Below are 72,089 nucleotides of genomic sequence, written 5' to 3'. Positions count from 1 at the left end.
CCCTATTATCTTTACATGGGAGGGTAAGCGCTGAGTTCTATGCTCTCTGGTGGAAGCCAAACAACTCTTGAAAATCACCAGGATCACACAAGAGGAGAGCCCAACACCGCCCGATCTCCCGCTAGAGAACCACTGCACCCCATCTGGAATACAGTAAAATACCAGCACTCAGACAAGCTTCTTAAAGCGGCTGCCTCTCGTGAAAGCAAAAGAGACATTATCTAACACCTCCGCAATATGGAGAGGGGCTCCTGTCCCACTCATTCAGCTTTGGGTACCTCATGAGACATCCCCCTCCTTCCATGCCACCCAATTCCAACACAGAGTCTGCTATCGGCTCCTACACAATGCAACAGTGGCTCTCTGTGACAGCTGCTGTACCTCCAGCATTGGTCATTTTTGTGGTGGGCGAGTGCCTCTACAGACAACCCTGTGTGATGCTCCTCAGCTTACCGCTGCCCCGATGCCACCTACATGATATCACTTCTTGACTATCCCTCAACGACGACTGGCCACAATCTCTGCTCCAGCACCTAAACTTGCGGCACTTGATTGGGCTTACATCCTGAGACACCACTCTCTTTATACCTGCCAACACAACAGGTGCACCCTTTTCCGCATGCTATGGCTAATTCCTGACACACTAAATTACTCTCCTTGAATGCCCAGGGCTTACAATCACCCAGTAAGCCTCGCCAACTATGGTGTTACCTTCTCCTGCATGATCCTGATGTCAGCATCCTTCAGGAGACTCACTTCTTGTGGGAAGACTCTCATCACATATCTCATCGAAATATCCGATACGCTTCTGGGCACACACTTCAACCAAAACAGCAGGGGTAGCAATCATTTGTAAGGCAGGATTTTGCTCTAAAGTACTGAACATAGTGTGCAACAGGGAAAGCCAATACCTGAAACAAACCCTTCAACAAGGTGCTCACCTGCCTACCCTCCTCAATTTTATGCATCCAACCAGGCGCTAGATATGTACTTTAGAACTCTCCTTCAGGAGCAGCTGAAAAACAAAAGGGGAGGATCTGGTGGGTCTGTGAGTGGGTGCATGAGTGTCTGAGTGGGTCTGTAAGTGGGTGCGTGAGTGTCTGAGTGGGTCTGTGAGTGTCTGAGTGGGTCTTTGAGTGGGTGCATGAGTCTCTGAGTGGCTCTGTGAGTGGGTGCGTGAGTGACTTAGTGGAACTGTGAGTGGCTGTGTAACTCTCCCAGCGGGTCTGTGGGTGGGTGCGTGAGTCTCTGTGTGAGTATGTGAATGGATGTAATAGTGTGAGTGGGTCTCTAAGTGAGTACAATAGTAGCTGAGTGAGTATCTGAATGCATTTTGTGGCGATATTTGCGCATTTGTCACAACATTACGTGGGGAGGCTGCGCTGAGTGTCGTGACATATTTACGAATATTATAGATACCATTATGCGGTTCCCTCAGCAATATGGAAATAGTGTTTGGAGGAATTAGCGTGTTAGTGTTAGCGGGAAAATTTGAATGCCAGATTATTATCTCTGACATGTAATGAGGCAATGGCAGGACGATATAAAAACAGTACTTGAGCAGACATTGTGGTAATATCTATTACCATTTTCAGTCATCAAATTGAACTTTTTGAATGGAGAAAATCTTGAAGTAAGCTATTTTGCAGTCAAGCAGTCAATTGACGTAGAACTTGTATCATGAACTTAAACCATGAAATGAATGTATTTTGAAATAGAGAGAGAAAAGCTATTATAACAGGGAAACGTACGGATTTTGAGATAACATGTTGTATGGTAATTATGAGAAATCCCATTTTTACAGGTGAATAGCATCAGCATTTAAACCGCTGGCTTGCATTCTGGTTTGCCGTGAATACTGACTGCATAATACTCAGATTCAGTATTGACATTTTGTGTAGTAGTGACTATGAAATTAAGTAATTTATATTTAAGAGTGGCTACGTAACTGTCAAAGTCTTTCGTTGCTTTTAATGATTTGGCATGCTTTATAAATGTTTTAGACCGCTCTGAGGTCATGTGATGAAGACCCATGTAGGGTTGAAACCAGTTGTGTTGATTACACTCTAATAAATATATGCTGTGGATTTTCAGCTGGTGTGGCTCGTTTCCTGTACTGGAATGGAGTATGGGATGTCTGTCGGAATATATATATATATGATGTCTAAATTAATTAATTTAATTTCAGATTATTACATATGGGGTTCAGTTTTGAGTCCTGCTTCCGTTAGTTTCTATTGGATGGTGTTGCAGTATTAGTGGTTGGTCATGTGTGATGATATATTTAATTCTGTTCCTTTTTCGCAGTAGTAACTTAAACTCGTAAATTTGGCATCACCCTGAGTTTCAGGGCCTGGAGAAACATAAGTCTACACTTTTGAATAACTTTACACTTGTAATAGCGACTAGCCAAAAGTAGAAAGTCACTCAAAAGTGTAAGGGTACACTTTTTAAATGTGTAACTTATGAACAAGTACTCACCCACTTTGTGAATAGCCCTGAATAAGTGTTGTACCCAATCTTTCCGAAGCAATTTAGGGCTATATGGTACTGGAATAAATCTCCCTAAGCCTGTCAGGGTATGATAACGATTATGCTAAGCCTTCTATTGAAGTAATGTTGCTGATGTCTCTTTAGGAATGTTCCAAACAAAATACAATCCTTTTTATACCACGGACAAGATCTTGATTAACAATACCTTGATTCACATCTTTGTTTTTACTCACTGGGCCAATGTGTCCTTGAGAGAGGCAATCTTCTTCTTTACTGCACTCACAATGGCCATCAATATGAGTGATCCAGTGGAAGATGAGTTATTTATCTGCCTAATAAAAAGTGATACCTAAAGAATCTGTAAGAGATATGTACTTATCTGTACTGGTAAATTACTATTTCCTTGAGGTTCCCAATTCGAATAGGAAATAGCATACAGGGGTCAGTTGGTTCAAACATAATATGTCCTCTGTGAGAAGGCACTAATTAGGTATTTAATATGAGGCAGGTTGAGGCGACAGACGGCCTTCCCTGAAGTGTCATCAGCCACTCTATCAAGAGCATTTTAAACTCAAAAACTATTGAAGAGTTTGAGAGAAATTGTGTTAAAACCTGAAAAAGGAGTATCCATCACAATGCCATGGGTGACCAAATTAAAGTATTTCATCTGTTTGCAGGATCTTGGAATTAATGCACATAATTAATGTAAAGATATATCTAAGTCACTGGGTTAGATCGACCAAACGCATAGACATAGAAAAAATAACGATTTCTGAATCACACATACAGTCATAACCCTGAAATCAACAGTAATTGCATATAGAAAGTAAACATCACCCTTTGCAAACACAGCAGAAATTGCTGACCAAAACGTAACATAAGTGCAGCAAAGATGATCATTTTCCCCTGACCAAGTTCATCAGGAAATGTAAAGAATGCAATAGAAAAACCTAAAAATGTGACAATAATTCACACCAGTTTTTCATAACGACACTTTGATCTTCACATCTGAAATATAAAAATCACCTGAAATGTACGCTTTACAAGCCTAAATGGCAACAAGTATTGACAAATCCAATAGGCATGGCTTTAATATACTAATGCACGAAAACAAAGGCAACAGTGGTTGGTGGGTTACTCTTTATACACCAACTATAAAACAAGCATTGTCATAGCCAATAGGTCTCGCCTTTGGGACCTTATAAGTGTTTAGCCATGCAACAGTTGCATAACTAAATAGGTCCCAAAAGCGAGATCTATTGGCTATGCCAAGCGGCCGTGCGGCCGCGAAAGTTAAAGTGATCGCGATCACGATCAAACATCAAAGAGGCCGCGTGGCCGCGAAAGTGAAAGTAATCGCGGTTAAGCACGGCGCGCGCGACCGCACACATGCACTGTAGCTCTAGGCTGGCCTGGTAGCACTTTTTGGAGCCCTCTCAATAAGTCTCGCCAGACCAGAGCATGCACTGGGTCAGGTGAGACCTAAAAACTGGGCCATCTTGGATCTCAAATTAGCCATGAACTTTTGGAATAAAGTTTGTTTTAAAAAAAAAGAAAAAAAATTGTGAAGGGCTTTGGAGTGGACAGAATCAGGGACTCTTCCCACATTTATCACCCAGACTGAGTGCAACTGGCACAAGGACATCTTTGGTGCAACTCTAACCTAAAACAAGCATTGGCATAGCCAATAGGTCTCGCCTTTGGGACCTTATAAGTGTTTAGCCATGCAACAGTTGCATAACTAAATACTTATAAGGTCCCAAAAAGCGAGACCTATTGGCTATGCCAAGCAGCCGTGCGGCCGCGAAAGTGATCGCGATCAAACATCAAAGCGGCCGCGAAAGTGAAAGTAATCGCGGTCAAGCGCTGTGCGCGCGCCCACGCACATGCACTGTAGCTCTAGGCTGCCTGGTAGCACTTTTTGGAGCCCTCTCAATAAGTCTCGCCAGACCAGCACATGCGCTGGGCCAGGCAAGACCTAAAAAGATGAGGGAAGCTATGCTTGCAAAAAGTCTAATCACATGCAATTGTTTAGGGTAGCATTCCGACCAATCATTTTTCACCCACTGTCCCCACCTTATGCAAATCAATACTAACCCTCCTCCTCATTAGAACAGTCCTTCGTGAACAGCCACACAAGGCCCCCTCCAGAAGGGAACTCAAGCAGCCCCAAAGCAGTTTCAGCCTTGTTAGGCTTCATCAGTGAGGTATAGCTAGGATCCTTTGGCACAGTGATCAAGGTACCCATGTCTGTGCATACCCTTGGCCCTTTAGGGCATAACATCAATCACTCAAAAGGTGATAGGAGGAATACTTGCAAGTAGTCTAACAACTGATAATCGCTAGAGGGAGAAAAGTGTTCTGATATCCGAGGTTAGAATCTGTCAGTTCTGTAGAGCCTGATAGAGTTCTGCTATTTTCTTAAATCCTGTAATGTGCGTAATCATTTGAGGGGCGGCTCTTCCGTCCAAGTGAAATGTCTCTAGTATCTAACCTATGACCGAGCTCAACTAATTTAAGCTAGTGCCTGAAGCTCTTTGTCACTTTAATGGTCTCCGAGGCCCGACATTATAAGGTTTGAAAAACGTACAATATTGCTGTGCTTTCCAAACTCAAATGCCTATTGAATCTGTGTAACTTGATTGATGGCTCTGCTGTTTATAGCTACAGCTCAAGTATGTGACCTTTTTAGGTCTCGGCTGGCGTGGGCTGCGCACATGCGCAGGCGAGATTTAACGTTTTTGGGTATTTTCTGTAAAGGGCTTTAAACCCCGCCCCTCTTTTCCATTGGCTGGCGTCACCGTTTACGCTAAACGGTGGCCAGCCATTGGAAAACAGCTGTTCATGACGTTTACTTTTGGCTTTTTGAGCCGTCCCATTTGGACGGGCTCGTCTGCCTTCCGTGCGTCGTGAAAGGTTTCTTATCTTAATGGGGCCATGTGTTTCAAACATATGGCCCCACAAAGACAAGAGATCACCTCAGGGAGCTTCATCTGCTGTGGGCTCCTACGTCACCGCGAGCCGCGCTGAGATTGGCCCAGCGTCGCAGGTTGCCTAGCAGTGGGGGGGGGACTCGTCTCTTGTTATTACTTTCATTTGGAGCGCGGTGCCCGCTTCTGGGACACCGCGCTACATTTATTTACTTATTTTTATTACTTTCATCTGGAGTGCGGGGCCCGCTTCAGGAGCACCGCGTTACGTTTATTTACCTATTTTTATTACTTTCATTTGGAGCACGGTGCCCGCTTCAGGGACACCGCGCTCCGTTTATTTACTTATTTTTGGTTATTCAGGGCTTCGGCGTGCACAGCTCTGGTGCAGCGTGCACAGCTCTGGTGTACATCTTGCATGCGTCTCTCTTGTTTCAGATCCGTCTCCCTCGTTACTTTTTTTTGTTAAATGTTCATCCTTGGCTGTGCCAATGCTTGTTGGCATTGAGTCTGACCCTGAAGGCTTGGCCAATAGCAGTGGCCACTGTAAAGAGTCACTTGAACATGAGGCTTTGGAGCAAACATCCCCAGGTTAGAGATTAAGTGGTGTTGGGACGTTAAACTGAAGGAATCAATTTAGATTAGAAACATGTTGTGGGCGAGGAAAGATTTCCAGGCACCTCATCGCATTTAATCTGGGGGGGGTCATGCAAACTAGACCCGAAATGTATTGGAGCGCTTTAAATGCGCACTAGTTACATTACACAAGGACACATTCATTTTTGGTCGGCACGGGGGAGAATAAGTGATTCGCCCAGAATCACAGGATGTTTAGCCGGCACCGAGACTCCGAACCTACTCCTCAGCTCTAAAATCGGCAGCTCTGACTGTTACACTGGTTTTGGTGATGAAGGTGAGCTCATGGAGAGGACAGCTTCCACAGGTGGTGGGTGGACGTAGAGTTTGGAGTAGGCGTGTGCGGAAAGGAACAGGCACACCGGGCTCGAGTCACCAGGTGTGCTCTGACTTCTTCTTGTGGTGCCCTGAATGCCAGCTTCACTGCTGCAGTCTCACCTAGGAATGCCCCACAGTCTCAACAGCGCGAGTGACTTCAGTGGGGTCTCGTGCCTGGAAGGCATGGCTGAGGGGTCAGTGTGGGGGAGGGGTGAAGTGGCACCTTTAAAGGTGCACCCGTCACTTCAGTGGGGTCTGTGGCCTGGAAGGCATGGCTAAGGAGCCAGCGCGGGAGGGGTGTAGTGGCAGCTTTCAGTGCGCACCCGTGACTTCAGTGGGGTCTAGGACTTGGACGGCATGGCTGAGGGGTCATTGTGGAGGAGGGGTGATGAGGCAGATTTCAGAGTGCACCCATGACTTCAGTGGGGTCTTGGACCTGGAAGACATAGGCGAGGGGTCAGTGTGGGGCAGCTTTCATGGTGCCTAGGTTTGTACAGTGCTTGCACAGCGCTGAGTTAATCTTGAGGTTTGTCCAGTTCTCCGTGCTCCTGGGTATCACTCTCCGTGTGCGGAGTGTATAAATTAGATTTATATTTGCGTCCCCATATCCGTTGGGTCTGTCCCCTGGGCACTGTTTATAGTCTCTAAAGTGAGACTTTCTCCTGGTAAATAAAGCTTGTTTCACAGTCCTTGATGATTTTTTCCAATTCGTGTTTATTACATTCTGAGGAAATTATACTTCATCTCCCTCTGTAATACAGTTAAGTATACATTCCACGTAACATTCAAATATCCCAATGCATTTCGGCCAAAGGTGGCCTTCATCTGGGGGATATCTACAAATGTAAGAAAAATGTCACTCGATATCTGAAGGCCACTCGGTTCTGAGTGTTTATATAAAGATAGTTAGCGTGATCGGTGCCTTGTTATTACTTTAGTGAAGAAAACAATAGGTGGTGGTTTTGTGGTTCGATTAGTAAATTAAATCGGACTGTTGTAAAACGTGGGTGTTAGCATCTAAAGCTCTCGTTAGTGCCTAATGGTTCATCATATCACAATGTTTTTTAATGACACGTCGTGTTTAGTAAAGGTAAAGCATGTGCAGAGGTGTTTCAAAAGCACGTATAAGCGGCAAAAGTGCAGCGGTTCTGGTGAAAGTTTCACGTTGCATGCATCAAACAGTTACAGATTAGACATGCATTTCTTTGCCCCTCGCCGTATTAGGTACGGCTAAAATATGATTTCAAATAGTGCGCGCAGCTTCTACACTTGGTGAAGACGGGAACCGGTTCGTGTAGTTAGTGAAAACCCAGAAGTTGTAGCATGTGTATTTAAAGTGATTATGTTCAGTGGTCGTGCATAGTAGTAGAAATAGGACTGTGGCGTCTATGTGAAAGTATCTATAAAAACTACCATCATGGTGTAAAAAATGCGTGATTCTGTGTGGGTATGATGCGTTGTCATTATTACCTGAAAGGTAGTGCACTATATGTTGATCTAAGGTGTAAGCATGTAATGTCAACAGTTCTAAATATTATACTGTGCTATGAAATGTTAAAAAATCAGTGGAAGGTGAAAGACACCGTGGACCGCTATGAAATATAAAACAAAAGGCAAGTCATGATTATAAAAAAATTGGATAAACATACAAATGTTAACAGTTCTGCATGTAGTTTTCAGCACTCAAATTTGCAGTGTCTGTCGAAGGTGTAAAAAATAATGGTAATAATGTAATAACTATTCCGGAGGTAGTGTTCTGTAGTCAAATTAAAGAAGTTAATCAGAGATAACATTGATATTCCATACCTTCATTCATTCCTAATGGTTTCTTCGAATTTAATAAGCGTATCCAATGGTTTTCGCGATGCAGTAGAGTGTTATGATTGTCTCTTCCTTCATTTCTGATGATTACTTCTAGTATACAAAATTTAAGTTGGCTGATGTTATGTCCCACTTCTATGAAGTGATTGGCTATGATAGATTTTGGATTTCTGGTTCTTATGTTGCTTTTATGTTCATTGATTCAAATTTTAATTTTTCTTTCAGTCTGTCCTAAGTATATTTTTCCACAAGGGCACTTTAGCAAGTATATTACATTGTATGTATCGCAAGTTGCTGTGACTCTTAAATTGATTTTATGGCCTTTCATGGGATGTGTGACGTATGAACCTGTGATGATGTTGTTGCAATTATTACAGTTCCAGCAGGCTATTGTTCCTCATGTACTATATTACTTTGTATGTCTAACGGATTTTTGATGATTTCTCCCAAATTTTTAGCTCTGTGTAGGCAAATATAGGTTCCTGATCAAAAATGTGATTGAAGTATGGTTCTAGTTGTAATATTGACCAATGTTTCTTAATTATCCTTTTGTAATTGCCATTCTTAGTAGAGTACTTGGAGTCTACAGTTATGCGTTCTTGTGTAGTTTTTTCTTTGGGTAACAGTAATGTGTCTCTGTTGATCGTTCTGCAACGGTTGTTGACTTCTGCCAAAACATGCTCTGGATAGCTTCTATCTCTGAAACTTTGTAGCATTTTTTTAATGCGTAACTCTCTGGTGTTGGGGCCAGATACTATCCTTATAACTCTCAATAGTTGAGTGTACGGCATGTTATTTTACAATGATGGATGATGGAAGCTACCATAAAGGAGAGTATTGTTTCTGTCCGTTTCTTTTCTGTATAGATCTGTTCCAAATCCTTCTTCTGTTCTTGTTATTCTAACATCCAGGAAATTGATTGCTTGTGTTTGGATTTCATGAGTGAATTGAATCCTTTCACCTATCTGATTTAGTTTTGCTATTTGATCAATCAATTCTGTAGATGTCCCTTTCCATAGTATAAAGATGTCATCTATGAATCTTACGAATAGTTTCAAGTTGTGTTGCCATTCTGGTACTGATAGTATGTGTTGTTCTTCAAAATTTCCCATGAAGATATTTGCGTATGTAGGTGCGGTACAATTGCCCATAGAAGTGCCAGTCTTTTGAAGAAACCAATTGGTTTTCCATTTGAAATAGCTGTGGAGTAAGGTATATTGTAGTAATTCCATCAGGAACACTTTGAAGTCTTCATCATAATCACTTTGTAATAAGGCTTGTTCCATGGCTTCTATGCCCAATTGGTGCGGTATGGATTTGTATAAAGATATCACATCTATTGTGCACAATAGTATGGTTTCATCCTTTGTATGAACTGTTTCTTTGATTTTGAGCAAAAAATCTGTAGTATCTTTAATATAAGTTTTGAGCTTAGACACCAAAGGTTGTGGATGACGGTCCAAGTATTTCCCCACTGGTTCGTGAAGACTTCCTTTTGTAGAGACTATTGGATGAAAAGGAGGATTATTGATGCTTTTGTGTATTTTAGGTGCCATGTATATGGTGGGGCTTTTAGGGTTGGTGTGGATGAAATATTTTTGAACTTTCTCGTTGATAGTTCCCATTTCGTGTGCTTTATTGACGATGTTTTTTAGCATTGCCAAGAATGGTTCTGTGGGATTGCAGTCTAATTTCATGTATGTGTAGTCATCCAATAGATGTATATCTATTTACTCCTCATAGTGCTGCGTGTTTAAGAAAACCAACGCTCCACCTTTGTCTGCTTTTTGGCAGGTGATATCAGTTTTATTCGCTATGGATCTTAAGATACCCGTTTCTTTTTGTGTTAAGTTCTTGGATTTCACTGGTTTACTAAAATTAAATTTAGACAAATTTTGTTTGACAAGTGCTTCAAATGTATCCAGACTCTTATGGCTGATGGGAGCCATGTAGGTGCTTCTTGCTTTGAAACCTTTTAATGGATCTTCCGTGGTTGTGGATCTGTTTTCAACCATGACGTTTTCGAAAAAGTGTCGTAAATGTAATTATCTCATCAATTTGAATAGACTGATGTCTATTTCCAAACTGTTGGTATGTGTTGCCGGTACAAATGAAGTGCCTTTTTGTAGTAATTTTAGTTCTATGTTGGATAAGCGTTGATCTGAAATATTGATTACTAAGTTGCCCGTGGTTGCCCTTTCTTGTTCTTGTCCTTCTTGGATGTTGTTGTGCGCGTCTGGGGTGGTTCTTTTTCTTTTTCCTTGTCTTGTCCTCTGGCTCTGCCTGGGTCTTCTCCTGTGACGTGGCCTGATTCTAAAAAAGGAACTGTGGTAGTAGATGTTGAAGCTATGACTAGGTTGGAGGATTCTTGAGTTTTATCTGAATGGCTTGATCGTAAGCTTTCTGAGGAAGATGTATCCGTGTTTGAGTTGTCCGGCTAGTTTTGTCTCCGTCTGGCATATAAATCTGCCCATGTGTACACTTCCCCCAATTTGTAATCAATAGTGTCTCTGCGAAATTTGCGTATTTTTCTCTCATTGATTTTTTGAGCATATTTGGATAATTTATTATTGATATCTTCCAAAATTTTTGTCCAATCCTCTGCTGGCATTGAATTTTCCAATTCAGTCTTTATGGTTGATATCTCTTTTATTAGATCTTCTAAGATGTTTGACAGTTCTTCTATAATTGATAAAATTAGATCAAGGGAACACTTGTTGAGTATCGCAAACCAGCGGTCCTTGAAATGTTGTACATTTTTACACAGCGATGGTTTTAGGGGGATTCTAATTCCCCTGGGGATTCTTTGGACGGTATGGTATTTAATCATAGTACTGGCATGGAGTCTCTGATTGATTTCTTTTTTGGATAAGTATAGTAGTTGACGAATATTTTGTTCTTTAGTGCGAGTGCTGGTGAGCTCCGTGGTCTCCTCTTGTATGAGTGCATAAATCTTCGTTGCTACATCATTGGTATATGCATAAGTGTCTACTCTTTGATCAGTCAGATTTGATATTTGTTCATATTCCATTTTGATTATGCGCGTGCTCCATACTAGCTCGGACTGAATAAATGACTAGGTTTGCATAGTGCGCGCACAGCGCTGAGTTAATCTTGAGGTTTGTCCAGTTCTCCGTGCTCCTGGGTATCACTCTCTGAGTACGGAGTGTATAAATTAGATTTATATTTGCATCCCCATATCTGTTGGGTCTGTCCCCTGGGCACTGTTTATAGTCTCTAAAGTGAGACTTTCTCCAGGTAAATAAAGCTTGTTTCACACTCCCTGATGATTTCTTCCAATTGGTGTTTATTACATTCTGAGGAAATTATACTTCATCTCCCTCTGTAATACAGTTAAGTATACATTCCACGTAACATTCAAATATCCCAATGCATGTCGGCCAAAGGAGGCCTTCGTCTGGGGGATATCTACAAATGTAAGAAAAATGTCACTCCATATCTGAAGGCCACTCGGTTCTGAGTGTTTATATAAAGATGGTTAGTGTGATCGGTGCCTTGTAGTGAAGAAAACAATCGTTGGTGGTTTTGTGGTTCGATTAGTAAATTAAATCGGACTTTTGTAAAACGTGGGTGTTAGCATCTAAAGCTCACATTAGTGCCTAATGGTTCATCATATCACAACGTTTTTTAATGACACACCATGTTTAGTAAAGGTAAAACATGTGCGGAAGTGTTTCAAAAGCATGTATAAGCGGTAAAAGTGCGGCGGTTCTGTTGAAAAGTTTCACGCTACATGCATCGAACAGTTACAGATTAAACATGCATTTCTTTGCCCCTCGCCGTATTAGGTACAGCTAAAATATGATTTCAAATAGTGCGCGCAGCTTCTACATTTACTTGATGAAGACGGGAACCGGTTCGTGTAGTTAGTGAAAACCCGGAAGTTGTAGCGTGTGTATTTAAAGTGGTTACGCTCCGTGGTCGTGCATAGTAGTAGAAATAGGACTGTGGCGTCTATGTGAAAGTATCTATAAAAACTACAATCATGGTGTAAAAAATGCGTGATTCTGTGTGGGTATGATGCGTTGTCATTATTACCTGAAAGGTAGTGCACTATATGTTGATCTAAGGTGTAAGCATGTAATGTCAACAGTTCTAAATATTATACTGTGCTATGAAATGTTAAAAAATCAGTGGAAGGTGAAAGACACCGTGGACCGCTATGAAATATAAAACAAAAGGCAAGTCATAATTATAAGAAAATTGGATAAACATACAAATGTTAACAGTTCTGCATGTAGTTTTCAGCACTCAAATTTGCAGTGTCTGTCGAAGGTGTAAAAAATAATGGTAATAATGTAATAACTATTCCGGAGGTATTGTTCTGTAGTCAAATTAAAGGAATCAATCAGAGATAACATTGATATTCCATACCTTTGTTCATTCCTAATGGTTTCATCGAATTTAATAAGCGTACCCAATGGTTTTCGCGATGCAGTAGAGTGTTATGATTGTCTCTTCCTTCATTTCTGATGATTACTTCCAGTATACAAAATTTAAGTTGACTGATGTTATATCCCGCTTCTATGAAGTGATTGGCTACGGTTGATTTTGGATTTCTGGTTCTTATGTTACTTTTATGTTCATTGATTCGAATTTTAATTTTTCTTTCAGTCTGTCCACGCATATTTTTCCACAAGGGCACTTTAGCATGTATATTACATTGGATGTATCGCAAGTTGCTGTGACTCTTAGATTGATTTTATGGCCTTTCATGGGATGTGTGATGTATGAACCTGTGATGATGTTGTTGCAATTGTTGCAGTTCCAGAAGGCTATTATTCCTCGGTGTACTATATTACTTTGTATGTGTAACGGATGTCTGATGATTTCTCCCAAATGTTTAGCTTTGGTGTAGGCAAATATAGGTTCCTGATCAAAAATGTGATTGAAGTCTGGTTCCAGTTGTAATATTGACCAATGTTTCTTAAATATCCTTTTGTAATTGCCACTCTTAGTAGAGTACTTGGAGACTACAGTTATGCGTTCTTGTGTAGTTTTTTCTTTGGGTAACAGTAATGTGTCTCTGTTGATCGTTCTGCAACGGTTGTTGGCTTCTGCCAAAACTTGCTCTGGTTAGTCTCTATCTCTGAATCTTTGTAGCATTTCTTTAATGCGTAACTCTCTGGTGTTGGGGTCAGATACTCTCCTTATAACTCTCAATAGTTGAGTGTACGGCATGTTATTTTGGACCGGGCCTGGAAGGCATGGCTGGGGCATAAGCGAGGGAGGGGTGATGAGGAGTATTTCAGGGTGCACCTGTGACTTCAGTGGGGTCTCGGACCTGGAAGGCATGACTGAGGGGGTCAGTGTGGGGGAAGGGTGAAGTGAGAGCTTTCAGGGTGCACCTATGACTTCAGTGGACTGGCCTGGAAGTCATGGCTGATGGGTCAGTGTGTGTGTGTGGGGGGGGTGATGCGGCGGATTTCAGGGTGCACCCGTGACTTCAGTGGGGTCTCAGACTTGGAAGGCATGGCCGAGGGGTCAGCGAGGGAGGGGTGATGCGACGACTTTCAGGGTGCACCCGTGACTTCAGTGGGTCCTCGTACCTGGAAGGCATGGCTGAGGGGTGCTCTGGGTGCACCTGTCTCTTCAGTGGGGTCTCAGGCCTGGAAGGCATGGCTAATGGGTCAGTGTGGGGGTTTGTAGTGGCAGCTTTCTCGGTGGATCTTCTGGACCCCAGAGTCAGACTAGCATTTATGGGCTGGGGTGGCTGGGGCAGGATCACTCCCCAGAGTCACTTGTATGTGAATGACTGCGCCCAGCCCTACCGTCCTTCTAGATTCAAGAGCCTGTTAGAGATGCTCTTAGCTTCTGCATAGACCAGACCACTTGTGCAAAGGGCCCCACCAATGGCACCGCTCACACCTTGGCAGAGCGTCGCCAGGGTAACATGTGTTGGAGTCATAAAATAATGCGCACCATAGCACGCATGAGCCCGAATCACAAGCCATGCTCCCAGAAGCCCTGTGCCTTGTTGAATGGTTTACGCTTCTACTTTCAAGTATGCACTCATACACTCTCCACCCCCTTCAATAAATATTCCACGATGAGGATGTTATGGTCTCCAGAGTACCATGCCTTTTTTTCGGGTTACGACCTTGTGTGCTGTGTTTTCATGTTTCCAAGTAGTTATCCATAGTTAAAAGAAGGAACCAGAGTAATTAAAGAAGCAATAGGAATGTCTAGTGTAAGTGCAAAAATAACATTTTATTGAGTTATTTCATTACCTATTTACATACTGTTTAGGCAAAACTGTACCTACAAATAACTCACGTCAGTCACTTGTTAAGCGAACAGCTTTGGGAATAGTGACAACACAGTGCAGATGCCAAACAAACATTACACAAAATACATCATTACATACAATAATATGGAGCACAATGCCCGCTTCAGGGACACCTCGCTACATTTATTTACTTATTTTTATTACTTTTATTTGGAGCGCGGTGCCTGCTGACACTGACTGACACTGACTGACTGACACTGACTGAAACTGGATGACTGAAACTGACTGACTGACACTGACTGACTGACACTGACTGACATGACTGACTGACACTGACTGACTGACACTGACTGACATGACTGACACTGACTGACACTAACATTAGGCCTCGCCTTTCATTCAGTTAAAGCCATTTGCTTTGCTATACAATACCATTAGCAAAGCAAATGGCTTTAACTAAATCAAAGGCGAGACCTATTGCATTTTCAATGCTTGTTTGTTTTCTGGGCACTATTTTTACTAGCCATAAGTAGATCCAGGGGCTTGACCAATTTCTAAAAAAAAAAAAGGAAAAAGCAGGATGACGAAACTTCATTTTAGTGAAAAGTTAAAAATAAAAGATACTTTCTCTACAAAATATTTCTTTTCAGTAGGAAAGGTAATTGTTTATTTTAAAGGGCAGCATGGTAAAGAGGTGAGAAGGGAAACGAGGATGGTGTTAAACATGTCTCTGGCATGCTATATATGTGCAAATGCACCTTCTTTTCACTTTTCTAAACAAAAGTTTGAAGTGATATTTGCCACCAAAAACTACTGATACTGAAACTACTGATATGGATTAAAACCCATCTAAAAGAAAAACAATTCAATCATTTTTCCAAGAAATAAATCTGTCAAAACCATTATCTTCACTTTGATTTTCATCAAAATCCCATACATCCATTACAGGGATGTGGCCTATTGGCCAGAGTTGCTCATCTTAAAACTGAGGAACTATGTTTGAGTCCCAGACTAGGCTTATCATCCTGTGAACTTGGGCAAATCACTTTGGGACTGTTTTATATGTAGGAGGATGAAGCATTATCTGTTGGCATGGTGGAGTACTTTATGATCACCATGCCGAGAGTACCCTGCCAGCCGTATTTAGTTATAGTGGTCTTGCCTGGGGACATATTTAGTATTTCCAAGGACTGCCATCATAACTGCTCCTGGAAATGCATGGAAATGTTGATGGATGGCTCCGACAACAAGACGGAAATGTACGTCAAGCTGTCAAGCTCGCCAGGGTATTTATCTCCCAGGGCGGGAGGTGGGGGGGGGGGGCATTGTGCAGTTTTCACTTCCCCTTACCACCAGGGTTTTTGCGACCAAATCAGTACTGGGAAAGGGCATGTTTAAGATGTCTCTTTCAAATACCGATTCGGAATGGGATGTGTCTGGTCGTAAAACATTAACACTTAAACAACTACAAAAATGAAGTACCCCTTCCACTTTGTGAATGTTGATGAAACATTTTTTAAGAGTAGGAAGTGGTCCCATGGACCCCTGCCTACGCTTAAAAAACGTTACTTAAACTCTTCATTTTTTAATGTAAAATGCATCCTGTTTTTCCTTAAGGAAAGTGTTGCATTTTTTAAAGAAAATGCTTATTCTAAAAGCAGTCACAGACATGGTGGTTGCCTGCCTCAGCAGGCCATCATCCCTGTGATGGCTGATATTCATAGTGGGTCATAATTTGCGATCTACCTCATTAATGTCCATGAGGTAGGTTGAATTGCGACCCACAACGAAAATGTTTTTTGCAAACGGACCCTAGGTCGGTTCGCAAAAACAGAATGGATTTGGACATCTGGCCCGTAGTTTTTGAGTTTGCCAGAGTCTGCATTGTCCAGCAACCAGCCTAAGAATGAAAATTAAATAATGGCTTATGAGGAACCACTCACATTGCTGGTTGTGGTAAAAGGGCTTGAACTGGAGTTTGGCGGATCAGTAGTCTGTCACAAACATGCCGGATATCCCGTCTTCTTTAGAATATAATACATGTAAGTTAGATGTCAAGCCTCCACAGGTAAATTCAAAATGGTCATGCCAAATTAAATGAATCTTATTCAACATGGGAAGTGCGTCACAGATGTCAAAACACAAAAAAGACATGCGCGTACAAACTGCAAGAATTAATATATACCATTAATTTTGGCAATCAATAGTCTAGTCTAAATCTCTGTATTCTTTCCTGTTACATTATGAGGATTTTTCATCTTATTCAACAAATGTAAGTAGAATTGTAACAAGTTTGTACAAGTGTATAGATTTCAAGACTGAGAAAAAAGCATGAGGTAAATGTGCCATGAGGTAGTAGAAGCTTATACGTCACATTGTAAGAAATATCATATTATATCTGCCATGCTGCCGTGCATACCAAAAGAAATGACAAAGATGCATTAGATTCAGTAACAAGATAATTCAGGGTTTCATTGACCGATGGTGTGGTGAATTAAAAGCTATTTCACAAACCCACTGGCAGATTTGAAAATCACCAAAGACTGCCTGCTAAGTCAGTTTCAAGGACTGGCCAGATTTTGATTTATCACTGTTTCTCTGTTGTTTAAATATTCATACATTTGCTTCTTCAGCCAAAATCTATTCAGTTTAGGAAGGTACAAAAAAAATCTCAAATCAATATGGCCTTGAAGATGTATTCACAAACAACGCATTATTTGTATTTAAATTCTAAAACAATGCTTCTCAGGCAGTAAACAAGAACATTTCAACAAGAAAACAAACAGAACAGTCTCCATATTCATGTAAAGGTTTACAGGCATGCATTCTCAACTTTAGAGTAATGAAAGCAATTGGCTGACTGCCAAAACTAGCATGTTGCAGTACTTACCAGGCAATTTTCCCCTAAGCAAATATCAGCCGGTTCGACCTGCTGATATTTAACACAAAATTAATAATTCTAATATGTGTTGCAATAGACGTTACTGCATAGTCAGTCAGTCAAAGGCTTTTATTATCGTAAAAAACCATAAAGAGACATATATACAAATTTACAATAAAAAAAAAGCACAGTTACAACTAAAAATGAATATATTTAAAAGATGATACATTGTGGTCCTGACACATAAGAAGTTCATAACAAAATCAAAAAAGGATCATAACATTTCTTTAGATACATTAAAAAGGACACAGCACTCCTAATGGTCAATCCCTAACTATAATATATATAGAAGGCCACATTCATTACAGTATTTAAACTACTGCAGGAACAATAGTTTGTGGACTTTCAGATTTTAATTTTTTACACCTCGAGTGCCACATAGACAAAAGAAATCTGTTGTTATATATTCCATACGGTAGCGCTTGAAAGCCACACTCAGAAATTTCTTAGAGTACAGGGCACAGGTCTCCTCAGGGGACGACCACATGTCCCCCCTACCTAGAGCATAACAAAGTTGCTTGATGTAGTTTAGCCATGGATTTTTTCCCTTGCTCCCCCTGGACAAAAAATCCCCTAGGTCCTCCCCGTAACTGGAGAGCTCAGGGGTCGACCATAAGTGTCTCCAATACAGGAGGGGGCGATTTGAGACAATCTCCTGAATGGGAACCAAGCCCAGATCCAACCAAAGGGAGGTCAGGGGGCTATACTCATAGGGAGTCTCAAAAGGCGCCTAATAAAACTATTCTCAGTGAGAGATAGCGGGGCAACACTGACATGACCCCATAACTCTGCACCGTAAAGTGCTCCCCCTCTCGCTTGGGTTTTATAAATTTCCATAGGCAGACTCAACAGCTTAGAAGAGGTGTCATTTAAAAACCTTTAGAATACCGCCAGATGATTGGGCCAGCTTCAGGTTAGCCTTAACCATATGAGATCCCCAATCCATTCGATCATTTAGTGTGACCCCCAAATAATCGAAGGTGGACACTCGGTCCAAAGCATTTCCATCCAAGTGAGGGAGGGGACAATTGGCTAAATTGATGGTATAAACCATAAACTTGGTTTTAGAAAGGTTAATCACCAAGTTCCTCAATCTACAAAAGGAGCAAAAAGCCTCTAATGTGCGCTGTATACCTGTAGATGATTTTGACAATAAGAGGGTATCATCAGCGAACATTAGGGCAGGTATCTTCCGCCCGCTAAACTTGGAGAGTCCAGATCTCTTGCTCCATATATGTGGTCTATCAACCCGTTTAGGAAGAGCGAGAAGAGCCAAAACACACCCCTGCCTTACTCCCTTTTCCACCGGGAACGGAGCCGACAGATCCCCACACCTCCCAAATCTCACCCTTGCGTATGTACCTTTGGTGCATATGTTTAAATAGATGGCACAGGTAGGCCGGAGCACCCATCTCCAACAGGATTGCCCAGAGTTTATCCCTTTCGACCAGGTCAAATGCGGACCGAAGGTCCACAAAAATCAGATACAAGCTACCTGCCCCAATAGTGACCGTCTTCCAGTAGACCAACTGTAATCTGAACAGTTGGTCAATGGTGGAAACTTTTGCAAGAAAGCCCGCTTGAAGAGAGGTTAGGATGTAATGTTCGTCCATCCAACTCTGCAACCTTGATAAAAGAAAGCGAGCAAATAATTTCTGGAGGACGTCAATCAAACTAATGGGGCGGTAGTTAGCCGGGTCGAGAGGTGAAGCTTTTTTGTGAATTGGGATCATTTCGGCTCCCAGCCAAGTGAAGGGGATCTCCAAGCCCTGTAGAATGGCGTTAAAATAAACCCAAATATAGGGGGCCCAGACCCTTTGTTCACTAAGATATAAATCGCCAGGGATCCTATCGAGGCCTGGAGCTTTCCCTAGAGTCAAACTTTTGAGGGCCACCTGAACTTCAAGGAGGGAGCAGGGTGGACAAACAAGGCGCAAGGCCTCCAAGTGTACTGGTTCACAAATGCTTGTTTGGGTCACTGGATCTACTCGAGATTCAGAGTTACTAAGTGAATAAAGAGGTTTGAAGTGATCCAGCCAAACCTCTTCGCTAAGGTTAGGTGTGATGGCAGACAACCCTTCAGCCGACCCCCCTTGGACAAGGTTCCAAAAAGACCTAAAGTCTCGAGCTTCCAGGGCTGCTTTAATACTTTCCCACCTTGAGTCCTCCCAATCAAACCTGGCCTCCTTGATCAAAGTTTTGTGGATTTCCCTGGCATTTCTAATGCTTGACTGGGACCCCGATTTTACCTCCTTAAGCAGGGTAATTTTTGCCAGCCTACAGTGTTTATTAAACCAGTGATCACGCTTATTTACCCTTTGCCTTTTACTATCAGTGGTATAAAAATAACCGGTCAGAGAGCCAAGAAGCTTCTTGTGAATGCACTGCAAACTCCGGAGATGGAAATGGGGGGGATCGCCATTAGAGCTCAAGAGGTGAAGAACCTCTGTTAGAGAGTGTACAACATGACAATATAGTTCCGCTAACTTGTCAGGTGCTAACGCGATCTTCGCCCACCTAATTCGTCTACCACCTGCCGCTATAACCAAGTTCGAGTTACTGGTAATCTCAGCACCCCCAAATTCGTTACGGTGGCCCAGAGTATTTAATAATTCTAGTGACAATAAGTTATGGTCACTATCATCCCTTTGGATGACAGAAAAAGCTCTCAATCTGGCCCAAAATTCTACATTTACCAGGATATAATCTATAGTCGTGCTTTTCCCAGGTCTGTTGAAAGTGGTTAAACCCAGAACATCTGGGAGAAGTCTGCCATTACAAGTGCTTAGAGAATGTAAAACAACCAACTTGTTGATCGCAAGGGCCAAAGGCAGTAAGCGCTTTTCTGGGTACATAGTGCAGTCAGGGATCAGCCAATTTTCATCCTCGTCCGAGGTTACCGAGGGGATCCCCATAAGCGGTTCAAAGTGGCAGTTTAGATCGGCACCAATGATTTTATGATACGACGATGGGAAAGAATGAAGTAGAACCTCTAGGGCATCCAAAATTGATAAACCCAACTGGTGCAGTTGGGGACGTAAATAAATGTTGATCACTGCCAGTGATAAACCATCCTGAAAATTAAAGTATATTACATAGGATGTCCGGGCAATGAGAGTCTATTTTCTTAGCTGAACAACCTAAATGGGAAGCAACCCAAATGCATAAGCCCCCCGAGGGTCTTCCCCTGGGTCCCTGCACTGCTGGAGAATAAAAAGACGCATATCCTACCCTCACTGGCGCAGATAATAACCAAGTCTCTTGGAACAGATATAAGTCGTAACTTTCCATCAGCTCTCCCCATTCCGGATTATGCAGCTTAGACCCTATCCCTGCTATGTTCCAAGACCCGATTAGTGGTCTACGTGGCACCACGTGGACATGGGAATCCTCGAGGGGTTGGAACACGCTAGGAGGTGGAGGTGCTATGTGTATACGAGTGTCCAACTCGTATACAGGCAAGTATCGGGGCAAGCTTTGACTGATTAAAATGTATTATAACGGTTACCACATATGTGGAAGTTCCATAACTCAATTAGTCTCCGCCAGGGGGGCTTAGAGGGGTGGCCCGGCCCAGCCTCCTGCAGCCCCTGATGGCCACAGACGGACCCGCCCTTATCCTGGGCTTCTCCCGGCGCTTCCCATGCGCATCCCGCGGGACGAAGATCCAAACAGTCCTTTATGCGCCTCCTGGCGCTTACGGATGGCGTTTGCGGCGTCCTCGCCACAGTCAGGGTTGATGGGAGATGTAGTCCCAGTGTGGCGGAGCCAAGCCCGGCCAAGCAAAGCGGCAGAGCAAAGCCCGGCCCGGAATTCAGCCCCAAGCAGGAAGCAGCTACAGGTGTGCCAGGTATCACGGGTGGAGACTCAGCGGAGTCAAACCCGGCCAAGCAGAGCGGCGGAGCAGAGCCCGGCCAGCAGTTCAGCCCCAAACAGGATAGAGGTGTCACAGGGGACTCGGCCCCAAACAGACCTTTATGCGCCTCCTGGCGCTTATGGATGGCGTTTGTTCATACACACATATCATGCATAAAATACAGCAAATACATAATAATCAGTGCAAGGATTTAAGTTTAAGAACACAAGAGATAAAAAGATTATTTAAAAGAATATGGCAGTTGAATCACCCATCTTAATTTAATGAAGAGTAAAAATGAGTTACAATCATACAATAGCAAATATTTGTTAGAAAGATGTCTAGAATGTATAACATGCTACACAAGGCTTTAGTCATGGCTATCCCTTAGAGTGCCTCCCATCCCGGTGGAAGTTCTTTTAAACACCTTGGCCCTCAACTGCCAGGCATAAAGGAGGTATCTGGATAAAGTAAAAACAAGCCATTTAGTAGTGTCCGAGGTAAAAACACGCAAAGCATCTGAGTGGCAATTAAAAGACAGCACACGGCATGTGGGAACAATCCACTTTTTCCTCAATGTAGCATAAGCAGGACAAAAAAAAGATAATGAGCAATAGTTTCAGAGGCAGAATTACAAGACAGGCACATTGAGGTGAGAGTGGAGTTCAGCCATTTGCTTCTCACAGTGTTTAGGGGAAAGGTGCCAAATCTAAACTGGATATAAAGTGCACATGCTTGCTGGGTTTCTACATCATCCATGTACATTTCAAATTTGGAGCAACTTTTAACATTTAAAAATTGTGATGTTAAAATACCTGTCGACCTTAATTCATTACGACCAGTATTAACAAAATTCCAATACATTATTTTTAGTTGAGGAAGTATTTTCCTTGATATGGAGCGAGGGTCATCACATAGGGTACTTATCCCTATTTTTAAGAGCCACCGATTGACCTGCCCGAACCAGGGCAAGAGACCTGATTTCCTTTGTATGGACAGCAATTCTTCCACAGCATCTTTTACGGGTATTTGGGTTTTGCTGGTCCATAGTTTTACCCAGAACACAAGCACCTTTAGGGCAGCACAATGGGAGATTGATTTTAACCCAAGGTCAGTGTGTAGTGGGAATAGGGGAGTATTCTTTGGGATGTTTAAAAGAGCTCTTAAGAATGTATTTTTGGCAACTTCTAATTGTTTAGTGTCCTCTAAACCCCAAAGTTCTGCCCCATAGAGTGCTGCGCCAAAGCCCTTTGCCCTATGTACTTCTATTGCAGGGGACCTGGGCGAAAGGCTGAACGTTTTTGGCAGCACTTTTCCCTTGGCAGATTTGTAGGGGTTGAAGACCATATACTTAGTTTTGCGACAGTTGATTTTCAAGCCCCTAGAATCACACGCCTTTGAAAATTTAGTTAGAACATTTTGGATGCCCTTTGGGGTCTTAGATATAAGTAGCCTGTCGACAGCAAACAAGAGTGCAGGTGTTTGTTTACCACCCAACTTCGGTGGGTCACCACCACAGTCATATAGCTCATTTATGAGCTCATTCATGTATAGGGTGAACATGGTTGGAGCTAACACGCACCCCTGGTGTACTTCTTTCCTAATTGAAATATTTCCAGACTGCCTCCCATCTTGGTTTCATCCGAATCTGGCGTAATTATCCTGGTGTAACCTGGTGAAAAGGCCCATTGCTGAGTACGGTCAATGGAATCAAAAGCATTTTTCAGGTCAACAAATACTACGTAGAGATGACATTTCTTGAGTGTGCCCTCTTTCCATATGAGCATTAAAAAGCGAAATACTTGGTCTAAAGTGCTAGTGGCGAGTTGGGGGGCGTGGCCAAGATGGCGGGGTGAGCGGTCGCACTCTCCGCGAGCTCCCGAGCCCTCTGGCCTCTGAACCACTCGTTTTGGCAGAATCTCCCCCCGTTCTGCTGGAAACGGGTATGGTAGCGGCGGAGGCTTGACGACGACACCTCAACAGCTCGTGGGGCCCAACCGAATCCAGCCGGGACCTAGAGACGCGGCCGCGGCCGAGAGCAGCGCGGAGGCGGGGCCGGGCCCTGCGGCCTACCGGAGCGCCTGGTGGAGTATAGCCGGGGTGTGGGCGGAGATCGCGCTGCGCTACGTAGCCCCGCCTGGGAACACCGCCTGGAGGAGAGCCATCAGAGAAACCACGCTGGGCAGAGGAGTGCGGTAGCGGCTGGAGACGGGACGGGACCCCGGGACCGGCGCCGCTTCCCTGAGCTTGGACTAGAGCGCGGCCTGAGACAGTGCACCCCGGAGTTCGAGCACGGGGACCGCGGAGAAGAGCCGGGCGGCGGTCTCGGAGCAGGGTGCGACCAGTGGCCGAGAAGCACCCGGTCGGGGCCCGCCACGCAGCGAAGACGGTGTGTCGGCGGAATTGTGGAGAGGAAGACCCCCGAGGACACACAGGCCATCGAGGAATGACGACGCCGCCGATGGTGTGGAGCGACGCTGACGAGGCCGCGCGCCGAGACCACTGGTGAGGAGGCACGGCGGGGGTAGTGGAAATTGACGGAGGGTGCCCCCAGCGTCCCTCGAGGTGAAGGCTGTGCAATGGGACCGCGTAGCCCGACCTAGAGGAGGGGACCACTTGCCCAGCAGTGGGGCGGATTGGTCTCCCCGGCGATCGTGCCCAGTACAGGCAAAACCACTGACCGAGGGGCCCGGCAGTAGAAGCAGGGAGCAGACGAGCCTGGCGAAGCCCCTGGAGGGTGGAGAGCAGCCACCCCTCTCATTGGCGACTGCGCCGCGATCGGCTTGAGGAGCGTGACCCCAGAGGGGGAGTGGGCCTCGTGGCCCAGCGCTGCCCCCAGAGGCACAATGGAGAGGTGACTGGAGCGGGTCAAGTCCCTGGGTCGGCGCGGCCTAACGGGCCCTTCTGCGGAGCGGCGGACACGGGCCGGAGCAACGAAGCACAGCCAAGTAGGACCCTGGTGCATGAGTGTGGATTGAGCCCATTTACACGGCACAGGCCGACGACGGGTGCCCAGGGGGGTGCGAGGAGACATCCCAGGGCACAGTGCCGGGGACTGGTGTGAAACACAGTGGCAGCTGGCGGATCTCTGTTCTCACAACCATGGCGAGCAACAAAAGCAGTAAGAAGGGGGACCGTACTCTCCCAGAGATGCTCAGCAAGAACCCCCAGCGGACAGAGAGGGGGCAGCCATCGCCGGGCCTCTCCGGGAACCCGCGGACCGCGCACGACGAGGAGCCTCCGGTCACGAGATCTTTCCTAGAGTCCCTTTTCAGCTCCCTCAGAGATGACTTTCAAACGCTGAAACAGGAAGTGGCCAGCGAGGTACGAGAGGTACGGAGAGAGGTGGATGACCTAGGGGGACAGGTGGCCACTGTGGAAAGCGCAAGCCAACAGAGAGACGACGAAATCAAACAGCTGCAGCAGGAGGTGCTGCGCCTTCGGGACCAACAGCTAGATCTCCAGGCGCACAACGAGGACCTGGAAAACAGATCCCGGTGGAACAACATTTGGGTCCAGGGAGTGCCACCCTCGGAGGAGGGCGCCGATGTAGCGGGCTACCTGCAGGCCCGGTTTAGGGAGATCTTGAGAGAGTCAGAGGACATCTCCATTCGGATAGACAGAGCGCACAGAGTGGGGCCGCCGCGGCGGGCGTCGGCCCCGCCACCGGACATTTTGGCCTTCCTCCCGGACTTCCCGCTCAAGGAACGCATTTTGGCTGAAGCTCGGAAACAGCGATCTCTGACCTTTCACGGCCACCCTGTTGCTTTATACCAGGACTTATCAGCGATCACGCTCCAGAAACGCAAAGCCTTTAGGATCGCCACAGACTTTTTGAGGGAGCACGAGACGCCCTATGCCTGGGGTCACCCCTTCCGCCTTATCTTCAGGTGGAACGGCGCCATGCACCAACTGCGCTCCTTGCAGGAGACTTGTGGGGTCCTCGGCATTACCGCAACGGAAGAGGAGGGGACTACCCCGCGCTGGGAGCGCCCGCCTAGGGATGGCTGGCAGAGGGTGTCGAGAAGGCGCTCCCGTGGACGTGCCGGGAGGCCGGACTCTTTTACCGTCAGGGCCGGCATGGAAAACGCGGTGCTCGAGGTGGCCCGGGACACTGCCGCAAGTGACACTGCGGTGACAGCGTAAGGACACTCCGGGGGAGATCGTCATAGCATACTTCATATTGCAGGTTTGGGGGCCGGGGGGGGGAGGGGGCCGCTGAGAGGGGACAGTGGCTGGACGTCCACTCAGGTAACTTTCCACGGACTTGTCCCCCAGGGACTTGACTGGCACTATGGTATGTGGGTGCGTGGGGTTGGGGGTGGGAGAGAAGATGGTAGGGGTTCAACGGTTGTTGGGGTTTCGTCAAGATTCAGAGTCCGGGATGGGGGAGGGATCTCCGGGAGAAAAGAGGTACAGGGTTGTAGGTTCGTTGTTAAAAGGGGAGCAGGTGGGTGGTGTGTGTGTGTGTGTGTACCTGTTGATGTTGGGAGGGGAATGGGGGGGGAGGAACCAGGGGAGGAGAGGAGGCAGTCCAGTGCTTGCCCGGGAACGCCACCGCTGTAGTGGCATGCGCACCATAGTCCGTAGATTCTCAGAAGGCAGGGGCGGTCTGCTCGAGTTTTTGACATGACACCCACAACATTTAAAATTGTCACGCTCAATGTCAGGGGCCTTAATAACCCGATCAAACGACGGACCGTACTATCCCTGCTGGAGAACACCCAGGCAGACATCTGCCTCCTACAGGAGACACACCTCCTTCCCCGGGACTGTCCCAGACTGCGATGCTCCGCTTTCCCTACACAATTTTACTCGTCCTGCAACACTAAAACAGCGGGGGTGGCGATACTAGTGGCCCGGCGCTTTAGAGGGGAAATACTTCACAAACAGACAGAACTGAAAGGTAGATTCCTGGCCTATAGAGTCCGCGTGGCTGGTCTCACATTCACGATTGGGTCCATTTATAGCCCGAACGAACGGCAAGAACGCTTCCTCAGCTCGGCACAGGAGGAGATCGCGGTTACGCAGTATAGGCACATTATCATAGGGGGCGACCTCAACATGGTCTTCGACGGCGCTGCCGATAGATCCGCCCAGCGCTCTCCGCAGACGGGGGAGTTCTCGAAGGAGTGTAAGGCACACTTAGCAGAGATGGGTTTGGAGGACCTCTGGTGGTGCATGCACCCTGCGGAACGGTCCTACTCGTACTACTCGCATGCGCACAAGACGTATGCACGGCTGGACCACTTCTTGGTCTCGGGACCGGTACGCGCTTTAACCACGGAGGCAGACATGGGGGTGATTTCTGTGTGGGACCACGCCCCTGTAATGGCCGCCTTCAGTTTAGCGCCGGCCTCATACCCTCCTCGGGTCTGGCGTTTGCGGGACACACTGCTCAGTAGACGAGATGTGGTCCAGCAGGTGACGAAGGCGATACAGGAATATCTGGCCCATAATGAGACCCCTGACACGTCTCGGGCGACCCAATGGGCGGCTCTGAAGGCGGTGCTTCGTGGGGAATTTATCGCGATTGCATCGGCAGATAACGCTAACAGACGGGAGAAACGAGAGGAACTCACGCAGAGGGTCCGCGAACTAGAACACATGCATGGCCGGACGGGTGCACCCCGGATCTGGCGGCAACTCCAAGGGGCGAGAAAGCTCCTGACGGCCCTGGATATGGATCGTGCGATATATGCGGCACTGCGCCTCAAACATATCTATTACACCGGGGGGGACAAGTGCGGTAGGTTGTTAGCGAGCAAGCTCAGAACCACACGACAGAAATACACATTGAAGGCGATCACCGATCCCACGGGGTCCACGGTTACGGAGGACGCTCACATAGCGGAACGTTTTCGCAGGTACTATGCGGACCTGTACGCTGGAGATCCTCCGGATGCCCTCGCAGCGCAGCGGTATCTGGCCTCAGTCTCCCTACCGTCCTTAACGCTTTCACAAGCGGAGGCACTGGAGGGAGACATCAGGACCAAAGAAGTGATATCAGCTATAGCCCGTCTCAAACATGGTAAATCCCCGGGGCCAGACGGCTTCACGTCTCTCTTCTATAAAAAGTTTTGCACATTATTGGCGCCGACCCTCACGTGCCTGTTCAATACCTTCGCAACACCGGGAGCAATCCCACCAGATCTGCTGCGGGCGTCCCTTGCAGTCATCCCCAAGCCGGGAAAGGACAGATCGCACTGTGGCTCCTACCGGCTGATATCTCTCCTAAATATCGATCTTAAACTATACACTGGAATCTTGGCGGCACGCCTGGCCCCCCTCTTGCCGGGTCTCATCGACCCAGACCAGGCGGGATTCGTTCCCGGAAGGCAAACGGTCGATAACACCAAGAGAATCGCACATCTCATTGAGAAGGCGTCCCGAATCCGAGGGGAGAGGATGCTATTATTGGTGGACGCCGAAAAAGCGTTTGACCGTGTACACTGGCCGTACCTAGAACTGGTGCTTGAGAAGCTGGGAGTGAGGGACAAATTTCGCCACATGATTTTTAACTGCTACAGATCCCCAACGGCCGTCGTAAGAGTCAACGGGTACAGCTCGCAGAGCTTCAACATTGAAAGAGGCACGAGACAGGGATGCCCGCTGTCACCCATACTCTTTGCGTTATACATGGAACCCTTTGCACAGCGGATCCGGGATAACCCAGAGGTAAGAGGGGTGAAATTCGGTGGCTTTAGTCATGCCATCAGCCTATACGCGGACGATGTGATACTCTCCTTAGACGATCCGCTCTCGGCTTTACCGGCCTGCATTGACGAGTTAACCTGCTTTGCTGGGGTGGCAGGATTTAAGATGAACATGGGGAAATCAGTGGCCTTGGATCCCACCCTAGCACCAGCGACCAGGACCCTCTTACAACATCGGGTCCCAATAGTCTGGTCTCGGGAGCCGGTGCTCTATTTGGGGGTCCTTCTGGCTCCGACCCTACCAGCAATGGTGCTGGCCAACTACACCGCCTTGGGCCGGAAAATACGGGAAGAACTAACGCGCTGGGACCGAGGCACCCTTTCGTTGCTGGGCAGGGTGGCAGCAGTCAAGATGACAATCCTGCCCCAGATCCTATATCTGTTTCGGGCACTCCCGTTGCGCCCACCAGCGGGATGGCTTCGGCAGATGCAGTCGGAGTTGGGACGCTTCATCTGGCAGGGCAAGAAACCCAGAATGAGGAGAGCACTTTCCTTGCTGGTGCCGGAGGCGGGGGGGCTTGGCGTCCCGGACCTCCACAAATACTTTTACGCAGCACAGTTGCGTTACCTGGTGGAGTGGAGCAGATGGGAGTCGGACAAGCACTGGCTCTTCCAGGATCAGGTAGTAGCGGGGAGGCCTCTACAAGAGATCCCATTTTTGCGCAGAGCTCACCGACCCGCTAATTTATATGCCTCCTTTATCACCAGAGTGCCACTCCAGGTCTGGGACGCCACAAATCTCGCGCACGGGCTGACTACGTTCCCCTCCCCGTTGACGCCCTTGACGGATAACCCAGACTTCACTCCGGGGACGGAGAGGGGCGCGTTCGGGCGCTGGCGAGAGGCAGGATGCAGAGCTCTATGCCATCTATACGATGCGGAAGGGATTATCTCCTTCGCGGACCTCAGACAGGATTATGCACTGCCAGAAACAGAGAGGCTGCGGTACTTACAGATTCGCCACTGGGCGCTGCACCCACAGGTACGCGGGGCGGCGGACAGACGACTCCTCCCTTACGAACGCTGGCTACTAACGCGGACGTCCGACACCAAACTCATCAGCGACCTGTACGGATTTCTCCAGGTGCCCCCTTCGCACTTTTATAACCCCGGACGTGAACGATGGGAGAGGGAGCTGGGAAGGACCCTGAGTCATGACGAATGGAGACAGGTAGCTTATAGGGCCGGGCACTCGGCATATCACACGGGCCTCACCGAAACTTTCACCAAAGTCTCCACATACTGGTACTACACCCCGGCACGAAAACACGCTATGGATAGCAGCAAGGAGGACACTTGTTGGAGGGGCTGTGGGCAGACGGGAACACTGACACATATTCTGTGGGACTGCCCCCTGCTGGCCACCTATTGGGCAGAAGTGATAACTGAGGTAGACTCCCATTTCCAGACTGAATTGCCACGCTTTCCGGCCTATATCTTATTGGGCCTCCCCAATGACTTGATGTATCCATTGAAATCCCGCAGAGGCAGGCAGATCGCCATAGCGTTGGGATCTGCCATTCAGAACATACTGGTACACTGGCGTACGCCCACACCCCCCACGATCACGGGCTGGTTGCATAGATTGTGGCACGTGTTAGGCATGGAAAAACTGTCGTTGACAGTGGCAGGGGACACGGAGGCATTTAACGACATCTGGCAACCTTTCCGGTCCCTATTGACCACAGAATTTAGAGAATTGACTTGCCCCGATACCTACGACTTCTGAGGCTCACCACGCAGGAGGAACCCGCCCCTTGAGAGAGCCTGCTGACTGGGTTGGCGGGGTGGCCCTGGAACAGGCAACACGACCTAACGGACTTCATGGACAGCACGCACTGGACTGGGATGGGGGGGTGGGAACCGAGGGTTGCGGGTGGGGAGATGGGGAGAGGGTGGGGGGAGTTGGGGCGGGATTTCGTTTTGTTCTCTGAGTGTCACGACAGATTGCAGCCCGGAGGGGCGAACTGTAGCCACCGGGCCAGATGTAGAAACCGGGCCCTGACTCGTCAGGGGTGGACGCTTCTCTAACGGGTGCCCCGCGGGCCCGACCGCACAGGATACACACTATGTCAGTTGCAGCCTTTCGAAATTTCGATAGTAAAAGACGCGGCCGGCCCTGCGGGGTTGTAGGCGACATGCTGTGTTAACCTTGATCTACTCCTGGGACCCGGTAGGAGTGCTGATAGACCATTCAGTGACGAGCCGGCCCGCCGGGTTGTAGGCGGAAGCTGCTGATGCTGTCGATGTTACTTTATCCAGGTTAAAACTAATAAAAGAATTAAACATAAAGTGCTAGTGGCGACATGAAATCCCGCATGCAGATGTGAGATAATATTGTTGTCCTCTACCCAGTCTTGAATAGAGTTAAAGTTAATTTACTAAAAAAAAATGGAGCCACGGCTATGAGGCTAATGGGCCTATAGTTTGCGGGGTCCCCTTTATCCCCTTTTTTATGTGTGGGGATAATTTTGGCTCCCTTCCACGTACCCGGTATGGTTCCTCCACGGATAATAGCATTAAAGACAGCATGTAGCAGGGACCCCAAATGTTGGGTTCTGATTTATAAAGATCTCTAGGAAGTCTATAGAGTCCAGGGGCTTTGCCAATTTGGAGTGATGTAATTGCATTCTTGACTTCCATAAGGGAGAAACTCACATCCTCATTTAGTTCAGACTCTGTGTTTAGCCACTGGGTACATCCCCTGTAATACCCACTACCTCACCAACTTCCGAGGAGTATAGTGATTGAAAATACCCTTCCCAGGTGTGCGGCTGTATGTAAGAGTCATTTTCGACAACCTGATAGATTACCCCCTTTGAATGGAGATGCCAAAATAATCGGCAATCTTTTTGCCTAGAAGCCTCAACTAGGGTGTGCCAGCTCTCGGTTTCCCAGTTACGTTTGGCTTCCCTTTGTATACTCTAGAAGTTCTTCCTTTTACTCAATATGTTGGACCTCGTCCTCTCCTTTACTGCCTCTTTCAGTTCGACTCTTGCCTGCCTGCATTCCCTAGTATACCAGGGTTCATTTTTCTGCTTGTTCGGGAGCGAACCTCCCTGACATTTAAAAAAGGGAGACATATTATTCAACAGGTCTAGGTAGCTAGCTAGAATGCTATCATCATTTACGTTAGCATTCGATAACTTCAGTAGGATTTGCGTCACCTCATTATAAATTCCGGCAAGGAGCTTGCCATCAGCAAATACGTTTGGCCAGTTAATTCTCTTATTATTGTTTGTGGTTACTACCTGACCCCTCGTTAAACTACACCGAGATTTAATAACCGGTAGCCCAGAACACCACTAAAAGTAAGGCATTATGGTTAATATCATTTCTATAAAGAACGGCCATATCTATAACTTGTGTCCAAACATCGAGATCGACTAATATTTAATCTATTCTACTTCTGGTGTTCCTCATCTTAAAGGTGTAATCTGACCTAGGGTCTGAAGGAGTCCTCCCATTACAAGCCCACACCCCATAGGTAAGAGTAAGCAATAAGATTTGCTGTGTTATAAAAGTTTTGTGATGCTTCTATCAACTTCCTCTTCCATGACTAGTTCCTGTACATAGTCCAAAGGCTCATACGATGTGTTGAAGTCTCTAGCTATAATAAGGGGGGAATCATTCCTATCTGATTCCCAAAAATTAACTAGCATTGTCATGGTGTTAGAGAGTTTGTGAGGGGTTGTAAACCTATAATAAATATTAAAAATCCTAACATGAGTATCCCCTTTTAGCAAGCTCAAGGCAATAGCCAATATCTCCTGGGAGTCTATGTTAAGGCACTTGATTTTACATGCTAGAGTGATATTAGCCCAGATCAGCATGCCTCCCGCAGGTCTGCCCGAAGGGGATTGTTTTGCCTCAATACTAAAGGAATCAAAGCCCACCCTAAAGATCAGTTCAGTGGCCCACGTTTCTTGGAAAAGGCACAGGTGGCAGTTATCCACAAGTGTGCCCCACTCGGGATCATTAAGTTTGTAGCGTAGGCCTGCGATGTTCCATGAGAAAATATGCAACTGCTCATCGATAGAGGAGCCTTCTTTCACTAACTGCCTGACTTCAAGGGTAGGGCCATTCATAGATGTAATGACAGCCCCTTGGCAGATATACTAGCTAAGCTATAAGTCTCTAGTTCAATAGGAATAGTGGGTAACAGCACCTCAACAATGGGGCCGGCCTGGGTTAGACTCTGGGGTGGCCTCCCTTGCGGACTTACTTGGGCATCTTTCCTAAGCTCTAGTCAATCGACCTTGTCTAAACCTGAGAGTGCCTTAAATCTATTGCTGGTTTGGATGGGAAAGGGTGCCTCTCTGAACTGGTCAGGTCATGATAAACTGACATTTTGTGGGTGGAATGGGATTCCTGATTTAAGGTGTCAGTAAAAAACCTAAGGCATGATGCCTATCCCCTGAGCTGAAACCCTACTGGGGGTATTGTTCCAGCAACTAATTATAGACCCGGCAAAATCCAGGTTCAAGCAGGTTACAACCACACAATCACCATCGATAAACTTACTTAGGGGGCCAACCCAACCCACTCTTCTTACCATCAAAACATCCTTATAACGTAAGATATTAAATTCCGTTGAGTGTGAAAGCCAGTGGCAGACCTTGTTTTTTTATTGGATTGTAGTTTGGGTATTGGGGTGTAGCAAGGGAACGTTGGTGAGTATAACAACATAGGGGCAGCATTCGGGAGGTAGGTTCAGGACTGCCTCATGTGGTGGAATGGCAGAGTGGGCCAAAGCACTTAACTGGCTGGGTCATCGCCTTGGTATGCCAGCCCCCTTGAGAGTGGTGTTAGAACTCAGAGTACCAGGTCTGGGCCTATTTCCCACAACTTCACAACCATTTGTATGGCTAGTATACTTGGGGCCCTTATTGACAGCCCCCAGAGCTACCCCTTCCGACCCAGGCAGTACTACTGATTGATCCACAGTTGTCTGGTTCCCCTGCCTATGTTGGGTATCTGTAGTGACATGAGACCCCACCGTGCTGGGACCACCCTGAAATTGTAGTGTATTTTTCCCTCCCCCTTCCGAAGCACATGTGACAGATTTTAAGGTCCACATTTTGCTCTAGCTTATCGAGTCTAGATAGGATTGGGTTAAGATTCTTAGATAAAAGTTCTTGCAACCGATTTATACATATGTCAGAATCATATATAGGACTAGGTAAAGTGGCGGGATCCGAGTCTTGCACAGTGACAACGGGTGAGCAAATACTGGAACGCCCTTGCGTTAGGTCCTGCAACTTTTTCTTTGTCCTAGTCTTGGCTCCAATTGTGGGTTCCATGTGTTTCGTCTTCTTCTTCCTTTTTACAGGAAGACCAGGGTCCATAGAAGTTGGGAGAGGGAGAACAGAATTTACTGGGGGTGGGAGTAGCTCAGTTTGGGGAGTAACTTGGGTCAGCTCACATCCCAGTACGCCATGATCAATTGCCTCGACCTCCCCACCAGACAGAAGGTCTTAATTCAGTGTTACAAGAGAACTACCTCCAGCGATAGCCGGTGTTCAACTGCCATAATTTCCTTGTTAATGGCAGAGGCAGCTTTGGTCAGAAAACAATCAAGTGTGGAATTTTGAAGAGTCTTAGATGTCCCCTCCCTGGTCACCTGTTGCTTCCCTTTAGCCATTTAAAGCGATAACAGAAAGATACTTGTTTGGTCCTGGGAACAAGAGACAGCGCACCATTAACTGTCACCACTGTGTATAGGAAAACTCTGGCGACCCTAAGTAAGTATTAGCAGAGTGACTTACTTCAGATGGAGCTCCTGCAGGGACCAGCAAAATACAGTACAGCCAAGAGAGTGAGCCCAGCCTAGTCTCATCCGGGCTCTGACTGGCTAGGACGGGCCCACCCTTGGCCGGGCTTTGCCCGGGCATGCCTGTGTGCTTCCCGCAGAGCGGGGGCAGCGAGTTGGTTTTATGCACCTCCGGGCGCACAGAACGCCATCAGCGCCTCCTGGCGCAAAAGCAGAGCTGGCTGGGGGTTGCAGTCCCCTGTAGCAGCACATGTATATTACAGTTCAAATGTCCTTCCGAAGATTTTTCCCAATGGTCTTAGTGCTAAGAATATTCCATTTCATGTTTATTTGAGATATGATAATGTACGCCGCCCATAAACATTTTAAGAACAATATTAACTTGTTTACCACGGTGCTCATGTTCCTGAAGTAACTGAAACAGCAAAACCTTTTTTTGAAAAGGGGACTATGTATGCACTCACAGCATAAGCATTAAAAGTTTACAACTCAATAGATTTGACCATTGCACCATTGCCTCAGCATTGAATTTGCAGGGCGTTGCCTTTTGCCTAATTTCATACTTCACTGCGGATGATGACCAGAAGTACTTGTACCCTTTTTACTAGGATAGGTACTTCAAAAAAGTATAGTTAGGCCAGAGCCTGAGAGATAAATGCTGAAAAATCGCATTATGAGATATTTGTGAGATAATGTGGAAAGTAAGTTCTAGCATCAATGCCTATCTGAAGGAACTGAGCACTTGCAGGCTTTATTGCACACAAAGTACTGATAAATGCACTGACATTTTCAACTTGGAAAATTACAAAGAGTAGTTCAGCTTTAATAATGCACTGGCATACATGCTAGAATAAACACTATGCACTGCAGCTTTATATAAAGGAAAATAAATCACACTGTAGCCCACAAACTCTCTTTGCCTTGCAGCTGGAACATTTGCTCTGATGGATCAGGTTAATTTCTTTACAAACAAGCTGAAACCAGTGGAAACGTTTGGAGATTGGACTGTACGCTTACAGTACCATAATCGCAGATGGCATGGCAAACAAGCATTAAAAGTCTAAAATTCTACAACTTGCAGGAGCGCGACAATTTCTTTTTAAATATATATGCATGTTTGGAGTGTGTGTATGTGTGTGTATACACTGAAAAAAACAAAGGTTAAAGTACAGTTATATTTAGGTGTTGAAATGAGTTATAAACTAACACTTAAAAAACAAAAAAGCACTGAACATCAAGAGCTATGGTGCTATAGTTCATTGAGCTAACTATAACTTGTGCCCCCAACATATTATGACCTCACATATTAAATCACTCATGACATGTTAAATTACATCATTGATGGCATCACTGATGATATCTCAGTCTCATTTGGACCCGCCACATGCCCTTTGGGTTCAGGGTATGCTCAACCTGCCCCCTTACATATTTATTAATTTTCAGGAAACAGGTCATGTCCCTGAATCCTATAATGGCTGCCATATTAAATTGTAGATGTTGTGACCAACCAGTCAGAATGTACTAATCCCCTTGAAATTAGCCAATCGGAGCCTATGTGGACACCAACTCTCCAATAAAATGTGTATCTTTATTTCTCAGAAACCACTGAACGAATTCACACAAAATCACTAAAAGGACATGTTATGGGAAAAGATCCATCTTTCTGCCAAATCTGGTGTAATTCCGTTGAGCTGTTTTGATTGTAGCACTTGTTGGAAATTGTTGGTTGACTGGTGTGTAAGCCCCTCTTGACTGGGTGAGAAAGACTGAACCTGCATCTCTTGACCCAGGGTGACTCTAAGGGCTAGGCCTGCCACCTGGTCACCCCAAGATGCAATACTGCATCTAAAAGGGGTAGAGCCTTTTCTGTACTGCTCCCACAACTCTGGAACCAGCTGCCCGATCACCTGCGTAAGGAACCGGCTCTTCTCCCATTCAGGAAACAACTTAAGGCGCTCCTGTTTAGGGAGGCAATGGACACTGTCTAAACTCACCTCACTGTGTGGCCATACATCTGCCCACGACCTCTGGCAATTCCCCCTAAACCGCTTAGAGACCCGCCGGTGATTAGCGCTATACAAAAATCAATTACAATTACAAAGTTGGATGGCCTCCTGATCTGAAGCCCAAAGGACAAAACAGGCTTCCAGCCCCAGGGTGTAAACCCTGGTCAAGCAGCAACCACAATCCTAATCAGGGTCAAGGTAAGGGAATGCGAACCCAAACTGAACCTGTGCTCAACCTCTGGTAGTTTGGCACAGAGCAGTCAGGCTTAACTTTAGAGGCAGTGTGTAAAGTATTTATGCAACACTTGAAACAGTAAAACAGTGAAAACACCACACAAAATGATTTCACTCCAGGTTAGAAAAATATCTCTAATCTTAATAAATAAAACAAGGTCAAAACAGCAAACATCCAAATAGTAGAACCAGAGATATTGATTTTTAAATAGTATAGTGTAAACTAGCGCCAAAAAGCACAAAGCGCTATTGGAGATATCCGGTCGCATCAGACCTGGACAAAATCACAATGTCAGGTCGACCACAATAGAGTGCAGTCTGGCTACAGGGATGCAGTTAGACCCGCTTTACAGAGTACCTCTAATCCTGGTTGTGGAGCGTTGCATGGATCAGCCTAGAAGATGTATTGTTTAGCTGTTCCGAGATGAGGCTGCAGTGCGATGTCCTGATGCATCGATGTTAAGGAGTCTGTCGACTCGGCTTATGATTTGAAGTCTGATGTCGAGGATGCAAAGCGCAGCGAGGTGCTACTCGGTTCTGATAAGTGGTAAAGCTGTGATGCGGAGTTTTGGTGGCGGCATCAAAGCTGCCGTTGACAAGAGATGTGAGGAGCTTGTGTCAGGAAAAGTGTCATGCAGCGGTGGTTCCAAAGGCGATGTGTTGGTTCCAATATGCTGGAGTCAGTGGCGATGCAAGTCTTTTGCGACAGGTTCAATCCATGCAGCAGCTGCAATGCATCGGTACTGCTCGGGATGCGTCGTTCATCAGAGCAGATGCGTTGGTTCCACTGGTAAGCACCTTAGGTCCACTTCGGGTCCAGGACTGGGTTGGCGCTACTTGGCAAGGTAGACTCACAGATGGCAGAGTTCAGGTGAAGGGATTGGAAGTCTGTTATGTCCCTGTGGCTTTAGATCAGGAAGTCAGCCAACTAGCCCTTGGAGTCACTTTGAGATCTGGGGTCCAAAGATGCAGATGCAGTCCTTCTCACCCAGGCAAGAGGGCAGCAGGCAGCAGATCTTCATAGCAGGAGTCCAGCTGAATGCAGTCCAGCACAGTAGAAGCCCTTCAGCAGCACAGCAGTCGTTCTTTCTGGAAGTCTATCCACAGGTCCAGAAGTGTACTGAAGTGCTGGTGTCTGCAATCCAGTACTTATAGCCAGTGGTGCCTTTGAAGTGGAGAAGACTTCAAAGATATGCCTTTGAAGTTCACATATGTCCTCCCTTCATGTCATGGATCCCCATACTCACTACAGGGAATGTATGCAGCCCTTTGTGTGTGGACAGGACACAGCCTATTCAGGTGTAAGTGGGACTGTGCCCAGCTCCTCCCTCACATCGTGCCAGAGATGACCCACTGAGATACACCTAAGCTTCCATTGTGTGTGGCTGTCTAGGAGGAATGCACAAATCCAACTTCCGACTGCACCCAGTCATGTGATGAGAGACAGCCACCAAATGGCTAAAGCAAGAAAATGCCTACTTTCTAAAAGTGACATTTTCAGAATTGCAATTTAGACACCAGACTTGAAGGTTTATCTCTTTCCATTTCGAAAATACAGTTATAAAATGTAATAAGGTAATGGAGAGATAGGCCTTGCATTAGTGAAAAACTAATTTGAGAGTTTTTCACTACCAGGTCATGTAAAACTTATAAGTACATGTCCTGCTTTTTAAATACATTGCACCCTGCCCTCTGGGTTGACCAAGACCTACCTTAGGGGTTACGTATATGTCTGAAAAAAGAAGGTTTGGACCTGGCGAAAGGTTTATTTTGCAAGGTCGACATGGCAGTGTAAATTGCACACATAGGCTCTGCAATGGCAGGCCTGAGACATGGTTAAAGGGCTACTTAAGTGGGTGGCACAAACAGTGCTGCAGGCCCACTAGTAGCATTAACTTTACAGGCCCTGGGTACATGTAGTCTTCTTTTACTTGGTACTTATAAGTAAACTAAATATGCCAATTGTTGATGAACCAATATTGCCAAGTTTAGGGGAGAGACCACAAGCACTTTAGCAATAGTTAGCAGTGGTATAGTGTGCAGAGTCCTAGTGCCAGCAAATCCGAGGTCAGAAGAGGGGAGGAGGAAGGCAAAAGGCTGGGGTAAAAGCACCCTAAGGCTGTCAGGTCTAACAGCACTGTTCAAAATTATTTTTGGAAATTGCACATGGGGAAATTGTGTTTTGGGACCCCCCTTCATTTCTCGGCCCCTGCTTGACAAATTACCACAAAACTTTCCAGGAAGGAGCTGAGGTGGATGAACTTTATATTTTTATTTAGATGCAAATATAGATAAATATATATAGATATTTGTATATATATTTTCAATGAAAAACAAGACTAAGTTAAAGTGGAGTTATACGTGAGATAGGTAGTAAGATTTTGGCTTATGTAAAAACATGTTTTTCGAAATTCACTGAAAAAGCCCTACCATTTAAATTACACAAAAAACTGATATTCACCAGTATGTAGCTGACATAAGAATACCTTGCACCACCACTGATTTAAGATGTCATCAGTGATGTAAAAGTAATAAGCAGTGCATCACAGATGTGCAAGGTATACTTATGTCAGTTACGTATAATTGCCAAATTTCATTTTTTTAGTGCTTTTTCAGTGAATTTTTAAGCTTTTTTTTACATAACGTTTTTTTTTTAATATACTTTATTCGGTTTTTGTTTGCAAAACCATAAAAGTTACACAAATACAATACATAAAGACAATAAAATATTAACACTATTTTTTTTTTCAAAACAGACTCCATTACCTCACTGTAAATAATCTAAAGACATGTCTAAAAGAGAAAATTCTATATGTCCATAAAGTGCCTAGATTTCAAAGATGCTTTTAGAAACCCTACTATAAAAATATTACAATCATCCTTCAACAATTGAAGGTACATAAGAGCTGGTCTGACTTGGTTAAAATTTAATTTCTTTAAAATAGGAACTAAAAAATACCTCCTTGGGACTTCATATAAGTTACAAAAAAACATAAAGTGCAGCAAATCCTGAGGAGACTTTCCGTCGCAGCCACAGGACGCTAGCACTTGACCTCTGGAAGCCCCCTTAGGTCTTGCTAGCAGGAGGTGAAAAAGGTTGAGCCGGAAACTAGTTAAAAGAAATTTTTCATGTGTCGTCAAGGACCCCATAAGATATGGTTCTGACAAAGGTGTTGATTTAAGCGGTAGGTATGCTCGAACACTCGGTTTCTGGACCTCTACTGAATCCCGATCTGCTTGCCTTCGGCTCAGAAAGGCAGACTTAGTTAATTCCACATGCTTTCTTATGATAACATCTGGGTTAAGAAAAAGGATGCACCGCCCAATCCAATCTAACCCTTTTTTAATATAGTTAAGCCAGGGAATACGAACCATGTTATCTAGGCCCAGACCATTTTTTAAGATCAAATGAGTGAGGATTAGGTCTTTAGTTAACCAACACTTTAGCCAGAAAATTAGAGGGCGTAAGGCAAGAGTGTCGCTTAGGTAAGGGACAACCAATTCCTCGTGTACCGCCATATTTGAGGTTCCTCGCGGGACACACAATAATCTTTTTAAAAACCCATTTTCCACTACCTGGAGGGGTTCTGTTGCCGTGTATCCCCAAATCTCACTACCATAGGATGCTATCGCTAGACTTTTTGCTTGATACACTTGCAACATTGCTCCAGTCGGTTTCTTCCCCACTTTTGAGGCAAAATTAAAAATTGCTGCATTTGCCCGAACCAGATCCCCTTTTTTTTCTGAATTAATGGGTCCCACTTAAGTTGATCATCAAATAAGACACCTAAGTAAGAGAAAACGTTTGTGTGGGGAATCTTATCATTACCAGTTCTGAACTGGAAGCTTCACTTCATATGCCTCCCCACCCTCATGACATAGGACTTCGTGGTCTGACATAAAACCCGAGAATGCAGCCAAAAGAGCTTGGAGACCCAGTTCAGTTCTGGATAGTAGGACGACGTCGTCCGCGTAAAGCAAAACGGGGATGCCCCGCCGTCCTACATAGGGGAAATCAGCTCCAGATGCCCTCAACACATTTTCTAAATCATTAATATAAAAATTAAATAAAAAAGGCGCCAAAATACAACCCTGATGGACGCCCTTCTTAATCTCGAAGTCCCTTGTTACCTGCAGATCTTGAGAGTACCTAACGTTAGCTGTGGTCGTTGAGTGCAGGTCCTCAAGAAAGTTGACAATGCTGTTTTCCACCCCCATTGCCCTCATGGACTGCCATAGCTTAGTCCTGTTTACACAGTCAAAAGCAGATGACAAATCCATGAAGGCAAGGTGGATGGTTCCAGAATATGCTACAGTGTATTTATTCAGTATCATAAAAAGATTACGACACTGAGCAACAGTGGAGCACCCAGGTCGGAGGCCATACTGGACTTCCCACAATATCTTATTCTCATCCACCCAGCTTGTTAGTCTCTGTAAAACGACACGACCCACCACTTTGACCACTGAGTCGAAATTGGTCTATAACAGTGAGTACTGTTTCTATTGCCCTTTTTAAAAACTGGGACTATAGTTGAAGAAGCCCATGACTGGGGGCACCCATTCTTAGCCGCGGCATTAAATAGGGACTCAAGAATCGGAGCCCAAAACAGAGGCTCTGATTTGAATAAATCTGGGGGGATCCCGTCTGGGCCTGGAGCTTTATTTATGGTTAGCCCTTGGATCGCTTTCAGGATCTCATTCATGTCAAAACTTATCACAGCATCTTTCCTATTTACGGGTTCTCTATAAGTAGGCTCAAGCGGGCATTCAAACATAGTTTTAACGCGACATACCCACTCCTCCTCTGTGATGTGAGCCACAAGGCCCACACCTCCTTCCTTATCAAACAGGGGTCCATTCACAACACTCCAAAACCTGGCACTGTTCCTCAGAGTACCAGAGTCGATCAGCTCTTACCAAGCATCTTCCTGCAGGGCTCCCTTGCGTTTAGCCAGGGCTAACTTATATTCCCTACGACAGCCACGGATCTCAGATTGGATTCTCGGTCTTGCTGCCAGAGCTTCCCTCAACCGTTTAGCTGATTTGGAGCAGCTGGCATCAAACCATATGGGGCCCTGTGACACAGTGCCTTTAGCCGGAGCACTTAACAAATCCCCCACTGTTTGCGCTATTACCTCGTAGGTGCCAAGGATCTCGTTGGCAGTGGACCTCACAGATGTGCAAAATTTTAATTCCTGGGCACAAGATGTTTTCACCTTATTGAAAAAACTAACGGGAGACACCTTGGACCATTTTAGTCTGCGCTTTCCATCAGTTGCTTTCAGGGTACCCCTATTCAAAACAACCCCCGTTTTTATCAGTAGTGGACCCGACATAAAGACTGATACAGTGTTATGGTCACTGAATTCACTAACTACAATGTTAAAACCACTACAAAAAGATTGTAGCGACGAAGAAATTAAAATAAAGTCAATGAATGATCCTCTTACAGTTCCTTTGAACGTTGGTACAGGGAACTTGGTATGAGGATCAGTTAAGGACATCGTGACCACTAGATCTAGTTCATTTACCATATTGTTTAACAGTTCCCCTTGAAGATGATGTTCAAAATGAAAGCCCGGTTCAAGCACGTTCTGGATGAGAGCGCGTCACTCGTGTTGCACTCCGGGGTGGAATTTAATCCTCCAAGTGAATCAAAAAATACTGTTGATGTTTGTTTAACAAATTAAATTGTTTAATAATCGTCAAATTCCAAGATGCTGCATATTTGTGTACATATCACATTTCACGTTTCATTCTTTAACATCCGAAAGTAACTTAAAATGCCCAATGCATTTCGGGCTGACAGAGCCCTTCATCAGGGGCAGCACTGCAAAGAAGAGGAGACAAGGAATCAGCCTACATCCAGGCGATCATGTCAGAAAAGTTGACGTTACATCTGAGTGTCAAAAGGAAACCGGTGCCGTGAGTGAAAACATACCAAAGAGTAGATGTGAGTTAAAATTTAAGAGCAATCCATGTTCAGGTCAAAACAATTGTATGGAGACAGTGATGAAAGAAAGGGAAAAAAATAAGAAACATAAAAAATTAATGCGTGTATAGCTGATAAATCCCAGGTGTCTGGACGAAAGCGTCCGTAACGTGAATGCGATAGAAGAAAAGAGTATATGAAAATCACCAATAACCCGTGAAGAAGGCGAGTCGAACTATCGTGACTAAACACTTACTGTGTTGTAAATTTCGGGTCAGCGAGTCTTAGAAAACCAGCGTGTCGGCGAAGGCAAACCGTCAAGCGGCAAATCCGGAAGTGTAAACCATAGAGATATGGTGATAGGTTTAAGTACACCAAGTGATCGCGGGAGCGAATCACACGTGCTGTCAAATAGGAAAAAAACTCAAGCGTTCACGCGTTCAGGGACGGTAGGCCATTGGTTGGTTAAAGTTCCCCACGGATCATGCGAACGAGTCGCGTAGAGTGTAGAGCGTAAACAAAAGTCACATAACGTGTGCTCATGAGTATCCCGTCACCAAACATTAAGAGAGGGACGGAAAAACGTAGGCAAAAGTTTCTTGGTGAAGAACTACAATGAAGAAAGACTAGTAGTTTGGTAATCAGTATATGTCTGGTGTATGAAGAAAGAAAAAAAGAAAAGAAACAAGACATCCCGAGAAGAGAATGTCACGTTCACTGATGGAAAAAATGAAGTGTCCTAGAGGTGTGTGAATGTAAATGACATGAAGCACTTGGTCTAGAAAGTACACTGTGAGAGTGAGGAAAAAATGTAAAAAATTTCAAAAAAGGGAGGAATCATGAGTTTGACCAAAGAAATAGATGAACTACGTCAAGACATCTCCACGAAGTTATCAGATGTTGATTGGAATGTCACTTTAGCGGATCTTAATAAACAACTTGACTCTTACACAAATGAGATCAATGAAAGAAAAACCAGAAAATTCAAACATGACACAGTGGACTACAAACTGGGAGAAGTTTACACTTGGGCCGAAGGTTACGCTAACAGAAGACAACAACGCAAACAGACGGGCCGAACATTCAGACACCACATCTTCTGAAGACTCTTCCACCAATCACAGACCATCCAATACTTCAACCTCACAGATGACTACGACACTCCCGGAAACAGTTGACTCATTACAATCAGCCAGAGAAGAGCCTTCAACTAGTGATACCCGACAACATTTTTTAGGATCAGGCACAAAGCCACCAGGAGATCCAGGAGGAAAAGCAGCAACAAAAGCAGTTGCAAAAAGTACACGCAGTCAGAAAGCCTCATAATAAATATCTCCAGTCACATTCTAACTAAATTTCAGATACAAACCTTACAAAAATGAACCTCATTTGTTCCCACGTACCATTCCAATCAATTTGAAACAGAAATCAGTTTTTTCAAATTCATGAGATCACTAAGATTAAAACACTTCTTTCAGAACTTTATAAGTACGCCGGACATTCCACAAGACAATACACTACTAGGATTACGTAACAAAAGTACATTCATGGCCCCCACCAGCCTCAAAGTATTAGATGCTTTTGAAACGATTGTGAGCAAGGAACTTAAAAACATCACTTACCATACCAAAACTGTCTTCAACAACATTACCCAGAAAGAACAAGACACTGCAACAACTAGCGACCAATCCCGAATTAACTTTCAGAGAAGCAGATAAAGGAGGTGCGCTGGTTATAATGGATTCATCTTTCTACCAAGAAAGTATTAATGAACACGTACAAGAGCCAGAAATATACATGCCGGTATTGTCGGATCCCACCAAAGAATTCACTAACATTCTCAAAACTATCATCAACATCGCACTTGACAACGGGACAATAAAAGAAGATGACAAAAAGTATTTAATCAAGGACAATCCATCAATACCTTACATTTACATGCTACCAAAAGTCCACAAACACGCTACTAAACCTCCGTTCAAACCCATTGTTTCAACTATTAATTCAATTCATGAACCTGTGGGAAGATATTTGGACAAACACCTGCAACCGTTAGTACAATCTATGACAACATACATCAAAGACACTACGAATTTTCTTAACATCATTGAATCAATTCAAAACCAAATTACTTCAGATACAATCCTTTGTACTATCGATGTCAAAGCATTATATACATCTATTCCTCATGATCAAGGAATTGAAGCTATTGAATCATTCTTACTGACCACGGACAAACCCAATGATCTCAAGATTTTCCTCATGGAACTCATCCGCTTTACACTTTATCACAGCTACTTTGAATGGTCTGGAAAGTATTATATTCAATGCTTGGGCACTTCCATGGGCAATTGTGCCACTCCCACATATGCCAATCTCTACATGTCTTGATTCGAACTTGACAACATCCTATCCAAACGTGAATGGATTGACAATTTGATCCTATACAAAAGATACATTGACGATATTTTTATCGTATGGAAAGGCTCAATTCACCTTTTAGAATCTCTCATTGAAACACTCAACACTGTTGACCACCGTATTGAATTCACCCATTCAACAAGCCAAAAGTCCATAACATTCTTGGATACTCTCATAACTCACAAACATGATCATCTGATTACGCAAGTTTACACCAAACCCACAGATCGTAACAATCTTTTACATTATCGCAGTTTCCATCAGCCTTCACTTAAAAAACACTTACCATACTCCCAACTACTCAGACTAAAAAGAATTTCAAGTACTGATGACCTATATGAAAGCAGCAAAAAGGAATGTATTGAGAAATTCAGACAACGTGATTACCCACCACACATTTTGGAGGACGCCATTGTTAAAGTTGAGAAACCCACGCAACAGATGTTACTTCAACAGAAATCTTTGAAAAAGTCAGAATCCAGAAATGTATTTATTTCAAAATTTTCCACAAAAAATTATCAAATTAAAAAGATCATCCTAAGGTACTGGCCCATGCTGAGTACCGAAATGGATTTCAAAAACATTTTTGACACCCCTCCCAGATTTGCTTACCAAAGATCACGGAACATTAAACAAATTCTGTCTACCCCCAATACACTCATCAGTACTGAATTTAAGGGAAATACACCTTGCTTCAACTGTGGTAATTGTAACTCGATCATCAAAGGTAACACCATTCAACATCCACAAAAAGGTTATCCGATTAAACTGATGGTAACAGCCACATGCAACAGTCAAAATGTGATTTATATGTTGAAATGCCCCTGTGGGCTGGTCTACGTTGGCAAAACCGAGATGAAAATGCGTATCAGATTAAACGAGCACAAAAGCAATATACGCATCCGACAGATGAAATCTCCCATTGCCAACCACTTTCATCTCTTCCAACATAATATTTGCCAATTACACTTTCTAATTCTAGAACAAATACCATTTACCAAAGGCCGCAATAACACTCAAATTCTTCTACAACGTGAAGTATTCTGGATGAACAAACTGAACTTGATTCACCCCAACGGGTTAAACGAACGATATGATCTGGGCTGTTATCTGTAATTAGAGCCCCTGTTCCGGCAACAGAACGTTATCGACATGATTGCCTTTGCCCACACAGGCCTGTAAATATGCAATTAGCTTTGACCTCCAGAGACCCTGGAACACGTTACCTCATGTACCTGACAATGTCAGACATTGTTATTCTTTCATAGTTTTGATGTACATCTGCATTTATTCGCTTTATTGTTCCCTGTGTTCATTGTTTATTTTTTCCCTATGTTGCTTTTTCTTCTCTCTTCACTCTTGATTCCTCCCTTTTTTGACATTTTTTACATTTTTTCCTCACTCTCACAGTGTACTTTCTAGACCACATGCTTCATGTCATTTACATTCACACACCTCTAGGACACTTCATTTTTTCCATCAGTGAACGTGACATTCTCTTCTCGGGATGTCTTGTTTCTTTTCTTTTTTTCTTTCTTCATACACCAGACATATACTGATTACCAAACTACTAGTCTTTCTTCATTGTAGTTCTTCACCAAGAAACTTTTGCCTACGTTTTTCCGTCCCTCTCTTAATGTTTGGTGACGGGATACTCATGAGCACACGTTATGTGACTTTTGTTTACGCTCTACACTCTACGCGACTCGTTCGCATAATCACATGGGGAACTTTAACCAACCAATGGCCTACCGTCCCTGAACGCGTAAACGCTTGAGTTTTTTTCCCGCTTGACAGCACGTATGATTCGCTCCCGCGATCACTTGGTGTACTTAAACCTATCACCATATCTCTATGGTTTACACTTCCGGATTTGCCGATTGACGGTTTGCCTTCGCCGACACGCTGATCTTAAAAAATGTTGTCGGGTATCACTAGTTGAAGGCTCTTCTCTGGCTGATTGTAATGAGTCAACTGTTTCCGGGAGTGTAGTAGTCATCTGTGAGGTTGAAGTATTGGATGGTCTGTGATTGGTGGAAGAGTGTTCAGAAGATGTGGTGTCTGAATGTTCGGCCCGTCTGTTTGCGTTGTTGTCTTCTGTTAGCGTAACCTTCGGCCCAAGTGTAAACTTCTCCCAGTTTGTAGTCCACTGTGTCACGTTTGAATTTTCTGGCTTTTCTTTCATTGATCTCATTTGTGTAAGAGTCAAGTTGTTTATTAAGATCCGCTAAAGTGACATTCCAATCAACATCTGATAACTTCGTGGAGATGTCTTGACGTAGTTCATCTATTTCTTTGGTCAAACTCATGATTCCTCCCTTTTTTGAATTTTTTTACATTTTTTCCTCACTCTCACAGTGTACTTTCTAGACCACGTGCTTCATGTCATTTACATTCACACACCTCTAGGACACTTAATTTTTTCCATCAGTGAATGTGACATTCTCTTCTCGGGATGTCTTGTTTCTTTTCTTTTTTTCTTTCTTCATACACCAGACATATACTGATTACCAAACTACTAGTCTTTCTTCATTGTAGTTCTTCACCAAGAAACTTTTGCCTACGTTTTTCCGTCCCTCTCTTAATGTTTGGTGACGGGATACTCATGAGCACACGTTATGTGACTTTTGTTTACGCTCTACACTCTACGCGACTCGTTCGCATGATCCGTGGGGAACTTTAACCAACCAATGGCCTATCGTCCCTGAACGCGTAAACGCTTGAGTTTTTTTCCTATTTGACAGCACGTATGATTCGCTCCCGCGATCACTTGGTGTACATAAACCTATCACCATATCTCTATGGTTTACACTTCCGGATTTGCCGCTTGACGGTTTGCCTTCGCCGACACGCTGGTTTTCTAAGACTCGCTGACCCGAAATTTACAACAGTAAGTGTTTAGTCACGATAGTTTGACTCGCCTTCTTCACGGGTTATTGGTGATTTTCATATACTCTTTTCTTCTATCGCATTCACGTTACGGACGCTTTCGTCCAGACACCTGGGATTTATCAGCTATACACGCATTCATTTTTTATGTTTCTTATTTTTTTCCCTTTCTTTCATCACTGTCTCCATACAATTGTTTTGACCTGAACATGGATTGCTCTTAAATTTTAACTCACATCTACTCTTTGGTACGTTTTCACTCACGGCACCGGTTTCCTTTTGACACTCAGATGTAACGTCAACTTTTCTGACATGATCGCCTGGATGTAGGCTGATTCCTTGTCTCCTCTTCTTTGCAGTGCTGCCCCTGATGAAGGGCTCTGTCAGCCCGAAATGCATTGGGCATTTTAAGTTACTTTCGGATGTTAAAGAATGAAACGTGAAATGTGATATGTACACAAATATGCAACGTCTTGGAATTTGACAATTATTAAACAATTTAATTTGTTAAACAAACATCAACAGTATTTTTTGATTCACTTGGAGGATTAAATTCCACCCCGGAGTGCAACACGAGTGACGCGCTCTCATCCAGAACGTGCTTGAACCAGACTTCATCCCTACTCAGGGGGAGTTACTCGCTTGCACCCACGAGTTCAATTAACTCAGGATTACCTTATTACACAGCACAAGTGCGCTATCTTTGTCTATTCTGTTTAAAATGAAAGCCCCTCATACGGGGACAACCCAGCGCCGATGTGCAAGATAATGAGGGGTCACCGCAAGGGTGTTGTTAGAGTCGGGGATCTCTGGTTGGCGCAAGGTTGCCCTTGTGTCAAGCAGGAACCCTCTCCTCCACGTCAGGGCGCAGGATAACCCCTCGCGAATGACCCTTGCTCACCCTCTAGGTGCGTGGCGTGAGCAGCCAAGGCGATTCCTCAGGCGTTGTTGGTTAAGCACTTACAATCGTACACACAGTAAATACATCAATCCCCCCAGAAACGGACACCAGACTTGGATATATATAAAAATACGATTCTTTATGTAAAAATAAGGTATATATATCTCAACAGACTTATCACAAGACCAATAACGTTGTCGCTAGGCCACCAGGTTATACAGCAGGCAAATGTTCTGGGTTCGTAGTTTCAAATGGATACTTCGTAGTCTCTTTACTCGTAGTTCCAGTACTCACAGAGATCGGTTCCTGCGAACGGGGAAATAAGGCGTTGCGGGCCCCGAGCCCGATACTGGACTTCTTTCATGATTAGGAGAGTCGGCACAGGTCGGTGCGACTCTCAGCTTGGGAAGTGTTCTTGGGTCCTCAATCAGCAGGTGTGGGCACGTAGGCAGGCGCGGCCAGCGACCCTTTAGCACGGCGGTGCAGGAGGGTCTCCACAGCGGGGGCGGCGCGGCCTGAGAAGTCCGGGGATAGCGAAGCGGGGTCACAGGGCACGGTCAGTGCAGCTGGATGACCCGGCGTAGATCACAGTCGTCGGACGGCTTCCGGCAGGAGGGGTGATAGCGCGTTCAGTGCACTCCAATGGCAGGCGGTGACAGGGATGCAGGCGGCCTGGCCCGGGAACAGAGAGCGGCTCCGGACGGAGCGGGGCTCTCACGGGTTGGAGGCAGGCGAGCTTCTGAGTGTCACGGCCCTAGGAGGGGCGATGAGGGCCGCAGTCTCTTTTCCAGCGGGATGCCCACACGGCTCGAATTGGAGGATGAGCAAGAAGCACAGAGAACCCACTGTTCCTGGGGTTCAGTTCAGGGGGCAAGCTCAGATCAAGCCCTTGGAGAATGTTCAAGCACAAAGTAGCAAAGTCTTTTCAGTAAGTCTCTTCCTCTCCTCTCTCAGCAAGGCAAGCAGCAGGCCAGCTCCTCCGGCGTCTTCTTCTCCTTCTAGTCGGGCAGAGGTTCTTTGTGGTAAAACAGGATTCTGATTTCTTAGGAGCCAGGCTCCTACTTTTATACCATGATTCTTTTGTTCCTTAGCGCCAGGGGGCCTAGGCCTGGCTCAGTCCAGTTCTGGAGCACTTTGTTATGGTGAGTCTGCTCTTTCCTTTCAGCAGCAGGGCAGAGACATCAGCCGCCCCACAGGGGGTGGCGCCGGCTTTGTGGTGGCAGAGCACAGGTCTATTCAAGAGTCAAGGTGTACTCCTCCCACCCATCCAGGGGTAATCTCTCTACCCCCCACCTGGCAGCCAACCTGTCTCTGGGGATTCCCCAACCCTGCTTCTTACTGTTGCTGGGCAGAACACACACACATACAGCAGAGGCGGACTGAGATGGTCAGGTCAGTAAATACTAACTTTCTAAAAGTAGTATTTACAAACCCAGGATATTAAAATAAACTTGACTACAAGAAGTATTTTATCATCCTGAGTTCAGGCATACTAAACTTGACACTTCTACCATGCTCTCTGAGTCCACTGGGGTCACAGCGTTGGCGTGATCCCAGCAGCCCATTCTGGCCTATGGAGAGCAGGTAGCCTTCAATAGTGAAAAACGACAAGGGCTGTAATTCACTACTAAGACATGCCACACACACCAGGGCATGTCTTACCTTATGCCTACAATGCACCCTGCCCTTGGGCCTACCAGAGGGGTGGCTAATATGTAGGTAAGGGAAGGTTTAGGGACTGGCAAGTGGGGGCACTTGCGCAGTCAGCGCGACGGTCCCGGACCGCGCACAGGGTCTGCGGTGGCAGACCCTAGACACACTTTACAAGGCCGCTTCCGTGGGTGGCGCAACCAGCGCCGCAAGCCCACCAGCAGCATTGGCATTCACAAGCGCTGGCACCCCTGGTGCACTTTACTGGGGACTGACAGTGAATCCAATAACCCAATCATGGACATCAATTACAGGTGCACTTTACTTAGGGAGCACTTGCACTGCGGCACGGATTAGCCGTGGCGCAGTGCCCTGAGCGGACAACACCAGCAAAACAGTCGAGGCACACCATCAAAAAGTGGAAGGGAAACTCACGCCAAGGTGCCAGGTCTAACACGTGTCCCCTCCAGCTGAAATGTGGGGAGAACTACCCTTGCCCAGGGGGTTCCTCGTCACTAAGGCGGAAATACCTGGACAGACCGTCAGCGTTGGCGTGATCTGTACCAGGACGGTGTTCCACTGTAAAGTCCATACCCTGTAGGGAGATGGACCACCTCAACAGCTTCGGGTTTTCACCCCTCATTTGCATCAACCATCTGAGGGGCCTGTGGTCCATCTGAACCCGGAAGTGAGACCCAAACAAGTAGGGTCTTAGCTTCTTCAGCGCCCAGACCACAGCAAATGCTTCTCGCTCAATTGCACTCCACCTACTTTCCCGTGGAAGTAACCTCCTACTGATGAAGGCTACGGGTTGGTCCCAGCCCTCCTCAGTCATCTGTGAAAGAACAGCCCCTACACCATGCTCTGAAGCGTCTGTCTGCACTAGGAATTCCTTGGAGAAGTCAGGGGCCAAGAGCACGGGCGCCGTGCACATGGCAGTCTTCAGGGTGTCGAAAGCCTTCTGACAGGTGTCAGTCCAAATCACGTTCCTGGGCTGCTTCTTGGAAGTCAGCTCTGTCAAGGGGGCAACGATCGTTCCATAGCCCTTGACAAACCTCCTGTAGTACCCAGTGAGCCCCAGGAAGGCCCTCACTGCGGTCTGCGTCTTGGGGGGTTCCCAAGCCAGGATGGTCTCAATTTTGGGTTGCAAGGGTGCCACCTTGCCACTCCCCACTTGGTGTCCCAAGTACACCACGGAACCCTGCCCGATCTGGCACTTGCTTGCCTTGATCGTGAGGCCTGCTCGGCGCAGCGCCATCAACACTTCCCAGAGGTGGCGCAGGTGTTCAGGCCAGGTGGCACTGAACACTGCGATGTCATCCAGGTAGGCGGCACTGAACGCATCCAGCCCAACCAGTACCTGGTTGACCAACCTCTGAAAGGTGGCAGGGGCATTCTTCATCCCAAATGGCATGACTCGGAACTGGAAGTGCCCATCTGGTGTAGAGAATGCGGACCTCTCTTTGGCCCCATCGGTCAAGGCGATCTGCCAGTACCCAGACGTTAAATCAAACGTACTGAGGAACCGGGCAGCCCCCAGCCGATCAATGAGCTCATCAGCTCTGGGGATGGGGTGCGCGTCAGTCTTTGTGACTGAATTGAGTCCTCTGTAGTCCACACAGAACCGGAGTTCAGGTGTGGCTCCCGGCGCAGCAGCTTTGGGGACCAAGACTACGGGGCTGGACCAAGGACTGCTGGAGGACTCAACCACCCCTAGCGCAAGCATTTTGGAGACCTCCTCCTTAATGCAAGCTCTGACCCTGTCAGTTACCCTGTAAGCCTTGTGCTTTACAGGTAAGCTGTCTCCTGTGTCCACATCATGGACGCACCAATCTGTGACACCAGGAACCAGGGAGAATCGGTCGGAAAACTGTCCCAGCAAGTGGCGGCAGTCTTCCTGTTGTTCGGGCGTCAGGGTGGGTGAGAGGTTAACTCCATCCACTGACCCATCTTTCTCAGAGGCCACTAAGAGGTCAGGAAGAGGCTCGGTCTCCTCTTCCATTCCATCATCAGTGGCCAGCAGCATGCCCACTTCGGTCCTCTCTAAGTGGGGCTTAAGGCGGTTAACATGTAGGACCCTCAAAGGGTTCCTGGGAGTCTGCATGTCCACCAAGTAGGTGATAGGACTTTTGCGCTCCACAACCTCAAATGGACCGGTCCACTTATCCTGAAGTGCACACGGCTCCACTGGGGCCAAGACCCACACCTTTTGTCCAGGTTGAAGCTCTACCAGAGTGGCATTCCGGTCGTACCACCGCTTCATCTCCTCCTGGCTGGCTTCCAGATTTGCCTCAGCAAGTTGCCTGAAACGCCGAGTCTGGTTTCGGAAGGCCAGCATGTAACTATATACATTCTGGGGAGGTTTCCTGGGAGATTGCTCCCAGCCTTCCTTTACCAAACTCAGAGGTCCTCTTACCGGGTGACCATACAGAAGCTCAAAGGGGCTGAACCCTAGAGACTTCTGTGGCACCTCTCGGTAAGCGAAGAGCAGGCATGGCAAGAGGACGTCCCACTTACGCCTCATTGGACCGTCCAGGCCCATGATCATGCCTTTGAGGGTTCGGTTGAATCTCTCAACCAACCCATTTCCTTGGGGATGGTAAGGAGTGGTGAACTTGTAAGTTACCCCACACTCCTTCCACAGGGATTTCATATATGTGGATATGAAATTGGTCCCCCTGTCGCTCACCACCTCTAGAGGGAATCCCACTCGGGAGAAAATTCCCATCATTCCCCGTCCCACCACGGGGGCCGTCACTGTCCTCAGAGGGATGGCTTCAGGGTACCGGGTGGCATGGTCCACCAAGACCAGGATGAACCTGTTGCCCAGGGCTGTCTTGGGATCCAGAGGCCCCACAATATCAATACCCACTCGTTGGAATGGCGTACCGACCACAGGGAAAGGTTGCAGAGGAGCCTTGTGCTTCCCTCCGCTCTTACCACTTGCCTGGCAAGTCTGACAGGTTCTGCAGTAGGAATCGGAATTCTTATGCATTTGGGGCCAGTAAAAGTGGGTGACAAGCCTGTCATAGGTCTTGTCCATCCCCAAATGTCCTGCTAACGGCACATCATGAGCCAGCCCCAGTAGGAAGGTTCTGAACTTCTGGGGTACCACCAGCACACGGGCTGACCCAGGTTCAGCAGCCTTAGGCTCGGAATACAGGAGGTCACTCTCCCAGTACACGTAATGTGTTTTGGCCTGAACACCATTGGCCTGGTCTGCAGCCTGTTGCCGCATACCCACGAGAGAAGGGCATTCTTTCTGCTCCCTGCAGAATTCCTCCCTGGAGGGACCTCCTTCTTGCTGCCAATGGGTCAGCTCAGGCAGATCTCCCAGTTCGGCAATCTGTTCCCCGGTAGGCTCCAGAGCATCCCCCTCAGGGTCTACTTCCTCCTGGGCCGTGGGAACTTCGGGGGCCGGTTTCCCGCGCCTCCTGCGCCTTCTCCCTAAGGCCGGTTCCTGGACCTCTCCCTCAGGCTCCAGGACCCTCTCAACACCCCTACTGGCTGCCATGGACCGGGTGGTCACGCACGCCCAGTCGGGTAGACCCACCATCCTCAGATGCGTGGTCTTCTCCACCTTTTCCCAAGGGGAACTCTCCAGGTCGTTCCCCAGAAGACAGTCTACAGGCATGTCAGTTCTCACAGCGACTTGTAGAGTACCAGAGACCTCCCCCCACTCAAGGGAACTTGAGCCATTGGACAACGACTCTCTATGTTGTCAGCATTGACAACCCTACAGTAGGCATTGGGTACAATTTGCTCTTGAGACACCAGGTGTTGCCTCACCGAGGTCACGCTGGCTCCTGTATCTCTAAGAGCCTCAACCTTCTTTCCATTGATGGTCACCACTTGCCCATATTTCTTAGTGTTAGAGGGCAGGTAGGTTACAGGGACCATCTCACTGTCTCCTAGCGAGACTAGGGTCATCTGCCCGGGACCCCCACCCTCCTGGACTGCTACTTCCTCCCCAAAGTTAACACTAGCTACTTGCCGGGGTGGAGCACCAGTGGGTGCGGTCTTACCAAACAGGCGACACTTAGGATCAGAGGCAATGTGACCCGGGTCACCACACCTATAACAATTGAAGGGCCCCTTTGGAACAGGTCTACCTGTCGGGGCCCCGTTCTGCTGCGGGGGTGGGGGAGGCTGAGAACCCTTCTGCTGGTTCCCTTGGGAATTACTTTGGGGGCCTTTTTGGAACCCCTTCTGTTTACCCTTGTCCCCCCCACTCTTCTGCTGGGGACCCTGCCCACCTTTGGCGGAGTCTCCCACTTGACCCTTGTGGACCCTGGTGCTGAGCCAGCGGTCTGCCTCCTCAGCAAGCTTCCTCGGGTTGGACAGCTTGCTATCAATCAGGTGCTGGCGTAGCTCAGGAAAACATTGACTGGACAAGTGCTCCCATGCAATTAAATCAAGCAGCCCTTGATAATCATTCGCTTTGCTACCCTTCACCCAACCATCCAGCGCTCTGCAGAAAAAGGTCACATATTCCACATACGTACTCTCAGGGATCTTCTTTGTCTCCCTGAACCGCTGTCTATATAGCTCCGGAGTTAACCCATACCTGGTCATTAAAGCTTCCTTCATATGGGGGTATGAGGTTTGGAGATCTAAGGGTAAATCTAACAGTGTGTCACGCCCTTCAGCAAGGAACCTTCCCCACAACCCCGCTCCCCAGTCTTTCTCAGGGACCCAGTGTGAGGACATGGCCACCTCGTAGGCCCTAAACCACTGCCCTATGTCATCCTTTCTGAAATACTCCTTTACTACATCTTTGGGGATGTACACCTTGGACTCTACCTGCACTGGTGGAGTGCTGCCACCAGAAGGAGCGGTGTCCAAACTTTTCGCCTTCAGCTCCAACTCCTTCAATCTGATATCATGATCCATTTGGCGTTGTTGTGCCTCCAGGGCCAACTTCTGCTTTTCCATTTCCATTTGTCCGGCCAACTTTGCCATCTCCATTGCATGCGCCCTGTCGGCCGCCCTGTCTGCCAGCTCCTCTGGCGACCGGACTCTGCTGGGCTCCTCAAGGTTGTCGGGCGGAACGATGTCCCCCGCATTCCGTGGGTCTCTTGACTCCTTCCAGGCTCTCAACGCCTTGGTGTACTGGGTCTTCCTCTTGAATCCAGCATGGGGGACTCAGAATTTTACACTGTAGCCTTTCAATTGCTCCATCGAGTAGCCTTCCAGTCTCTCCCAATCCACCTCATCTATTCCAGAAATCACAGAGAGTGCTCTTCCAGCGGAGTGCGAGCCAGGCATGGTTGCAGTAATGGCAGATGTCTCAACAAAGTTCAACAATTACAAACCTGTGGCTGCGTTATTTGGTCTGCTCTCACTATCTGGTGATTAATAATTCACTGTATGCAAATTACAAGTGCAAATCCGAAATCCCAACCGCTGCCAACAATGTTAGAGTCGGGGATCTCTGGTTGGCGCAAGGTTGCCCTTGTGTCAAGCAGGAACCCTCTCCTCCACGTCAGGGCGCAGGATAACCCCTCGCGAATGACCCTTGCTCACCCTCTAGGTGCGTGGCGTGAGCAGCCAAGGCGATTCCTCAGGCGTTGTTGGTTAAGCACTTACAATCGTACACACAGTAAATACATCAATCCCCCCAGAAACGGACACCAGACTTGGATATATATAAAAATACGATTCTTTATGTAAAAATAAGGTATATATATCTCAACAGACTTATCACAAGACCAATAACGTTGTCGCTAGGCCACCAGGTTATACAGCAGGCAAATGTTCTGGGTTCGTAGTTTCAAATGGATACTTCGTAGTCTCTTTACTCGTAGTTCCAGTACTCACAGAGATCGGTTCCTGCGAACGGGGAAATAAGGCGTTGCGGGCCCCGAGCCCGATACTGGACTTCTTTCGTGATTAGGAGAGTCGGCACAGGTCGGTGCGACTCTCAGCTTGGGAAGTGTTCTTGGGTCCTCAATCAGCAGGTGTGGGCACGTAGGCAGGCGCGGCCAGCGACCCTTTAGCACGGCGGTGCAGGAGGGTCTCCACAGCGGGGGCGGCGCGGCCTGAGAAGTCCGGGGATAGCGAAGCGGGGTCACAGGGCACGGTCAGTGCAGCTGGATGACCCGGCGTAGATCACAGTCGTCGGACGGCTTCCGGCAGGAGGGGTGATAGCGCGTTCAGCGCACTCCAATGGCAGGCGGTGACAGGGATGCAGGCGGCCTGGCCCGGGAACAGAGAGCGGCTCCGGACGGAGCGGGGCTCTCACGGGTTGGAGGCAGGCGAGCTTCTGAGTGTCACGGCCCTAGGAGGGGCGATGAGGGCCGCAGTCTCTTTTCCAGCGGGATGCCCACACGGCTCGAATTGGAGGATGAGCAAGAAGCACAGAGAACCCACTGTTCCTGGGGTTCAGTTCAGGGGGCAAGCTCAGATCAAGCCCTTGGAGAATGTTCAAGCACAAAGTAGCAAAGTCTTTTCAGTAAGTCTCTTCCTCTCCTCTCTCAGCAAGGCAAGCAGCAGGCCAGCTCCTCCGGCGTCTTCTTCTCCTTCTAGTCGGGCAGAGGTTCTTTGTGGTAAAACAGGATTCTGATTTCTTAGGAGCCAGGCTCCTACTTTTATACCATGATTCTTTTGTTCTTTAGCGCCAGGGGGCCTAGGCCTGGCTCAGTCCAGTTCTGGAGCACTTTGTTATGGTGAGTCTGCTCTTTCCTTTCAGCAGCAGGGCAGAGACATCAGCCGCCCCACAGGGGGTGGCGCCGGCTTTGTGGTGGCAGAGCACAGGTCTATTCAAGAGTCAAGGTGTACTCCTCCCACCCATCCAGGGGTAATCTCTCTACCCCCCACCTGGCAGCCAACCTGTCTCTGGGGATTCCCCAACCCTGCTTCTTACTGTTGCTGGGCAGAACACACACACATACAGCAGAGGCGGACTGAGATGGTCAGGTCAGTAAATACTAACTTTCTAAAAGTAGTATTTACAAACCCAGGATATTAAAATAAACTTGACTACAAGAAGTATTTTATCATCCTGAGTTCAGGCATACTAAACTTGACACTTCTACCATGCTCTCTGAGTCCACTGGGGTCACAGCGTTGGCGTGATCCCAGCAGCCCATTCTGGCCTATGGAGAGCAGGTAGCCTTCAATAGTGAAAAACGACAAGGGCTGTAATTCACTACTAAGACATGCCACACACACCAGGGCATGTCTTACCTTATGCCTACAATGCACCCTGCCCTTGGGCCTACCAGAGGGGTGGCTAATATGTAGGTAAGGGAAGGTTTAGGGACTGGCAAGTGGGGGCACTTGCGCAGTCAGCGCGACGGTCCCGGACCGCGCACAGGGTCTGCGGTGGCAGACCCTAGACACACTTTACAAGGCCGCTTCCGTGGGTGGCGCAACCAGCGCTGCAAGCCCACCAGCAGCATTGGCATTCACAAGCCCTGGCACCCCTGGTGCACTTTACTGGGGACTGACAGTGAATCCAATAACCCAATCATGGACATCAATTACAGGTGCACTTTACTTAGGGAGCACTTGCACTGCGGCACGGATTAGCCGTGGCGCAGTGCCCTGAGCGGACAACACCAGCAAAACAGTCGAGGCACACCATCAAAAAGTGGAAGGGAAACTCACGCCAAGGTGCCAGGTCTAACAGGTGTATATTGAAATCAGCAGAAATCAAAAAGTTACAAAATCTGTGGCCCATGGTTTGTTTTATCATTGCACCCAGTTTGGTAATATTGCACACCTCATGCGGACGAACCGTCGAGTTATAAAAGTTAAAAATTCCCCATCTAGTGTCCCCCCTACTTACAGACAATGCCAGAATTCCTAAGTATGTAGATGGGGTCACCTGCAACTTACAGTCAACGGCCACTGAAATGTAAGTAACTAGGCCCCCCCTAGGTCTGCCACTTGCCAAAGGAATGGCCGGGACAAAAAATGCCGTGCAGCCTTCCAAAAAAAGGTCACAGTCCACCGACCACGTTTCTTGTAAGCAAGTTATAGTGTATTGCTTCAAGTAACATACCCACAGAGGATCTAGGAACTTATTAGCAAGCCCATCAATGTTCCAAGATAAAAAGTTATTAAGCCTCACTGCTGTATGGCACACAGTTGCTGCCCCTAAAGCCTGAAGAGGAGTAACTGATAATGATCCAGGGGACACAGGGGCCTTAAGACAATCCCAGTTCTCCAAGCCGGGCCAGGCCGCGAATCTGTTATCTGTCACCAATGTGTGGGTGCCACATAACTGCCCATCCAAAGCAGGAGCTAAATGGGCTAAGGCGAAAGGCTGTTGCCTGGGAGCTGGATTATTTAACCAACCTCCTCGTTGGCGTACCCTATGGCCATTATCTAGCATTTCCCTGTGGGGGGCAGACTTGTAAAAATAACCCAAGGGTAAAGCCTTAATAACAGATCTGGTAAACGGAGTGAGACTAATGTCCCTGGATAAAATGTGCCCAGCAGTAAAGGGGTTGTCAAAATTTACGATAACGCAATCACTAGAATCCAATTTACGTGAGGTCCCTATCCAACTAACCCTACGTGCCATAAGAATATTTTTGTATACACAATGACCCAAGGTGGTATTATGGGTAAACCAGTGATTTAATTTGTTTCTCAGCTGTGCGTAATCTTCCGTTGCCCCAATAGGGAGAGGGGGGTACATTCCCCAATACTACTACATATGGGGTAGATTCAGGTGGAAGATCTATAATCGGAAGATTCAGTAGCTGGTTTTCCCTGCCCACTGGCCCCCTCTCCCTATGGGTCACAGGAGATCCTACTCTGCTCGTGGACTGACATAAGGTGGCCGGAATATCTGAACTTCTGAACCTGGTGCTATTAAGACTATTCTTGTCATGTGCCTCACCAGTTGCTACAAACCTTACAGTAGACCCACCCCCTGCTCCTTCCCACACAACTCTTTTGCCCCTTATGACTGTGTCATCTATGCACGTGGGAGGACTAACTGGGGGCATAACTGGAGGATTACAACCTAAAGTCCCCTACAGCTTGGCCAACCTAGCTTCTATCACACTTATTTTTTGAAACATAGGGTCTAGTAAAGTGGATAGCATAGTTTCTAGCCTACTCCAAAAATTCCCCTCCTTGGTGTTATCAAATAGTTGCTCTGGCATAAACTGATTCATAGAGGTGGGATTACCCTCAATAACAACATTAGTGGAGAGGACAGATGGTGCTTTCCCACCAGGGGTGCCCTGTGCTGGTTGTTTTTTAGATTTAGTGTACCAACGTCCCTTTTTGTTGGTAGGGAGGGATTCATTAATACAATCTAGTTTAGGCTTAGCCTTCTGCCCTCTAGTAGTTACTTTAATTTTCTTAGGAGTAGGTTCATGCTCCTGAGAAGAGCAAGAGCCAGGATTTAACATTGTGGCTGTAGGTGCGGATCGGGGCAGGCTAAGCCTAACTAAAGAGGCATCCTGGTTTAGTGCCGGCAAAGAGTCGGAGAATGCAGGGGTTAGGGAAAGTCTACCTATCGGGGAGTGTGGATCGAGATATAACCTTCGTTCTGTTATTTGGATTTCATGAATGAGGTCGGATTCAGCCCTCAAGAGGAAGGCGTCTAGTGTACCAACCACACTTTTGCCTGGGTTTGTTTTCCGCTTACTCATTATTATCAGCCTTGGGGGACTCTAGGAGAAATACACAGGACCCTAAAAAATGCTAAATTTAGTAATATTGGCCTAATTACTATGTGTGATATATAGACTACAAAGTATGATGTTACAAAATACAGTGTGCAAGGTACAGTTCAAAGTTAAAATTTAAAGCACAGATTACTAAAGTGACAAAAAAAACGAAACACCACAGGGCCTTAGTTGTACTCCTCGCAAAATGCAAGGTGCGTTTTAGCAGCAACAATTAGAATAGATAAACAATAAATGGCGCTAAAGTGCAAGGTGCAGTGCAAAATCCAGGCACAGGGGACAGAGTCTCTAGTCCAGTCAATCTTACAAGGATAGGATAAGTGGGTAACAGAGTAGTCACGCCTTGTCCATCAAAAAAAGGTGCATTGGGGATATACAGGAGTCAAAACGTCACCCTACCTACCAGTCAGGTAAAATGAATGATACCACATAAAAAGAGGAACAACAGTACCTGTATAGAGAACCTTAATACTGGTGAAAAGGGGGGTGGCCCTGCCCTGCCTCTTCCTGGCAATGACGGGCGGGAGGGCCGCTGTGCTGTTATCGCGGTGACGCGGTAGCACGGTGACGTGGATGCCGGTTGCCAAGCCCTCTGGGAGTTGTAGTCTGGTGCCACGTTGGGCCGTTCACCTCATGGACGGTAAATCAGAGATTCTGCCGACTTCCTCGCAGCAGCAGCAGAAGCAGGCGGGACTATGGGTGTATCCGCCGGCTTCCTAGACAGGCGACAGCCGGCAGTGCAGGCGGCAAAGCACTCCTAACCTGAGGGCTGGGCTGGGCGGGCCTGGCCTGCAGGCTGCAGCTTCCCTCTTCAGAGGTAGGCGTGGGCCGGGCACAGCAGCAGAGAAGGTACTGGACTAGATTAGCTCTATAAGCCCGGGTATGGGCGCACACATTTAGGACTCCACCCGGGCACGGCCTCTGTCTGCCTGCCGGGTTGTTACTGGTTGTTACTGGGCCACTGCAGCTAGAGTGCTGGAAGCCCGCCGGCTCGATCCCCGACTGGGACGCAAGCAAGTAGAAGATGGCGGGCGCTTCCCAGGCCGTGTCTCTGATGCAGCTCGCTCCGGCGGATAGCAGCAGATTCGGGCTCCGGAGACCTCCAGGTATCAGTGCGGTCAGCCGCCCATGTGGAGAGGGTGCCCCTGCAGTGCTCAGGCCCGCGACACTATGCTGAGGGCTGATGTTTAACTCCACTTTAACGTTTGTTGTTTTTTTCTGTGAATTTCTATGTTTTGTCAGCATAAAGTAATATATTTTTACTATACTTTGGCCATGCATGGTTGGGATTTTCCACAGAGCCAGGCCTGTGGCCAGGCCCTGCACCCAACCACCTGCAAGCGGCGCCCCTCATCAAGCATGGCCATATCTAAGATCATTTAAAGTATTCTCAAGTTTGTTTTTGCATAGAGGGTCCTTCATGAAACACGCCCTGAAAATTGTTTTGTAGGTTGTCCTAGTTAGTGATTTCACATCTTCCACCACCTGTCTGACCTGTATATCTCAATATTTCTCCCATGAATTACATGGGCATAGTGGTGGGAGCATGTTGCAATCAGGAGGCCCTTCACCATGCTCATGTACCTGAAAGGGACTAATGCATACCAGAGTAGAGGGAATATTCCCAATCCTTTGTTATGTATGGAGGTCCACAGAAAATGTGATAACCTATGTTTTTCATACACTGCCCTCCTATAGCCTACAAGTTTCAATTGTGAAACAGGACTTACAGGCCAAGAAACTGCATTTGCATATTTGTGGGCACCGGTTGAGTTTACAAGGTGCAAGGTCAGTTTTGTCAATTTGACCCTCAGTATTCTCATTCTTAACTGGCACCAAAAAATCAACAATATTGCCACTGATTATTTGCATTTAGCTTCATTTTGTATGCTGCCTGACAAGACACCAAACTGGGTAGCAAAAAGAATTTTCTTTGGAGGAGCTTTATTTGTACTGTAGGATAGGAGCCAATGTCATTCACATAGGCTCAAATTTTTATGTTAAATGCTTTATATTTAAAATTAGCTATTACTTTAAACACTCTACGTTTCTCTATTGATTGTAGAGATGCAGTGAAAATAGTACACACAACATTGAGCCTCCTAAGACTGAACATATTTGTAATAATTCTCTGTTGATTCAAATCCTATCTCTGGGAGTAGAGTGGATTGATCCTATGGTATTTATGAATATTTTGAGCTTCTTTTCAACTTAAACATTTCCTAAATAAATGACCACTGGGCCTTTTCACAATTTAAATATATGGTGGATAATGGTTTTCCTCGATTTCTACTAAGTCTATTCATGATACAAATGAAAGGATATGGTTCTAATCTCTCTGTATTAAATACTGCCTTGGGTTAGTATGAGCAGCAACTAACTCATTCATCTCTTTACTTTTAAAGTCACAATGAACACCTCTTTCTAGGTATGTGGTATCTGTTCTGTGTGACATGTGAGCCTGATACTCTGTTTAAATGGTCGAGTACAAATGGTATGTAAAGTATGTAATACGAGCAGCAAGACAAGAGGACATATTGCTCCCAGTAAAGAGGCTTAGAAGTTATTTTATGGCTGATTGGCATTTGGCATTATGGTATAGTTTTGTAGTTCTTTTCTCAAAATGTCATGGTTGATGTGGTACATTATATTTTGGCTACTACTACATTATTGCAACAAAAGAATCCATGATACAAACCTCTTATCTTGTAATAAAACTTCTGGTCAATATTAGAAATAATGTATTGGAACAACACACACATAATTTTAAGTAAGAGCCTTGGTTGAAAGCTCATAAAAATAAGTCATTTAGATGTTGATTACAGATCCAAGGACAGCATGGGATTAAACGATGAGCCAGCATTCTATGCTCTACCCCGTTTCCATTCTTTGTCTTATTATTACACATAGTTTGCTACTGACAAGGACTTCTACAGGCCTCGATAATCTCGTTGGTTGATTCACATTATGGCAAAATGCACCCTCATCATGCACTGTGCATTTTAAACAAAATGCAGAATGCACTTTACTGTTGTGGTTTTCGTGATATACGTACACAATATTAACGTGAGCATACCAAATTATGATGTCGCCTTACGTATGTGCTAAGAGCTAATTGGTGTGAAAGCTCACTGTCATGTCAAAGGAGCATAGTCTATTCACCAACTTTTTTCTTTCTACATATTCATAAACTCCTTTATGAATGAATGTCAATGTGTAGACACTTGTCCTATGTGATTCATACACACTTGTCTTGGCAGTAGGTGAGGAGTGCTTCTCCTGTAACAAACTGAACAGTGGAACTCAGTGGCATCTCAGTTTGAAACTTCCAGTCACGTGCCAGATTTGTATTTCTGGTGCCTACTGCATGCATGATCAGTCCTGCAAAGGATGGACATGCTCAGAAAAAATATATCTTTATTTTAGTGCAGAGACTTTTGTACTTGAGTAGGATTTTCCTGCAGAACTTTTTCTGCTAGCTCAGTACAATTACCAGCAGCATAAATAAAAGGATCAAGTGAATATCAATTGAATGAATCAATATGGCAGGTTTACAAAAATAATACATGAACAATTTGGCCCAGAAAGACAAAAGTGAAATCTTATAGACATTGAGGTCGCCATTCAATAACACTTAAAAGTTAATTTAAAAGAAAAGTTGTTGTTGCTTAGAATGTGATTGGAATCTGGCCTGATATAAAACCTATGAAAAAAGTGTGCCAATGCTAAATTAACAGTGAAATTTGGAACTCGGTGAAGAAATCTACAAACAACTTGAATAGTTTATTAACTTCAATGATTATACTACAACATCAGAATACATATCAATCATTTGAATAATTTAAAAGTAATTGTGATAAAAAAGTTTGCAAGGGAAAGAGTGGCATTAAGGGGTTGGAGGGGTGGAGTGGCACTACCAGATTGGGTGGGCACCCAACTAATAATAGTAACACCATCTCCCATTTCAAGTGCCTGCACAGTCTCACTGAACTAAGGAGTAGCCGAAAGACTTGCCTTGGCTGATCTGCCTTCAGTCTGGAGACACCTGACTTGTCCTCTGGAAGTTTGTGAGCTCCAGTTGCTCAGTGACCATTTCTAAGGACCAATAGAGGGTGGACTTGCTAGGGACCCTAAAGGAGGGAGTCTCCTGCACTTCTGTGGACTGGTCCTGTTGTGGGTGACACAGGAGTGGACACTACTGGCTCCTGCCTGACACATAGCCATCCTGCAAGTGGAGGAAGGCCAGAGTGTCTGAGCAATGGAGGGAAGGGACGTGTTATGTCGTGGAGGGCTTTGGGTTGTGGCCAGGATGACCCCAGGTTTGAAGACAAACAGGGCTAGATAGGGCTGGGCAGGAGGGGAGCTCCAGTCCCTACAGCCAAGCTGCTGCTAATGAGGAGAAAGCAGCAGTGCCAGAGGCAGGTTGTTGGGGACACTGGCATTAAAATAACTGTTAAGTCTGTGATGTTTCAATTAGATAAAGCAATATCAAACCATAGGTTTTTTATTTGTTAAATAATATTCTTAAAAGCTGTGGGTGTGACATTATCATTGTTAATTAACATTCTTATATTGCTAGTAGGCCTGAGATCTTAATCCTTGTATGGATTGGTGTAGGCACATATGGAGATACTGTTGTTTTAGGGCCTAGACCCTGCAGGTGCATTACTGTTTAGACGAACCACAAAACTAATGGTCCTAGTCTACATACATGGAGTTAATTCGATAATGTGACCTTTGCATTCCTGTATGTTTTTGAAGCTCCTTGAGGATGTATTCTAAGTGTTATTTCCTCCAACCTTAATGAAAAGGTGTTAACTATAAAAATATTTATCGGCTGTTATTTCATGCATAGCTGAATTATGTGTTTCAGGCCCGTAGCTGCTCGAAGAGTCTACCTCCGACTGCTCTTCCTTCCTCATTACCCTGAGAGTCATTTGCTCAAAGGGGTGCTTGGCTCTCAGTTTGCAGGGCTGCTTTAACAAGGACCCAAGACACAATTGGGACCAAGTAGGCATCACTCAAAGGAAATGAAGTTAATACCCACATGCTTATAAAATATAATATGACAATGAATAATAGCACCTTGTTGTAAATTGCCATGGAGTCCCTGTAGGTCCCCGAGCCCATGGTGTTTTCTTTGAATCCTGTTCTATACACCCAGATTTATGATAGGAAATGCATACGTGCATATACCAGACGGCAAGAACAAAATGAGGATGGGAAGATCTACTTCTACCCAACATTGTAAAATTTTAAATCTGTACCAAGTCCTAAACAGCACCTTTTACATAGGCCAGGGTCCATTCTCTAATTTAGAATAGAGATGCAGACTAAAAAGAAAGAATAATCTCCTAATAGCCCGTCTAGCACTAATAGTTCTCAGTAGCCTGTAGTAATCATCAGTACTCCACTGCTTCTCAACTCAAATAGAATCTGGTGATAGTAAGTCTGTCAGTGGGGGCATAACAATTCTCAACCATCCAAAGTGCACCCACCAGGAACTTTTATTATATTTTATTTTTATATAAATTTTTTGTAAAACGCTCTAAATCACTGGTTGTAGCCTCTGAATACTTAGAATCAGAAACATCGAATCAAATAAAAAATAGAGTATGCTGATCAGTAGTTTATAAAACCTTGGAGAGGAGCCAAAAGAGACTGAAAATTGGCCTCTGCTGATGGCATGCAAGCTAAGTGTATAACCAGTGGCCCACAATAAGCACAGTAGTAAACATGATGACCAGCCCTCTGAAAAGGCCAATCTTGCTTGCCAGGACAGGTGTTTTTTAGCAACCAATTTGAGTCTGAGAAGGTTATTTTCCGGTTGTAGATGCATTGAAGTCTTACATACATTTTCCAGTATTAGAGGCATCTCTTCATGTACAAGAGATGACACTTGTACATGAAGGGTCCGTCCTTCAAATCTTTAGTAGCAGAATGGCAAAATTGTCAGTATGGTTAGGTTCACAGGCTTCTAGGTGAAAGGTAAACGACAAACAACTTAGCAAATAGTCCAGTGATCTGCTGTGCAAAGATTTATGAATGATACAGGTGCACATTACATTCACTCTACCATATATTGGGAGTCAACGGGGGACTTAGCATGAAGTGATTCAAGACAAAGAAAAGATGATCAGCATGATTATAGACTCTTTGAAGTTCAAAACTGATTTGTTAGTGAAGGAGCTGACCCCGTATGTTCTAGATCTGCTCTAGCACCTCAAGTCGATGGTACTTTTTCTCACCATGAGAGCGTGGAGGGGAGATAAATTATTAACAATGCCAATCAATTCAATTTCAGTTCTTCTAGACCCATAATGACAAAAGACTACTTAATAAAGTTAATTGATTTATTACAAAGACAAGAATAACAGGGCATACAGACACCTCAAGATGAGGGTGAAGAAATACATTGGAACCAACATAAAGACACATCTATGAATAACGTTGAGATGGTGCAACATGCACAAGACAATTAATTCAAGAATAAAGATGCAAAAGATCAAGAAATAGGAGTCTAAGTTCCCCTCATCGAGGGTTGATGAAAATAAAGCAATAATCTTTCCCTACACTAGCACTAGCGTGACATCCCTATTTAAGCATTCTTCGAGACAGAATAGGTTAAGGTGTCAGCGTGTGGAGTCTTCCCTAGAAGTCTCTCCACTTCAATGGGTCGGGAAGCCTAAAGCTACTGGGACAGAGCTTGTTCTAAGATGCTCTCTCTCCAAAGGTAGAGAAGAAGTGGGGCTCTTTCCCTACTTGCAATACTCCAATATCACAGGTGTCTTCCCAGGATTCCTTTCGGGTCATGCCATTCGATCAAAATGCCACATTCTCATAGATATTTTTCTAAAGAATGGCAATGCTCCCGAACAGTGAAAAGATTACCTAGATTCCCAGGCCTTTTCCGATGACAAAATACAACAGCTCTCCTAAAACAAAGACATATTCTAACTAACAAGGGCGCTTCTTCCACCTGCAATACAAATGTGAGAAAGAGCAGACTCCAACATGCACATGAAATTCAAAAGGTTAATTCTAACGTGAGAGCTTCCAGGGAAAATGTATTTCACGCCATTAAGATTCAGCTAACATAAGAGAAATGGAACATGAACTTTACAAATTTGTATAGAAATTAAGGTACATTCAGTTAACTACATACAAAACAACATGATTAATAAGCACATTCAATAATAAAATAATTGTCAGCTACACAACACAAGCGTTTCAGTTATGTTCTCTGCTGGTTACATCTGATTTTCCACATTATTTCTTCATGTATTCTACATTTTGGTCTAAACACATTACATTCATGTTATTGCGTTACAAGATCCTAACACTTAGGTTAACACGACAAAAGATTATATGCGGATGCAGTCTAGATATGTTATTATAATGCACCCCTACAATGAAAAATGGATTTTGCGCTACATCATTAGGAAGGCCATGATAGAGGACATTACAATAACCAAAGTGAGAGATCACAACGACAATTTTAAATTCAATTTTCTGAGAGAGATGAAGGATTGAAAGGACCCGTTTTAGCAGATACAAATGGTGAACATAAGATTTGAAGATAAAATGTACTTACATCTGAAGGAAAGAACACTATCAAACAACACACCAAGGTTGCAGGCTATAACCGCTCGTTGATGGGAAGATTAGAGGGACTCAGGCCAGAAATAAGGCATATGGGCTGGGTAGGACGTCCCCAAGAAAGGCCTGATACAGGTCTGTGGTGGTACACTGAAGGTTTCTTGAGAATGGATGCTATGATTGCATCCTTGAGGGATTGAGGGCTGAATTGACAGAGATCGGGGTATTAATTAGCAAGGTGATGAGTGCCACCAGTACAGTAAGCCCCAGGCTGGTGACTTTACCATCACATACGCCCCATTATGGGGAGGATTTCTTGTAAGATGTACATTTTTTGCCTTATTTCATTTGTGATGCCTTGTGTAAACTCGGATAGAATAAGACAAGAAGGTGCTAGTAAGATGGGTTCTTAAAATTTTTGGGTAGATGGGAGAGCTGTAATTTTGTAAATTCAGCTGTACCTTTGTTGATGAAATAGGATAACATGCTTTTAAAAAAAATCATTGGAAGATGCAAAGGGCATTGCTGTAAAATGAAATGAAAATGAACTAAAAACAAATGAAAAATGAATTGAAAAGAACATTTCTAAAGTGCAACTATACCCAAAGGTGTCAAGGCACTAAAGCCACCTAAAACATAAGCACCAAACGAGGAAAACCCAGCTACACTGCACGAGGGGCTAGGGTGAAAAAAGCTGGGTTTTCAGATGTTTACAAAAAGAGAAATCTTTTCGGATCCTGTGATATGCAGAGGTAAAGTGTTCCACTGTTTGGGTTCAGCATAAGAGAAAGAGTCCCCATCCCATCGGTTTTGAAAATCTTGGGAACTACCTCCTTTCTTCTGTAGACAGAGTGGAGTGGCCTATTAGGCACATACTACTGAAGAGCTGGCTGAAAAAGTGTAAGAACAATTTGGTGCAGTGTCGAGAAGGCCATGCATGACACTTTGATTATCACAGCTGTCCTGACTGGAAGTCAGTGAAGGGCCTGAATACAGACGGTCACAGAAAGGAATGCCTAGGACAAGATGCACCATCGTGTTGTGAAGGACCTGAAGCTTGTTAAGAGAGGAATTATTGATATTCAGATAGGGAGCATTACAATAAACCAGACGGGAGGAGACCAAAGGCACAGTCACCAATTTGTGTAGCTCTAGTGGAATAAACCGGAAGAATGAACTTTTTCAGAGATATGATGATGTAAAAGCAAGTGCTGGTGGTTTGATTAATCTGCATATTGAAGGTCAGAGAGTTGTCAAAAAGGACCCCACAATTTTGGGCAAACTCGACTGGGGACAGTAATGGTCCACAAAATTCTGGCCACCAGAATTCCGACCAGATGGACTGCTGTGCTCCAAAAACCGACACCTTAGTTTTATCGGCATTTAATTAAAAAAAATTCTCTTTCATCCAATTACTAATTTCCACCATACAGTTCTTGAAGTTATATGCCACCAAAGGCACACTATCTGCTATTGATACAATGATTTGGGTGTCGTCAGCACAGGAAAACATCTTAAAACCAAAGGAATGGACCACAGTTGCCAGCGGTGATACATAGAGGTTAAACGGGTGGGGCTTAGTGAGGAGCACTGCAAGACCCCACACAGAAGACTAAATGCCTTAGCCTTAAACTGTCCGTAGCTAACAACTTGCATATAATCCACAAGGAAGGAGTGCAAAAGGATGAGCACCTTGCCTTCCACACCCAGGTGCCAAAGGTAATAGATCAGCCACTTAGGAGAGACTGTATTGAAAGCTGCAGACAAGTTTAGCATGATCAGAATTGCAGCTCTGCTCTGATCAACCTGAACTCTGATACTGTCTGCCGCCATCACTAATGCAGTATCTGTGCTATGGCCACTCCTGAACCCAGTCTGAGATAGATCGAGAGGATCATAAGAATGAATACATTTAATCAATTCCTGATTTTAATGCTTCTCCAAAATTTTGGCAGCGGCAGGCAGTAATGAGATTAGACAAAAATGTTTAAATTCCTCGGGGTCAAGGTTAGATTTCTTCAACAGAGGGATCACAATATCTTCTTTCCAGAGGCTTGAAAGCTACCAGCATCCAAGATCTTGTTAAACGTCATAGCCAAATATTCTGCAACTATATCCGGGGCAAGTTGTAGGATTTTGGGGGGACAGGGATCCAGAGGAGAGCAAGATTTAATACAAATCAGGAGTTCTTTAACCTGTGGTACTGTGACAGGAGCAAATGAAGATAACAACTGTGAGTGCTTCAGAGAAGAGGAATAGGAGATCATGGACAGGAACTCCTGAATGCTGTAAGTATCAAACACTGAATAATTGTTTAGAATGTTGTCTCTGAAGAAGTTGGCCAATTCATTACAGAACACTTGAGAGGTGATAGCTAACTGCAGGGAGGGTGGAATAGAAAGAAATGTAGCAACTTTAAAAAGCTAATTTGAGGAATTGTATGCAGACTTAGAGCCTGATTTGGATCTTTGCAGATGGGGTTCTCCGTCACAAAATGTGATGGATATCCCGTCCACCGTATTACAAGTTCAGTAGTATATAATGAAATTGTAATTTGGCAGAAGGGATATCCGTCACATTTGTGAAGGAGTAACCCTGTCCACCAAACTCGTGATCAGGCCTTTAATTCTTTCTCTGAAGAAAACGGATTCAGGCGCGGCTGGTGGATTTTCAAAGTGGTGGGCGAATTTTTTTATACCCGAGTTACTTGCACACACTGCGCTGCCCCCTCCCCCAAGTTAGCACCCCGTGCACTGGCACCGGTTGCAGTCGCGCTGGCCTAGAGCAGGCCCTGCTTGCCTCACATGTTCATTTCGGGACCTTCTGATATTTTTCTGGTGTAAGTCGACATCTCTTTAGACTAGAGTATTAGTTAATCAAGCATCTGCACATTAGCTGGAAGGCCAGTACGCGCTTTAGGCTCATTGGTGTTTGGTGTCCCGCCTCCTTCCTCGCTCATTGCAGTGCCTCCTGGTGCAGTGGATTCTGGTTATGGTAGTCCCTCTCCACTGGACTAGCAGCACTCACAAGACCTCAGCAAAGTCCCAAAATTAAGAAAGGCCTTACATGGAAATGCATGCCATTTAGGCACAGACAGCCGTACTTTGTAACATTGATTGTGAACCAGCAGTGATCTACAGGTTTATGCAGACTTTGCATTCAATTATCAGAGAATCGGGTTTTCGGGTTCGCCCTACCAAAGTGGACAGTGTTTAACTAATTCATTTTACAGAATAGAATAAAGTCTGCTTAAGAGGTTTGACGTAGCAATGAGAGTTTGCAACATTTCTCCAATTGGCATAAACTAGGTTACTAATCACAGAACCCAAATGAATTAAACGTCATATTCTATAAAATGAATAGACGATCACGCAGCTAATACAATAATACCGATTTGCATATGTGCTATAACTTGCATGTAAGCAGCTTGATTGGAACACCACGGTCTGTGACTAAAGCCCCCACTCGCCCTGCCTTTTTCACCGCGCGGCTCTGAAAGTGAACCCCTCAAGTCGCTGGGTTTGCATCTGGAGCCACGCTGAGGCCCCCAGCTGTTTCAGTGAAGGTTTAAACAAAGTGGGCTTGTGAATGGGCCAAGCAATATTTTTATTAGTGCGTAGTAGCTACTAGTTTAGGGGGTAGTTTGTTAATGTCCTTCAGTAAAGGTCCAAGTCTGAACATACCTTTCTTTTGATGTACAATAAAGCAACATTTTATTAAGCTGGTTTGTCTAGCACACAATTAAACCAAACAAGTAAACAGAAGGAATACTAGTAGCATGGGTTTAAGGTCATTTTACTTAAGATGTCCAGTTATCCATCTGTACAAGCAAGCATGTACCATGTAGCCGCAGCCCGCAGCTACTCAATTTTTCCCAAACAGGCCATTACCCCCTAAAGTACCGTAATTCCAATTTACTCACAAAGTACTGCATCTTAAATACTGCTCTTAATACATTATTTCCTTACGCACACTTTTCACAGCACACACCCATGCGTTTTAGCACTTTCCTTTTGCCCCGCAAACTCATTTGCGTCCGCCTTACCAGACGTATGACCATTTGCCTCCTGCTTGCTTTCTCCCTGCCCTGCCGGACCCTTCTGCTCTACATTATATGCTGGTACTAGCCACACAATATTTCTAGGCCTCAGTACTCTCTTTTCTCCCCTTCCCCTCCCTGCTACTATTTATATTTATCCCCTTCACCCTCTGCTGCTTCTGTGCTCCCACCGTCCGTATATACTCCCCGTACACACTCCTCTTTGCCTATATAATTTACACCTGCGGCCTCTCTATGCCTTTTAATAAAATTCGGGGGACCTTGAGCCACAAACTTTAGTTGCCCTTTGCGCGCTCACTTTGTTCCTCGCCCAAGCCCTTCCTCCCTCCAGTTTATACCGGTGCTAGTCACACACCAACGCGACTAGTAACAGCCGTGGTCCGTGGAGGGAGTTCCATGGGGCGGAAAAGCGGGGCGGGGGAGGGGCAGGGTGGGGGGTACTAAACACCGGAATATGGATAATTGGAGGTAAGTAAACAATTAAATAAATAAAACGAATTTTGTTGCGCGCGCTGCATCACATAATGCGATGCAGCGCACGCTACGAAATTTGTTTTATTTATTTCATTGTTTACTTACCTCCAATTATCCATATTCCGGTGTTTAGTACCCCCCTACCCTGCCCTTCCCCCGCCCCGACTTTCCGCCCCACGGAACTCCCTCCACGGACCGCGGCTGCTAGTAACAATCAGCTTAACCACATGGCCTCCAGCCCTTTTCTACTGCTTCAAAAGCTCATTTCCTAATTTTAACTTTCGCACCATCTTGTTTGCCTTACCAATAGAATCTAGATCCCGTTCTCCTTTTCTGGTTTCATACCTCCCCCCCCCCTCTTGCCTCTCCTTTAACATTCTCTGCTGGTGCTGGTCAAAACACTGTATAGGTGTACACAACCGCTGTACTAGTTTTAGCCCCCTGATTGAACGTAACCATTACCCCACCACGTAGTATCACTAATAACATTTTCATACGTTTCTGCACGTTTGATTTTGCCCTTGATAAAACAT

Source organism: Triturus cristatus, chromosome 9 (genome assembly GCF_964204655.1).
Source record: "Triturus cristatus chromosome 9, aTriCri1.1, whole genome shotgun sequence".
Lineage (NCBI taxonomy): Eukaryota > Metazoa > Chordata > Amphibia > Caudata > Salamandridae > Triturus > Triturus cristatus.
This window is presented reverse-complemented; position numbering follows the sequence as displayed.